This window comes from Triticum urartu, chromosome 6A (assembly GCF_056163025.1).
Source record: "Triticum urartu cultivar PI428250 chromosome 6A, HENAU_Tu73, whole genome shotgun sequence".
Lineage (NCBI taxonomy): Eukaryota > Viridiplantae > Streptophyta > Magnoliopsida > Poales > Poaceae > Triticum > Triticum urartu.
In genome coordinates, this window is record NC_141878.1 from 482,585,241 (window position 1) to 482,657,329 (window position 72,089).

The 72,089-nt window shown below is 45.4% G+C and overlaps 1 protein-coding gene and 2 non-coding genes across 3 annotated transcripts; all 3 read right to left on the reverse strand.

Annotated features, from left to right (window-relative positions):
* Window positions 1-5,246: 5,246 nt before the first annotated feature.
* On the reverse strand, window positions 5,247-5,407 carry LOC125517705 (U1 spliceosomal RNA). The gene has a single exon (XR_007287748.2). It is a non-coding gene; the product is annotated as a U1 spliceosomal RNA (small nuclear RNA).
* A 3,125-nt stretch (window positions 5,408-8,532) lies between these two features.
* On the reverse strand, window positions 8,533-8,693 carry LOC125517716 (U1 spliceosomal RNA). The gene has a single exon (XR_007287758.2). It is a non-coding gene; the product is annotated as a U1 spliceosomal RNA (small nuclear RNA).
* Window positions 8,694-11,326: 2,633 nt separating this feature from the next.
* On the reverse strand, window positions 11,327-18,479 carry LOC125514222 (DNA topoisomerase 2). Its single transcript, XM_048679512.2, has 21 exons — window positions 17,824-18,479; window positions 16,962-17,251; window positions 16,804-16,870; window positions 16,451-16,721; window positions 16,166-16,365; window positions 15,876-16,085; window positions 15,678-15,791; window positions 15,403-15,510; window positions 15,083-15,250; window positions 14,818-15,003; window positions 14,584-14,739; window positions 14,375-14,508; window positions 14,108-14,276; window positions 13,732-14,001; window positions 13,469-13,655; window positions 13,335-13,384; window positions 12,845-13,258; window positions 12,615-12,746; window positions 12,441-12,521; window positions 12,247-12,358; window positions 11,327-12,160 (listed from the first exon to the last, which is right to left on the reverse strand). Exons 1-21 carry the CDS (start codon window positions 18,388-18,390, stop codon window positions 11,583-11,585), a joined length of 4,464 nt encoding a protein of 1,487 aa, XP_048535469.1. The 5' UTR covers window positions 18,391-18,479; the 3' UTR covers window positions 11,327-11,582.
* Between the last annotated feature and the right edge of the window lie 53,610 nt (window positions 18,480-72,089).

The window sequence follows — 72,089 nt, forward strand, 5'->3', positions numbered from 1 at the left end:
TTTAACCCGAGTATTCTGCGTGTGCAAAACTGTCTTACACCCGTTGTAGATGAACGTTGAGCTTATCACACCCGATCATCACGTGGTGTCTCAGCACGGCGAACTTTGGCAACGGTGCATACTCAGGAAGAACACTTTTACCTTGAAATTTAGTGAGAGATCATCTTGTAATGCTACCGTCAAACAAAGCAAAATAAGATGCATAAAGGATAAACATCACATGCAATCAATATAAGTGATATGATATGGCCATCATTATCTTGTGCCTTTGATCTCCATCTCCAAAGCACCGTAGTGATCACCATTGTCACCGGCGCGACACCTTGATCTCCATCATAGCATCGTTGTCGTCTCGCCATCTATTGCTTCTATGACTATCGCTACCGCTTAGTGATAAAGTAATGCAATTATAGGGCGATTGCATTGCATACAATAAAGCGACAACCATATGGCTCCTGCCAGTTGCCGATAACTCCGTTACAAAACATGATCATCTCATACAATAAGTATAGCATCATGTCTTGACCATATCACATCACAACATGCCCTGCAACAAGTTAGACGTCCTCTACTTTGTTGTTGCAAGTTTTACGTGGCTGCTATGGGCTGAGCAAGAACCGTTCTTACCTACGCATCAAAATCACAACGATAGTTCGTCAAGTTAGTGTTGTTTTAACCTTCTCAAGGACCGGGCGTAGCCACACTCAGTTCAACTAAAGTTGGAGAAACTGAAACCCGCCAGCCACCTGTGTGCAAAGCACGTCGGTAGAACCAGTCTCGCGTAAGCGTACGCGTAATGTCGGTCCGGGCCGCTTTATCCAACAATACCACCGAACCAAAGTATGACATGTTGGTAAGAAGTATGACTTGTATCACCCACAACTCACATGTGTTCTACTCGTGCATATAACATCTACGGATAAACCTGGCTCGGATGCCACTATTGGTAACGTAGTAATTTCAAAAAAATTCATACGCACACACAAGATCATGGTGATGCATAGCAACGAGAGGGGAGAGTGTCGTCCACGTACCCTCGTAGACCATTAAGCGGAAGCGTTATGACAACGCGGTTGATGTAGTCGTACGTCTTCACGATCAACCGATCCTCAGTACCGAACGTACGACACCTCCGCATTCAGCACACGTTCAGCTCGGTAACGTCCCGCGAACTCACGATCTAGTAGAGGTCGAGGGAGAGTTTCCTCAGCACGACGGCGTGGTGACGATGTTGATGAAGCTACCGTTGCAGGGCTTTGCCTAAGCACCGCTACAGTATGACCGAGGTGGATTATGGTGGAGGGGGGCACCGCACACGGCTGGGAGAGATCAATGATCAACTTGTGTGTCTTTGGGGTGCCTCGCTGCCCCCGTATATAAAGGAGCTAGTGGGGAGGCGGCCGGCCAGGAGGAGGGCGCGCCAAGGGGGGAGTCCTACTCTCACCGGGAGTAGGACTCCTCCTTTCCTAGTAGGAGTAGGAGAATGGGAAAGAGAAGGAGAGAGGAGGAAGGAAAGGGGGAAGTCGCCCCCCCTTCCTTGTCCAATTCGGACTAGAGGGGGAGGGGCGGGCGGCCTGCCCTGGCCGCCCCTCCTCTTCTCCACTAAGGCCCAATAGGCCCAGTACATTCCCCGGGGGGTTCCGGTAATCCCCTGGTACTCCGGTATATGTCTGAAACCTCCAGAAACACTTCCGGTGTCCGAACATAGTCATCCAATATATCGATCTTTACATCTCGACCATTTCGAGACTCCTCGTCATGTCCGTGATCATATCCGGGACTCCGAACTACCTTCGGTACATCAAAACTATAATACCGATCGTCACAGAACTTTAAGCGTGCGGACCCTATGGGTTCGAGAACTATGTAGACATGACCGAGGCACGTCTCCGGTCAATAACCAATAGCGAAACCTGGATGCTCATATTGGTTCCTACATATTCTACGAAGATTTTTATCGGTCAAACCGCATAACAACATACGTTGTTTCCTTTGTCATCGGTGTGTTACTTGCCCGAGATTCGATCGTCGGTATCTCAATACCTAGCTCAATCTCGTTAACGGAAGTCTCTTTACTCATTATGTAATGCATCATCCCGTAACTAACTCATTAGTCACATTTCTTGCAAGGCTTATAGTGATGTGCATTACCGAGAGGGCCCAGAGATACCTCCCCGACAATCGGAGTGACAAATCCTAATCTTGATCTATGCCAACTCAACAAGTACCATCGGAGACACCTGTAGAGCACCTTTATAATCACCGAGTTATGTTGTGACGTTTGGTAGCACACAAAGTGTTCCTCCGGTATTCGGGAGTTGCATAATCTCATAGTCATAGGAACATGTATAAGTCATGAAGAAAGCAATAGCAACAAACTAAACGATCATCGTGCTAAGCTAACGGATGGGTCAAGTCAATCACACCATTCTACTAATGATGTGATCTCGTTAATCAAATGATAACTCATGTCTATGGCTAGGAAAGTCAACCATCTTTGATCAATGAGCTAGTCAAGTAGAGGCATACTGGTGACACTATGTTTGTCTATGTATTCACACATGTATTATGTTTCCGGTTAATACAATTCTAGCATGAATAATAAACATTTATCATGATATGAGGAAATAAATAATAAATTTATTATTGCTTCTAGGGCATATTTCCTTCAATCCTCGCCTGGGCTCCTTCAGCAGCTCACGGCTCGTCTTCGTGATGAGTTTGCCCTCAAGGATCTGGGAGCGCTGCACTACTTCCTTGGCATTGAGGTCGTTCGCCGTGCCGACGGGTTCTTTCTGCATCAGCAGAAGTACGCTCATGAGCTTCTCGAGCGCGCGGGTATACTTAATTGCAAGACCGCCCCCACACCTGTTGACACCAAGGCGAAGGTCTCTGCTTTGGAGGGTTCTCCTGCGCCGGATGTCGCGTTCTACCGCTCCATCATCGGCGCCCTGCAGTATCTCACCCTCACTCGGCCTGACTTGCAGTATGCAGTCCAGCAGGTGTGCCTCCACATGCACTCTCCGTGTGATTCCCACTGGACTCTGGTGAAGCTTATTCTTCGGTACATACGCGGCACTATGGACCTGGGACTCACCCTGACGGCATCCTCCTCCATCGACATGGTCGCCTACTCCGATGCTGACTGGGCTGGCTGCCCGGACATGCGTCGCTCTACGTCAGGCTATTGTGTCTACCTCGGGCCCTCGCTGATTTCGTGGTCGTCCAAGCGGCAGCCCACGGTCTCTCGCTCGAGTGCTAAGGCGGAGTATCGGGCAGTGGCTAACGCCGTTGCTGAGTGCTCTTGGCTCCGTCAGCTTCTCCAGGAGTTGTTTTGTGTGGTCCCTAAGGCCATGATCGTCTACTGCGACAACGTCTCCGTCGTCTATCTCTCCGCCAACCCCGTCCACCATCGCCGTATGAAGCATATTGAGCTCGACATTCACTTCGTTCGCGAGCAGGTGGCTCTCGGGAAGGTTCGTGTTTTGCACGTTCCTACCACTTAGCAGTTTGCCTATGTCATGACTAAGGGACTACCGACCCCAGTCTTTGAGGAGTTTCGGTCCAGTCTATGTGTCTCCGGCGACGCTTCGACTGCGGCGGGGGGGGGGGGGGTGTTGAGTGTACGTTGTCCACTGTATATGTATAGGACTTGGGTTTGTATTTATACCGCTGTATCTCTCTCTCCCCCTCATATATTTGTACATCTTGAGAGACAAGTAGAAGCCGGTCCACCCTGTACCTATATATGTGCACCATGCACATGATCAATGATTATTGATTCATGCAATCTCATTCTTCCTAACTAACAGAGAGATCCCAAAGCTCGGCTATATTAAATTTCTAAGAGGAATAGAGTGACCCAATCAGATGTGAACTTAAAAACCAGGTTTGTTGACTGTTTCTTGTCCCTCCCTTCCCTCACAATCCAGCTTCTGTTCTGCGCAGTCATCAGTAACATCTTAGTTGTAAGTAAATTTTCTTTTGAGTTTGTAGACTGCTTGAAGCAATCAGAGCCAATCATAAAATCAATTTGCAGACAGATGTGAATTTTACCTAGTCCTATTTGGTATACTGGTCGTGTTTCCGCGAACGGGTTGGTACAACTAATTCCTGTACGTTTATCTTACCAAAATCCAACCACACCCATATTATCTGACCTGTGATTGATTTTGACCCAACATTTGAAAAATTTGCTGGACAAGTTGGTGAACAGGAGTGCTAGCCATAAATATGCATGGAAGAATATCAGGGACCATTAAAAAAAATGGGTGCGTCTCATATCGTTGTCGATTTATTTTGGATAAATTGACCTTGTCCTGGTATGTAGATTCAAAGGAGGATAATTAACCTTATCTTGGTATTGATGAGTATGACATAGTGTTCACCAATAACTTGAGCCGACAGAAACCATGGACGACACGCGTTCAATCAGCCACCTACTTATGCTTGAATTTCTTTCCCTGGAGTACTGCACATACATATTTGTCAGTTGAGTTTTGAAGGAAGAGATGGAACATGACACCTGGATATACATGCTCGTATCGCAACAGTGTAGAGGCATAAAAAATCAGTAAATAAACAATTTGGACATGGCTAGTTCCATGCATGGTTAAAGTACTAAACTTTGCTATTTCGTCAAAAAAAAAAAAAACTATTTCGTCAAGTACTAAACTGTGAAGAAGCTCTGCTCATCAGTGATCACCTGGATATATGGAATCCTTAATTTTCAGTCTATTGCAGCTTGCACAGCATAATCTTCTTCAGATAAGAAGCCAGGAAAAGCGCACAAAGCACATTTGCAGTCAAGCTAGTTCTAATTTTCTCCACATTGTTTGACGAATCGTCTCAATCTAAACCTGTCTCTTTCAGAAAGGGCAAAAAAAACGCATTCTGCATGAAAAGGAACACGTGCTACTAAAAGAAGCAGTATGTTGAACAGAAGAATTATTTGCTGTTAACATGCGGTGCCTGGTTTTTCTTTCTAGTAAGCGATGTGTTGTGAACTGTGGTTGCTTTCAGACTCCGGATATTGACGCCATGCAATCAAATTTGCTCTTAGTTTAGCAAGTTCAGACTTGGGTGAGAAATCAACAGAGCAACTACGGATCAAACTAGGTGCAAAACTACGAAAACAGACAGGACAGAAAAAGCACAATTTCAAAGACTTCAGAGTTTATAGAATAATAACAAGGAACATTTTCAAACAAAAAGGACCAAAAAATTTGAAATTGATACGTATTTGGTAGGGGCCGCGCGAACGCGTACCCCCTCTACCACAAATTATGACGTCCACTCTCCCTCAAAGGGGAGATGGTAAGCCAGCGCGCCCACAAAGTGCAATGTCGGCCACTAGCCTAGGCCATGACTCTTCTTGATCAGCCATAGACCCCGTCCAGGTAAGTGAGTTTAAAGGTAGCCCAATGCCCTGTTAATATGATGCGCTGCCTCTGCTACCTCCCTCGACAGGCGATGTGGTACTAAACGAAAAGAATGTATGCCTCGCCTGGTGCTCTCTGCGGCTTTCCAGGACGAGGAGTTCGAACGGGCCACTGTGTATGGGCCTATTGGCATCGGAAAAAGAAAAGAGTTAACCGGGTTGCCAAGTCCCAAGAGGAGCAGAGGCTGAGAACCGAGATGGGATAGGAGATGCGTAGATTCTGTCAAACTGTCAAACGGAGAACGATGACAGGTCAAACTTGTCGCCGAATACCGCCACGGCTGCGTGATCCTCTATCGTTTATTCCCCCTTTCCAGGTGAGCTTCAGAACTGTTCCTTCCTTGATTAGGAGGATGCAAATCGATAGGTTTTTCTGTGCTAACGACCAAATGAATGTCAGTCAATCAATGTGCTGAAGAAGACTGCGCCAGTGTATTTGAAAGGGCTGTCCGTGCACGGTCCTCTGCTCTGAAGTCATACGCACTTGCCGTCAGGCTCCGCACCTGCAGCAGCTCAACGAAGTGTGCAATTTGTAGGCAGGGAAGTTTCAGAAAAAGTGTGCAATTTACAGGCAGGGAGACGGAAGAAGTTAGCTCATGCATCTTCCTCCATCCAGACGCTCTCATTTCGCCTTTTTGCTTCCACTTTACCCAGAAGACTCTCTACCACATTCAAATCGACGACGACTTCCAGGCTGCAAAAACCTCTGAACTCTGAAGAACCTCAGTCTAGCGTCAGGACTCTGTGCCGCCACGCACTGAAGTCTTTATCCTCCTCTTTATTCGTTTCTTGCCAAGGGCAGTGCCTTTTCTCCAATGCAAAGAATGGCTCGCCGGAGTTCGAGACGCGTGGTAATCTGCCTGCACTTTCACGACACCGTACGGTTCTACAGTACTACACTGAAACTGTTTGTTCTTCTCACCTCTTCTTTGTGATATTGACCCCCTTATCTCCCACTCTTTTGAACTAAAGACGCACTGTCATTTCTTGTTAGCATGCGTGGCTAGGGTTACGTACTAAACATAGCGCGTTATTTCTGAAGATGTCCACGGAATATGTAATGCACCCAGCTGTTTCAACGCCCTTATAAAAGGCACATATATGTCCCCGTTCGCATCAAGTTAATTGTGACGACGATCACAAAAGTAGGTAAGAACAAGAAAGTCAATAGTTCATGTACCTAGGTATGTTCTACTGGTTGCAAAGTAACCGATCGACAAACTCGGACTTGAGATGGAAAAGTTGCAAAGCTTGGACACCTCATGTTTACCACTACAGTTCTTGTGTCCATACTTCACAATACTCTGTATGAAAACAAAGAACCCGTGCCACGAGACATGTAATGAATGAATGTGTTGAATGGTGAAAATTGCTTCCTGTCAACGCATGATTAATTCCTGGTCTCCTCTTCTAAATCTAATGAGTAGACTGAACGCTTGCATGTTTACGAGGAACTTGGAATTCTGATCACAGGATCGTTCCCCGTTTTGTGGTTGTTGAGAGATCCCAAAACTAAGCTATATTTAATCTACAAGAGGAATACAGCTACGCAGTTCTGATGTGAACTAAACCAGGCTTATTGACAGTTTCTTCTCTCTCCCTTCCCTCACAATTCTGATTCTGTTCTGCGCAGTCATCAGCATCTCAGTTGTAAGCAAATTTTTCTTTTGAGTTTGTAACTTGGTTGACGCAATCAGAGCCAATCATACAAACAGTTTGCAGACAGATGTAAATTTTACCGAGTCTTTTTTGGTATACTTTATGCAACTACTAAGTCTTGTTTCCGCAAACGGGTAGGTACAACTAATTCCTGTATGTTTATCTTACTAAAACCCAACCACAGCCATATTATCTGACCTGTGTTGATTTTGACCCAAGCTACCATCATTGGAAAAGTTGGTGGGTAAGTTGATAAAAGGGATTACTAGCCATAAACGTGCATGGAAGAATATCAGGACAATAAAAAAAGGGATCATCTCAGATTTGTTGTCTGATTTATTCTGGATAAATTGACCATATCCTGTTGTCTATATTCAAAGGAGGATGAATTGACATTATCCTGGATTCCTGGTATCCAGAAGTATGACAGTGTTCAACAATAACTTGAACGGACAGAAATCATGCACCATAAAAGTTCAACCAGTCACCTACTTATGCTTGGATATCTTTCGATACCCATACTTGCCTCAGACCATTGCACAAAGCCTAAAAAGTTCAGTAAATAAACAAATTTGCACATGGCTAATGCTACGGTTAAGTACTGGAAGAAGCTCCCTCTTTATGCTATCACCTTCCCAGATTGGAGGTGATTTCCTCGGTGTGGACGAGGACGAGGCCCGGATAAGAGGTGTCATTGCTGCCTCGCTCACTGCTACTGCACCGCGTTGGCGGATTTTGGTCTCGTCTATTTACAGAACTTCGTGAAATGCATGCTGTCGTTATTATTCAGATTTTGAGCTTGCACGGGATAACCAGGAAAAGTACAGAAAGCACATTTACAGTCAAACTAGTTCAATTTTTTCTCCTCGTAGTTTAAACCTGTCTCTTTCACAAAGGGAAAAACCGAATTCTGTATGAAAGGGAGCACGTGCTACTAAAAGAAGCAGTATGTTGAACAGAAGAAATCTTTGGTGTCAACTTTCGGTGCCAGGTTTTTCTTCTAGTAAGCCCGGGTTCTTTTTCTAGTATATATAAGCAATCTGATGTGAACTGTAGTTGTTCTTCAGACTTCAGAGATTGACGCCGTGCAGTCAAATTTTGGACAGTTGGACTGGCTATTTTAAGAAAAGAAAAAGGTTAGGCTATCAGCAATTTCACCTCTCGCATCTCATTACCAGTATGATCTTTCACCTCTACCATATCATTACCAGTATGCTCGCTCTTAGTGCAGTTCAGACTTCAGTGCGTACTGGTAATACATGGCAGACAATAGAAACAAGCCCAAGGTCACTGAAAACCTTTTTTAGAGGAAAAGGCCACTCTCCCACAGACCAAGGATCAAACTCCCAAACAGAATGTGCGAATATTAAACACATTTGGCCCAAGTACAACACTGTAAATCACAAAGACCAAAACTTAAAATTTATATTTTGCAGGGGCCGCGCGAACGCGTACCCCCTCTATCACAAATTACGACGTCCACTCTCCCTCAAAGGGGAGATGGTAAGCCAGCGCACCCACAAAGTGCAATGTGGGCCACTAGCCTAGGCCATGGCTCTTCTTGATCAGCCATAGACCCCGCCCAGGTAAGTATGTTTCAAAGTTGCCCTATGCCCTGCTTTTATAGGTTGCGCTGCCTACGCTGGCTGCTTGGACAAGCGATGTGGTACTAAACGAAAGAAAGCATGCCTCGCCTGGTGTTTGTTGCGGGTTTCCGGGAAGGACGGCGTGTATGGGCCTGTTGGTACCAACCGGGCTGTTTTTATGGGTTGGACTGGAAGCCCATGCACCATATGTATGAGTCTGACGCTGCTGGCCCGTCAGATCGACATCAACGGGGAAGAAACCGTATGAGTAATCACATGCTCAAATGCTAAAAAAGAAGAGTAATCACACGTTCAAAGGCATCCTTTCACAAAGATTTGACAAAAACCCTCAGAAGCTGAAGTTTGCACAAATTCTTTTACTGACCACACTTCTTTAGCCAAGGAGGAATTAACATAGTGCCCATTTTTTAACTCAAAAATAAACAGATGGATCTCTTCGATTCTTGGTGCTACTGTTGGTAGCAAAAGAACAATGCCGTTCAAATCAGGCAGCGATAATACTTGTTGGTCGGTACAAACACTGAAGGTGCTAGCATGATGTTTTTACATCTTACGTTTAAGGCCCTACAAATATATGCATGTAATCACCTTAGACGTAAAAAAAATAAGGCATAAAAATAGTATTGGTGACCTAGCAAATTGTTTTTTTTAGGGAAGACCTAGCAAATTGTTGTCAATAGTTGTTATAATCAGTGCCAAACAAGAATGCAGTTGGCTTCCAGCCCATAGTTGAATGCGGTATGGCTTCTCGAGTCCACAAGTTGGCTCGAAAATGATGTGACACGGATCCATCTCAGAAATTTCTGTTAGTATGATTCCTTCAGGTTCTGTAGTAGCTCTACACGTAAGCAGTCAAATTCAGTGTACCATCATATCTTATTGTAGTGCTACTATTAGATAGAGAAACCGTGTAAGCATGAATTTGAATAAGGAGGTCACTTAAAAAAACAGATTTGTGGCCAGATCACAGTATTCAGCATAAGAAAAATGCACGTTCCTGTTTGTGACCCGGTAGTTCTACTGACACGGCACATACTGAATTTTAGTTATTTGTAAATCAGATTCAAACAACTTGCATGAAGTTTTAAATTAGCACCTGATCAGTTAGATGAGCTAAAAGTTTTCAGGAGTAAGTCTGGTTTCTATAATTCAAAGAAACTTTGCTGGTGCTTGATCTAAAGAATTTAAAGAAATGGCCAGATGATGTAGGAGAACTGACCAGATCATGTTAATAAGAAAAGAAAAAGAAAATCTCAACTGGTACAAAGAATAGATTAAAAAAACACATCCTTGATATGATGAGTGGAAATTTTTGTTTAATAAAATGCTCAAATGGTAGCAGCTTCTATAAATAAGCTTGCCACAGCAAACATAGTTCTTTAGAAATGCAAAAGAACAATGAGCTGCGTATTACTGACATGGAAAGAAGCAGAAGTACATTCACAAAGGATGGTAGCTTTGGCACCGAGCAGAGTCATCTGATCATACAGTTAATTAGCGGTCTACTAACCTGTGCATTCGACACAGAATGTTAGTGCAACCACCAGAATGTGCCAGCAAAATGAGATCCAGAGAAATTGATGGCATCATATATCCACCACTTGTGTAGTGCCCGAGGAACATGCCACATAAAGTTCCTCTTTAATTCCAAGGTAATGAACCAATCCTACAGGTTGAGCAATGACATCCTGCAGGTGCAAAAAAACAATCATACCATAAGAACGGCTATCATACACATGTTTAACAGAGTGATCAATTTGATACTAACCATAGTAGCACCAGAATGGTGAAATTCATAGGTGTGAGGGGGCCAAAGGGGGAAAGAACAGCACCTCTTCCTGTTCAAGTATACCACTTACTAATGCCCGATAAAATAAAAATTTGCAGACAGATGAATTTTACCGAGCCCTTTTTTGGTAAACTTTATGCAACTAGTGATCTTGTCTCCGCGAGCGGGTTGGTACAACTAATCCCTGTAGGTTTATCTTACCAAAACCCAACAACACCCATATTATCTGACCTATGTTTGATATTGACCCTAGATGCCATCATTGGAAAATTTGGTGGACAAGTGAACGGGAGTACTAGCCCTTAACAGGCATGGAAGAATATCAGGGGCAATCCAAAAACGACTGCATCTCAGATTGTTGTCTGATTTGTTTTTGATAAACTGAGCTTATCCTTCTACTTAGTTTTGAAGGAGGATAAATTGACCTTAACTTGGTATCCAGGAGCGGGAGTATGACACCATTCACCAATAACTTCAGTTCACAGAAATTGTGCACATAGCTTGGTATGACACCTGAACATCCGATCTTGCAACCAAACACTCAACTAGAGTAAGAATTTGCTTGCATCAGCAACCTGGTTTAAATAGCTGAACTAAATAACAACCAAGATATAGCTGCTGTCAAAATCAAGACAGCAATAGCATGTAAATAAAATCCAATAGCTACACCTTCAAAGCATATGAACAGAATACAGAAATACTGAGCATAGAACCCAAATTACTGTATCATGTCACAGAGAAGCTGTATGAACAGAATACAGAAACTCTATGTAAACTGGATTCAACCTCAATGGATGCTGAGCATAGAACCCAATTTACTGACACAACACAAGCATAAAGCATCACTTCTGACATTAAAATCGAGGATGTCCACATTCACTTGTCTCAGCATATTAGAACTAGAAATGGTGATAGGCACAAGTCTCAAACGGATTAGCTCACAGAATGCCTCAGCAACCTAACATAACATTCGACGCACAAGAGATGCACCTGAGCAAAGCACCAATACATCAGATTAGCTAACCAAATGTCTCAAGACACTAGTCACTTTACTCCACGCAATGTTTGGGCGGTTGAGCCAAGGAGTCTAGTCATCTTCGGAGAAGTCATCATCGCTTGGTTCCGACACATCTTCATCCTCAGTCTCATCGTCTTCACTCTCGGAAGCGACGTAGACTACTGCCGCCTTCCTCTCCCTTGTTGTCCTTCTCGGTGCAACTGGCTCAGCAGAGCTGCCGGAGGGAGGAGCCTCACCATCTTCTGTCCCTGTTGAAGCGCTCGCCATTCTGTGCAGAACCGAGCCGCTCTTCTTGTTGAAGGGGGAGTCTCTGATCCTTCGCACCTTCTTCTCAGGAGAAGGAGCACTGAGGGTGCTGTCATCAGTAGGCTTGAATATTTCTTCCATCACTTTCTGCCTCATGCCTTTGGTCTGAGCTGGCGCCCTCTTCCTGATGGTAGTCTTCGGCTTCTCGGCAGCAGGTTTTCTTCCTTTAGTTTTCTTCTCAACTTCCATGGAAGACCCCCCATCGTCGCTCTCACGGTCGGGCTCAGCTATGTCTTCATCAGAAATTTCAGCTAAGGATGACATGGCCTTCTTTGCTGCGCCTCTTTTGCTTGGTCCATTCCTCCCTTTCTTTCCTTTCTGCTGTTCTTCTGTTTCCATGGCTGTACAAGTGGACACCATCAGCTTAAAACTGTAAGAGATGGATATTTTATGTTCACAAACACAACATTATACCAATGGCCATTACCACTGGGTTCTGGAGAGTTGTCACTGTCGATATTATAAGCAGCCAGGCGGTCTTTCAGTTCGGCCACTTCGTCCTCCTCATCTTTCACCTCATCTTTCACCGGTGCACTTGCCTATGAAATTGTTAAATTGACTTGTTAAGACAGCAAATAAACTATGACACACAATAAGAAAAGGCTTGATTGAGGACCCAACCTTCTTGGGTGGTGGTTTCTTCTTTTGTGCAGCAGGTTTCGGAATGTCTCCTTTATAATCAACATCATCATCACTCCCAGCCTAGAAAAGTTTGATTGTTTTATCAGTAAAGAGCAACAAGTACTACCTAGTCCTCTGCAACTGAAGAAACGCATCACTTGTGTTAGTCTGTACCTTCTGGGATTTGGCTGTAGCCTTCTTAGGCTGTTTCTTGGGTGCTGGCCTAGAGTCCTTCGCCTTTTCAGAATTTTTGGCGCGCTTGCGTGATCTGTCGTTCTGTTCAGCTTCAAGTTTTGCATCAAGCACCTGTATCAAAATCAATGTGAGAAGAGCAGTGAAACACGTAACATCAAGCAAAACCTGCTCAAGAGAAAAAATACATAACAGAGAGAAACACTGCTTACATCCAGTTCCTTCTCAAGAGCGTCAAGGTCTCTCAGCCAAAGAGTGTTTGGCTCTGTGTTACGCAGGATTTCAAGATCAGCCTTCACCTTATCCTGCTGCGCAATGAGCTCCTTCACCTTCTCCATAGTCAAGGTACCAATCGACATTGCAAGAAGATACTCATAATCACTTGCTGCAGCTTCAGCAGGACTCTCATCATTATCTTCATCTGCTTCTGTAGATCCTACAGCAACTGGCCCAGACATGGGTTTTTTCTTTGGGAAAGCTTTATAGCCCTTCTGCTTCAGCTCATCGAATAGGTCTGCTCTCTTCCTGTTATTGACTATGATTTCCACAGAAATAACAGCAAGAATAAACCTAACTTTGTTCTGATACTTGAGCAACTCATTCCCCATGTTTTCCAACATTACTTTCTGCGCAGCATACATTTGTTAGATAATAATTTAGTAGTTTGCAGAGGAACAACTAAAGGAAAAGGTCAACACGTACCTTCCGTTTGACATAGAATTCGAACCTCAAATCGAAGAACTCTTTTAGTACTGAAAAGTTGACATAATGTCAGTGCCAAAACCACAAGTAAAAGGATTTGTTGCTATAATAAGGTCCATGTTAGAGGTACTCACCATCCTCTGGGGTGTCATATTTTTTGATTTTACCATGTGAGTCAAACAAGTGCATGTTTGTTGTTCCTATTGTGGTAGTCAGCTTGAATTTCTTCTCAAGGCCTTCTTGCTTGGCTATATTCATGTTTTGCTCAGTCAGTATAAGCTCAAATTCCACATCCGCGTGATCACACTGCGACCTTATTTCCTGTAAATTGGTTGAAGTGCAAGAAAGTCAAAACATCTGAAACCCAAGAGAATGAACTATTTGCACTATTAAGTACCTCTAACAACGGTGGTTCCTTGCTCTTTTCCTTTTCCTTGTCCTTGTCCTTGTCCTTGTCCTTCTTCTTTTCCTTGTTCTTGTCCTTGCTCTTTTCCTTTTCCTTTATAGGAATAGGACACATGGATTCAAGAAACTCTTTATAATCTGTAGTCCAGCGGCGGACGGGAAGCTCAGTAATTTTAAGCTTGGTGTCAGCAACTTCCTCTATAACACCAGTGATGGTATATGTCACACCGGTTGCCTTTGAACTTGTCTCTATCAAAGAGCCCTGTAAGGCGATGAACAAAAAATTTGCATCAAAATCAATTGCTGAATTAAGCAGCCAAACTTTCAGTCTAACAGAAATATTATGCTAGTAAAAGCATCGCACCGACCTTGAACCCCCTGTACCAAGGAATCATTGGTACAATAGTCTCCCCATTTAGCAACCTTTTCAGATTAGCAATAATGTCTCTTGGATTGTAGTTTGGGACATAGGTGCTCCATCCAGTGCCAATGCCTTCACTTCCATTGACCAAAACCATGGGAATGATTGGCATATACCTGAGAACATAACATGGCATATTTTAGGTACACAAAAAAAAAATCCAATTGCAATCATAGTTGGCAGGATGAATGTTCAAAGAGATAATATATGTTACCAGCTGGGTTCAATTGACTGCCCATCTTCATTCAAATAGTTCAGAAGAACATCATCATCCTTCGGAAAAATTAAACGGGTGATAGGATGTAATTTGGTGAAGATATACCTAGCACTAGCAGCATCTTTGCCCCCCTGAAATGAATGTAAACAAGCATGAGAACCTACTACAGAGTCATATGGTACTTGGCTTTAACAAAGCTAACCCACCGAATTTCTGGTACCAAATTGGCCACGGGGCTCCAAAAGATTAATATTATTGCTGCCAACAAAATCCTGAGCCATTCCTATGATTGTGCTTGCTAGACTCTGCTCACCATGGTGGTATGCGGAGTGTTCTGACACATAACCAATAAACTGTGCCACCTGTAGCAAATAAAGGTAGCAAATTTAGGAATATGCATGATGATTTCAATACAAAAATTCAAAAGCTCTTTGGTGAACCTTAGATTCTTTAGTCAAATTCTTCTTGAACGAGCAAAACAAAATCTTCCTCTGTCCTGGTTTAAAGCCATCGACCATTGAAGGTATTGACCGTTCAAGGTCTGCCATCGAGAAGAGTATCAGCTCTTTGTTGATAAAATCACTGTACTTGATGCGTTTCTCACGTTGGTCAAGGCAAGTACCAGGCTGCAATAAGGTTTGTGTGTTACTATTGATACAGAATAAGGAACTTCTATCAAACTGGGAAAGGATCCAAATATTTAACCTGATAATTGGTCAGCCATTCCTTCCTCTCAGCAATCTTTTTCTTGCTGAATGCTAACTCAATAGCCTCATTATCTTTTTCGTCATTTGCCCAGACAAAATCCTTCTTGTGAAGGTCAATATGGTCAAAGTAATCCCGGCCTTCTTCAGCTGTGCTGGTTCCCAGCCCCTGTACCAGTCAGAACTCTTTTAAGAACAAATATAACTACAGACATCTTCCTTATACTGCCGTCCAGTGAAAAATCATGTGTGTGTGTAGTGGGGGCAGTATCATTTGGCAAAACTATAATGCAAAAACGAAATAAGGGGCAAAAGGCACACCTTGTAGTACTTTATAGTCCACGAACTTGCACTTGCTCCTAAGTCCTCTTTCCATGCTTCATAGTCTGGCATTGAGTAAAATGGCTTGACAGCCTTGCCCTTGGTTGCCTGGACAAATAAGCAAAAGCATTATTTTTAACTGGAGTTATAATACCAATTTGATTTCACGTAGAGAAATAGAAAAACTGAATGATAAATATTAGGATTAAATATGTATTAATGTGCATCTTAACACACAAAAGAGCATTTGTCAAATGACCCAAAGAATTGCCTACCTTGATAATTGGAGTGATGAACTCAACCAAGAAAGAAGGAACTTTGAGGAGAGATGGCCACTCTTTGTGAATGAAATTGATCAGCAACCCTTTGATGTGGGAACCATCATGGTCCTGAAATGTCACCAGTTTAATCAAAGCCAAGAAACAGCTTCAATTCGACTAGTTGGGATAAATTGGAGATATTGTCAGCCAAACCTGATCTGTCATGATCATGAGGTGGCCATATCTCAAGCCTTTCGTGCTATCATACTTTTTTTCATGCTGCAGACCTAATATTTTCTTTATATTTTGGATCTCTGCATTCTCCATTAATTGCTTATGGCTCGCTTCCCTCACATTTAATAATTTACCCCTGAGAGGAAACACGCCATAGTGGTCCCTTCCTACTACACCTATGCCAGCCATCTGCGAAGAAAACAGACTGAACTCTTCAGTATGACTGCAAAATAGCATACTATGGCACTTAATAGCTTCTTGTTACTCACAGCTAGAGCCTTTGCTGAATCTCCTTCAGTAAGGATCAAGGTGCACTTGTCAGAGTTCTTCCCACCAGCGTCATTTGCATCCTCCAGCTTAGGGATGCCAACAATACTTGTCTTCTTGGTTCCATCAGTCTTTTTAAGTTCCTTGTTTAGTTTGAACTCGGCCCAAGAAAGAAGATTGGTAACAACACCCGAACTAGAGACTGCAATTGTAAGAAGTGAACATTAGCATTAGTGGTGCAGCCACAATAGACAAATCAAGGATAGCAAAGTTAACTCATCACATACCCTTCTTAAGGAATTCATCAGAGAGCTCACAAGTGGACCCAAAGCTTCCTTGACGAGTCGTCAAGGTCTCTTTGGTCTGTGAGTCAAACGCAGGGTTGTCAATGAGCGCATTAACAAATACCCATAGGTAGCCCTTCACTGTATGCAACTTCATGTTAGCCTGCTTGTTCTTCTTGTTCACAACCCCCATCACATGGCTAGCAACTTGGTTTGCAACATAGTCAACATGAGTTCCACCTCTTATGGTGGCAATTCCATTTACAAAACTGACCTGCAATCCAAGCAAAATGTCTGAGGTATAAGTATAACAACACACTACAGGGGAGCTTCACAGGAAACTACGCAACACTTACCTGCTGGAACTGGCCTTCACTTAGACTCACACACACCTCCCAACGATCATTTATTTTTTGGTAAATTCTGAAAAGGAAGGCAAATTTGAATATCAGAAATAGTGCTTCAGAGCTTTTCCTGGAGACGATCAAACTGGTAAGAAAAAACAATGTCAAACCTTGGTAGATCGATTCCTTCTTTGGAAGCAGAGTTAATATACAGTTGCACGTAATCAGAGAAGCTTTTTACTGCCACCTTCTCGCCATTCAACTCAACCTTCACTGTTTTGCCAAGGGTGCCTGCCATATCAACTACTCGCTTCCTCATGAGCGCCACAACATCAGCTTCAAGCTCGGTCATGTTGAACTTTGCAAGGTCAGGCTTGAAGGTAACCCTGGTCCAGTTCTCTGACTGCTTGCACTTTTTAATCTCAGGCTCCGACTTCTTCCCCATGTTCTCGGAGAAAACCTGCACAGGCATTCAAGGAGGGATGTCACAATGTACCATGTGCTTGGTGATCTGGGTAGCTGTGCCTAAATAACGTACAGGAGATATTAGTTAATATACTCCTACTGCAACCCTGGTGTGAGTTTAAATTAGCTATGTGTCTTTGTGTTAGTTTTAAACTAGATGTGCATATTCATGGTAAACCACACTGAGTAATAATGCTAAAAAGTACCAAAGGAAACAAGATTCGGACAAGTGTATAATAATTAAGAAACCCTTATGTAGCCAGGTTCTACAGACGATAAATTTTGAACTGACCCTGCAAAATTTTCATCAGAAACCACAATTAAACAACACACATGCTCCAATCTACTACCAAAATCTCATTCATGGTAAAAAAAACTACGGTCTCGCACTCCAATATAACCAGATTCCCAACTCTAATGTGGTCACAACCAACCGTGCCTCATTACAGCCACATGGCACATCGATTCACCAGAATGTCTGCAGTTCTAACTAACCCGGTCCCAAACACCGACCCAAAAACCAGAATAGCAACCGTAAAACGCTCGTGAGATCCGTGATTGTCTTACCTGCCTGTACCGCTTCAGCCGATGCCCATCAGCGGTCTCGATGACGAACTCCGTGGAGAAGATGTTGGCGAGCTTGGCACCGTAGCCGTTCCTCCCGCCAGTGGTCTTCCGCTCGTTGTCGTCGTAGTTGCTGCTTGTGAGGAGATGGCCGAAGATGAGCTCCGGCACGTACACGCCCTCCTCCTGGTGGATCTCGACGGGCACGCCGTCTCCGTTGTTGTAGATGGAGATGCAGCACCCCTCGACGTCGATGTCGACCTTGAGGGAGTCCATGGAGGAGTCGCGCTGTTTGTTGTCAGCGGCGTTGACGAGGATCTCGTCGAAGATCTTGTAGAGGCCGGGGACGTAGGAGACGGGCCGGTTCACCATGGCGCCGTCCTCGTAGACCCAGAGCGTCTGCGTGTGGTTCTGGACGGAGCCGACGTAGGTGTCCGGGCGCAGCAGGATGTGCTCCAGCTGGGTCTTCTTCTGGTACATCTCCTCGATGGTCTTCCCGGCGGCGTCCCCCGCGGCGGAGTTGTGCGAGGAGCTGGACTTCAGCGGCGGCTTCTTCGCGGCGGGCGCCATGGCGGCACACAGAGGTTGTGTGCGCGCTAGGGTTTTGGTGGTGGGGCGGAATGCGGGGCGGGGGTTGGGATTGGGGATCTGGGGGACGGGGAGGGGAATGGGGTGGGGTTTAAAGTGGACTGGGAGGGGGCTGCGGGGCGATTCGAAATTTGAATTTGGGGAGCGGGCGACGCTGGCTGCGCGTGTGCGTCCGGTCGGATGGGCCATTCTGGAGACGGCGACGGGAGTGGAACGCGCGGGCCAGCGCGTCAAGGGAAACAGACTCGAGCCGTTCCCTTCCCTTTTGACGGTTTCACACGCGAGAAGAGGGCTGTCTCAAAGAAAAAAGTGAGAAGAGGGTGCGTCCAATCCCACCGTCGGCCGCCGGCAAGGCCACGGACTCCTTCATCCTCCGTCCGCCGCTTCAGCGACGTGAGGCTGAAGGAGTCCCAAATTTTCATATCAGGCGCTTAGATAGGTCTAGAATAATTTGGCATGTCGGCATCCATTACGGCGGTGCTAAGACGCTCGCGGATTGGTGAGTCTACTATGTTGGGCGGTGTTTGTTTTTGGCGGTGACATTAGCAGCGCATCCAAAAAAATGGTCGGGTTTTCATCCTGTCTAGATAACATCCATGGTGGCGTCCCCTGGGGTGACGGTTTGGGTTCACTCCGACGTTTCAGGAGCGACCAGGGTTTCTCGGTCTACCAGCGATCCCGCCGATGAACCAAATCAATCTTCGTGACCGGATCGGTGTGCGATCTGTTCCGGTCCTGATCCCGGCCACCGTCGCAGTCTTCGGCGTGCTCCCTAGGGCGCGCCGCCGGAGTACACATAAAACCCTAGGAGGTGGAGGGGCACGTGAGGTTGAGGAGGTCCATGGAAGGAGTTGCAGGGATGATGAAGGGACTCAAGCTCTCGGAGGAGGAGAGGAAGGGGTGAAGATCTGGATCCCGGAGCGGGAGAAGGGTAAGAGGATGGAGGTGCACGCGGTGGGCAAGGTCCTGTCGGACAAACTGGTGCATCAGGATGCGATCTCACTTTCGTTGGGGCGGGTGTGGTGCCCGATCAAGGGGGTGGACTGTAAGGAGGTGGGCAAAAATCTGTTCTTGAATCTGTTCTTGTTCACCTTCAATCAAGATTCAGGGAAGAGGAATGCACTTGAGGATGGGCAATGGATGTTTGATAGACCCGGTGGTGGTGGAGGATTATGTGCCAAGTAGGAGAATGTAGGACTATGCGTTCAACAACATCCCGGTCTGGGTGCGCGTATTCGGTCTCTCTCTAGGTATGATGAATGAGGACTCGGCGGAGGCGATCGGTAATACCATTGGGAGCTTTATGGAGGCAGACACGGGTAGAGATGGGAAGGCTGTGGGGAAGTTCATGAGGGTGAAGGTCAAGATGTGCATTGACAAACCTATCATGAGAGGATTCACTCTTGAAGATGATGTTGTGGAGGGAGAGGCTCGACAGAAGAAGAAGAAGAAGAAGAAGAAGAAGAAGAAGGGCAAGAATTCCACTAAAGTGATGGAGGGAGGCTCCCGCGACGCGCTGGGCGACTCGCCGCCCGTGGCCTCGCCGCAGCCCCCCATGTCGCCGGAGTCCTGCTTCCCCTCGCCCCCGCTCACGCCCACGCCGGCCGAGGCTCCCTTCTTCCCCGTCTCGCCTCCCGCCCCCTCCCCAGTGCCCCACTGGGCGGACTTAGCCGAGCTGGACAATGAGGTCGTCGGCCGCCCGATGGTCCGTCGCGCGCCCCCGACCCGACCTGCCTTGCCTCGTGGGGAGGGTGTGATGTCGGCCCAGCGCGGCAGCTGTGTGGACCTCCCGCGGTCGCGCCGGTCGGCTGGAATTGCCCCGCTGGCTCCGCTCCAGCAAAAGCCCTCCCGGGGATCCCGGACTGCTCGCCACCTCCGCGCTCCGGCGTGGGGCGTCGTTGGGCGTTTCGACCTGGGAGGCGCCCGCGTCTCATGGCGGTCCTCGCTGGCGTCTCCCTCTGCCCGTGCGGCCGGGCGTTCCCCCCATAGTTCGGGCGCTCCTTCGGAGGGATCCCAGCTGCTCCGCCGTGTCTCCCCCTTCCGTCCCTTTACTGCGGCTTTTGGGTCGTCTTCCCTCAGGCTCTCTCCCCGGCTCTCCCCGCGACGGCCCTGGTCCACCCTACCTTCGACGCCGGCACCGGGGGTGGCGGCGACGAGGGAAACCGCCGCGCCCAACCCCCTGCCTCGCTGGCTGGGCCGCGCACAGGTGGGCCGACCTCGGCCTGGGCCAGGCCCTTCGCCACGGCTCGCGGCCCTCCCCACGCTGGGCCTTTTTCCTGGGCCCCCCCTTCCTGGGGACGGCCCGCTCGGGTGATTCGGCCATTTGGCTCCCGGCCGGCCTTCCCCGACCCCTAACCCCGTTTGCTTCCTCCCCAGAAACCCTACCCTCCGTCGCCCGCCCCCCTAGTGTCGCCGACGTCCCTCCCCCCTACCCGCCCGCTCGTGGCTCTGCCCATGACGCGTGCATGGGACGATTGGGGCGCGCGCCCCAAGCGGCGGGCGGATGACTCCCGCGACCCTGGCCGCCCCTCACCCGACGCCATTCGTCGTGAAGCCGACCTCCGTCGCTAGCTGTCTTCGCGCGACAGTCGCCGGTCTCCGCCTCGCTCTGATCGTCGCTCCCTCCTGCAGACCGTCGACCCTCCCCTCGTCGCTCTTCGGCCCGGGCTGACCGCCGGGACCGCCCATGGTCCCGCTCGCCCCTGCCGGCCTCCGAGTGGAGGAGCCAGCGTCGCCACTCCCCCTCGCCCTCCCGCCGTCGCGACGGCGACCGCTCTCCGGCTCGCGGTGGCCGCTCCCGCTCTCCAGCTCGTCCCCACCCCGCTCATCCCAGCATCGTCGCGCGCCGCTACCAACTGCCCTGAGGCGAGCCGAGCTTCCCGCCAGGCGCGGCCGGTGCGGGCCGGGGCAAGCAGGGCCCCAAACGCAAGAAGAAGCGGGGGTTAGGCCATGGCAACGGCCCGGCCATGACCGCTGCTCATCCTCGCGACCCGGCGGCTCCCGCCTCGACTGCCTTGCTTCCTAATGACCAAGCCGCCGACCTCGTCAAGTGCTTCAACTGTGGCACCGTGGGACACTCTCAGGTGACTTGCACACGGCCGCAGTGCTGCTTCGTGTGTTCCGACCCCGATCACCCGGCTGCACTTTACCCTGACCGCCCGGCGTCGGAGGAGCTGATGATGTACGGGCATGGGATCGAGGGCCTCGGCTTCTTCCACATCGAGGTCCCATACATCCTCCCGCCCTCGCCCTCGCTCCTTGCGATCGTCTCCGTGAAGGATGGGGTGGCATCTCCCGAGATGATTGAGGAAGAGCTTAATCACCTCTACCACTACACCTGGGACTGGCAGGTCACCTTGCTGACGGGCAACCAGTTCTCGGTGGTGTTCCCCGACGCCGTGAGCCACAGCTACGGCACCCGCAACGGCGACATCACCCTTGCACTCAATAAGCTCGTGGTTGACATCTCGATGCCTGTCCGGGACCCCCTTGAGGTGGTCGTCCTGGACACGGTATGGATCCTCATAGGTGGCCTCCCCGACATTGCGCGCTCGGAGCGGGTCATCCGCAACATGTCCCGCATCCTCGGCAAGGTGGTGGTGGTGGTGGACGAGCTTTCCCTCCGTAAGGAGGAGGAGGTGCGAGTCAAGGTTAAGTCCCTTGACTCATCCAAGCTCCCTGCCACTGTCCGGTTCTTCTTCAATGACCAGGGCTTCGACCTCCGGATCTCCCCCGAACCTCCCAACCACATCGGTCGCCCCCGCATCCCCGACGACAGCATCCTGGGGGCGGCCTTGGCGGTGGGGAGGTGATAACCCACAAGTATAGGGGATCGCAACAGCTTTCGAGGATAGAGTATTCAACCCAAATTTATTGATTCGACACAACGGGAGCCAAAGAATATTCTCAAGTATTAGCAGCTGAGTTGTCAATTCAACCGCACCTGTAAACTTAGTATCTGCAGCACAGTGTTTAGTAGCAAAGTAATATGATAGTGGTGGTAGCAGCAACAAAAGTAAAGACAGCAAAAGTAATGATTTTGGTATTTTGTAGTGATTGTAACAGTAGCAGCGGGAAAGTAAATAAGCGAGAACCAGTATATGGAAAACTCGTAGGCACCGGATCAGTGATGGATAATTATGCCGGATGCGGTTCATCATGTAACAGTCATAACATAGGGTGACATAGAACTAGCTCCAATTCATCAATGTAATGTAGGCATGTATTCCATATATAGTCATACATGCTTATGGAAAAGAACTTGTGTTACGGCATATCTCTCTCAAGGTAGTTTTGGTGATTGATGACAACATGTTTGCGGACTAATCATGTGCTTTGAATAGTTCACAGATTCACCCCTGGCATGAGACGTTTTCTTCCCTTCGGAGTGTCTTTCAAGACGGTGTAGCTCTTTCGTTTCTCTCTCGGTGGACTAGTTGCGTAGAGGGCACCGTACTATCAAGAGGGGTTCGCTGGGGTATTGCATGGGTGGAATCAACACGTACACATCAGCTTCTCACCCTCCAAGCTTTTCCATTCCATTGAAGAGATCTCTCCGCTTTTCTTTGTCCTGTCTGGGTCCCAGCGGTAGTACCGCGCAACCCAGCCGTAGTACCGCTGAGGAGCCACAAGCGGCAGTACCGCTCCACAACGGTAGTACCGCTCGTGACTCCACAGCAGTAGTACCGCTGGGGTGCCTGGCACCACCGCCTCGTCCTCAGCCTCTTTGGAGAGATTCTCTCTCTCTCTTCAGTGTCCCAGCGGTAGTACCACACTACCAGCGGTAGTACGGCCGAAGGGTCACAAGCGGCAGTTCCGCTCCACAGCGGTAGTACCGCCCGTGACCCCGCTGCCGTAGTACCGCTGGGCTGTCTGGCTCCTACCGCCTCGACTCGAGGGGTCTTTTTCTCGTGTCGGGTTTTGCGGCACTAGTTGCGGTTGTAGAGGCGGTAGTACCGTTTCAGGAGTGGTAGTACCGCCCCTACCACCGCGGTAGTACCGCGTTGGGTCCTATTCCCTACTAGTCTCCTCTGCGCGGCAGTGTCGCTGGCTGGTGCGGCAGTACCGCTGACCTAGCGGTAGTACCACCCCCTCTTAGCGGTAGTACCGCCCTGTGCGGGGCTGGTTGGTGAGGGGCAATGGTTGGATTGTTGCCCCCACTATAAAAAGGGGTCCCCTTCTTCCCTTTGACCTACCTCTTCCCCCTCAAGCTCCATTATTGCTCAAGCTCCATTAAATGCTCCAAGCTCCATTTTCGCCCGATCCATCTCTCTAGCCAATCAAACTTGTTGATTTGCTCGGGAGTGGTTGAGAAGGCCCCGATCTACACTTCCACCAAGGGATTTTCGATTCCCCCACTCATCCCTAGCGGATCTTATTACTCTTGGGTGTTTGAGCACCCTAGACGGTTGAGGTCAGCACGGAGCCATAGTCCATTGTGGTGAAGCTTCGTGGTTTTGTTGGGAGCCTCCGATTAAGTTGTGGAGATTGCCCCAACCTTGTTTGTAAAGGTTCGGTTGCCGCCTTCAAGGGCACCAATAGTGGAATCACGGCATCTCGCATTGTGTGAGGGCGTGAGGAGAATACGGTGGCCCTATTGGCTTCTTGGGGAGCATTGTGCCTCCACACCGCTCTAACGGAGACGTACTTCCCCTCAAAAGGAAGGAACTTCGGTAACACATCCTCGTCTTCACCGGATCCACTCTTGGTTATCTCTTACCTTTACTTGTGCAAGCTCTTTAGTGTTACTTCTCTTGCTTGCTTGTATGCTTGTTGTTATTGCATCATATAGGTTGCTCACCTAGTTGCACATCTAGACAACCTACTTTGATGCAAAGTTTAATTTGGTAAAGAAAATTAAAAATTGGTAGCTGCCTATTCACCCCCCCTCTAGTCAACCATATCGATCCTTTCAATTGGTATCAGAGCCTCATCTCTTTATTAAGGACTTTACCATCCAAAGAGTATGGTTGATACCATAGACGGTGTGGAGGAACACTCTGGTGTGAATCCGATCTCGTCTACGGGCGATGGGGGAACCTCGGTCTCTCGTGAGGAGTTCAATGTGGCCTTGGAGACATTGAAAACCTCCATGACGACCAAAGTTGAAAGCATGTTTACTAAATTTCTTGAGGGGCTTAAACTATCCACCGCACCGTTGAAAGTGGGTGACCCCGCCAACAAGGTGACGGATGCTATCCCCGACAAGGGGGAAGCTAGTAGTGAAAAGGCTCCTTTTCTAGTGGTAAGAATGGCGCTGGCATCTTTGCCCATGTGGAACCACCACTTGTTTATGGTGGACTGGTTCCTTCCACTCATTTGAATCATGCCGGTCCTCCCCCTAAGATTGTGAAAAATGAGGACTTTGATTCTTGGGTTTACCGCTTTAAACGTCATTTAAATCATGTGAACACTAACCTTTGGAGAATCATTGAAGAAGGTTTCTATCCACATGATCCAAGCAACTTCACTCCTCGAGAAGCCGCAGACAATCAATTCAATGAGAATGCTCTCTTCATCATTCAAGATGCAATTCCACCCGAAGACCTAACTCATCTTCGTCCCTTCGCCTTGGCCAAAGATGCATGGCATTGTGTTGTCTCTCTCTACCGGGGAAGCGCAAGCATTCAACGCTCCAACTATGAAGTGGTACAAGATGAGGCCGATGAGTTTGCAATGAAAGAAGATGAAGAACCTCGTGAGCTTTATCGGAGAGTAACCAAACTCGCGGTCTCACTACGAGATCACGGGAGCAAGGACACATATGACAATTGGATCAAGCAAAAATTCCTCAAGGCAATGATGCCCTATCACAAGGCCATGTCCTCTGTCATTCGTTAAAGACCAGACTTCCACACTTTGACCTCAAGTGAAGTGTTGGATGAGTTTGTGGCCATGAACATTTTGGACAAGACCGCCGACAATGCGGTGCTTCGTTATCAAAGGGCAAAGAGGCCTAACCTTGCATTGAAGGCCAAGCTCACCATTGAATAAGAAGAAGAGGAAGAAGAGGAGAGCAACCCCGAAGATACGAAGTATGCATATCATGAACACATGGCACTTGCTTCAAGGCAATTTTGGAGCAAGAAAAACTCGAGGCCAAACTTTAGCAAAAACAACTCAAGTGGCACGAAGAGCAAGCAACGTGTAAGGACTTGCTACAATTGCGGCAACGTGAGTCATTTTGTTGCGGAATGCCCATATGAGAAGAGGGAAGACAATGGTGGCAAGCTCATCCGAAAGGACAAGGCCAAGTCGTTCCCCAACAAGAGCAACTTCACCAAGAAGACTCCTCCCAAGGCATTGGTGGTACAAGAAGAGTACAATGAGGATGATGGTGATGATGAAAGTGATGAGTCGGTTGCCATGGCCTCCGTTGCCATTGCGAAGACTCCACGGGTATCTCTCTTCGACTCACCCAATGAGAGCATCACCGCCAAGTGCCTCATGGCTAAAGCCACCAACAAGGTAACCTCCAACATCAAAACTACCATCATTAATCATCCTTCTCCGGCGGATAGCATTAATGAACTTGATGAAGATAATGTGGAGGCTAATGAGTTTGAGGCCTTTATGGGAAAACTCAAGGGAAAATCCAAGGAGCACTTTGTTGCTCTCTTGGAACAACTTGGTGAAGCCAATGACATGATCGAGGCTCACGAAAACACCATCACTAAGATGGAAGGGCATAGTCGTGACTATGCCGATGAGATTTCGGATCTTTTCAATGCTCTTGAGGAAGAGTGTGGTCTTCGTTTGGCTCTTGAGGAGTCACACAATGTTGATCATGCTAAGTTAAAGAAAGATTATGATCATGTCCTCATTGTTTCTCGTGTGCTAAATTTCGAGAAGGCCAGACTTGGGGTTGATCTTGCTAGACTCAAAGAGGAGTTTGATATACTTGACAAGGCCCACAAGGCCTTGATGGGTATTCACACTAGTCTCAAGGAGTCTCATGATCAACTCCAAGTGAAGCTAACTAAGGAGAAAGCGACTTTTCCTCATATGGTTTTAATTGACAATGCAAATGCTACTAACCCGTGTTGTGAGCATATACATCTTGTTGAGGAAAATGCTAAGTTGAAGGAGCAACTTGAGAGAGGTCTTGCGACTTGCATACAAGGCAGGAAGAACCTCAATGATCTCTTGATCAACCAAAGGGGAGTTGTGGCCAAGGAAGGGGTTGGGTACGTGCCCGACTCCAAGAACAAGAAGAAGAATGACAAGACCAAAAGACCTCCTCCTCTCATGCAAACCTTTGTGAAGGAGGGAGAGAGTGCCTCCGAGGAGAAGAAAAAGAACACTGCAAAGGGCGGCAATGTCAAGAAGGGCAATGCCACCCCTCCCAACAAAGCCGGCGATTTTAACCCTTCTTATGTGTTATGCCGTGCTAGTGATGGGATGTTTATGCCAAATTTGTTGGTTCTCTTCATGAGTACATTGAATGGTCTATTTGGGTTCCAAAGACCCTTGTTACTAACATCAAAGGAGCCATTACAAAATGGGTACCTAAAACCAAGCATTGATCTCTTGTAGGTGTTTGCTTCCGGTGGTGGATCATGGTTGCTCGATAGCGGAGCTACAAATCATATGACCGGAAGTAAGGACTTGGTGGTGGATGTGCACAAGGTTCCATCTATGCCCACCAATGTCGAGTGGGGTGACGCCTCATCTTCTAAGGTATTGGGACTTGGCAAGGTGGTCATCTCTCATGATCTCACAATCGAGAAGGCCATGCTTGTTGAGTCCCTTGCATACAATTTACTTTCGGTTCGTCAACTTGCAATCATGGGCTTTGCCACTTTCTTTGATATCGATACCGTGGCCCTCTTGTGGAGCAAGACTCTTAAAGTAGCTTTTGTTGGGCATGTCGAGAACGGTCTATACGTGATTAACTTTTCGGAGCGATCCACTAAGACCGCGACGTGCCTAATGGCTAAAGTTGATGTGGGATGGCTTTGGCATCGCCGTTTAGCCCATGTCAATATGAGATCTTTGCAAAGTCTCCTCAAGGGGGACCATGTCCGTGTACTAACGAATGTTAGTTTTGCTAAAGATCGTGCTTGCAGTGCCTGTATCGAAGGAAAGCTACATGAGAAGGCTCACCCTCCCACGACTATCATTTATTCGAAGAGGCCTTTGGAGCTCCTTCACATGGATCTCTTTGGGCCTCCATCCTTCGATAGTCTTGGAGGTAGGAAGTATTGCTTGGTGATTGTGGATGACTACTCAAGGTACACGTGGGTGTATTTCTTCAAGAGGAAGAGCGAGACCCAACAAACCATCATTGACTCTGCAAATTAAGCACAACGTCAACACAATGCAAAGATCTTGACAATAAGAAGTGACAATGGCACAGAGTTCAAGAACTACACCTTGGATGAATTTCTTAGTGATGAGGGAATCAAGCATCAATATTCCGCACCCTACACCCCTCAACAAAACGGTGTTGTGGAGAGGAAGAACCGGACGTTGATGGATGCGGCAAGGACCATGATGGCGGAGTTCAAGTCTCCATACAACTTTTGGGCCGAAGCCATCAACACCACGTGTCATGCATCCAATCGGCTCTACCTCCACAAGGGCTTGAACAGGACTCCATATGAGATACTCACCGGTAACAAACCCAATCTCAAGTACTTCCGGGTATTCGGGTGTAAGTGTTTCATTCTCAAGAAAGGTGTTCAGTTGTCTAAATTTGAGGCTAGAGCTTATGAGGGCATATTTGTTGGTTATGCTACGAACTCTCATGCTTACCATGTCCTCAATAAATCCACGGGACTTATTGAGGAGACGTGTAATGTGGAGTTTGATGAGAATAACGGCTCCCAAGTGGAGCAAAGTGGACTTGTGATGTAGGTGATGAAATTCCTCCCCAAGACATAAGAAGAATGGGTGTTGGCTTTATCCTACCCATTGAGGAACCCCTTGTGGCCGAAGGAGAAGGACAAAGCTCCACTCAAGTGGAGCCATCACCAACCCAAGGCCCACACGCTTCTGAAGAACAACATGAAGGTCCTCATCCTCAAGAACATGACCAAGGGCAAGATCACGCTCAAGACGGTGTTGATGTTGGAAATATACCCTAGAGGCAATAATAAATTGATTATTATTATATTTCCTTGTTCATGATAATCATTTATTATCCATGCTAGAATTGTATTTATAGGAAACTCAGATACATGTGTGGATACATAGACAACACCATGTCCCTAGTAAGCCTCTAGTTGACTAGCTCGTTGATCAATAGATGGTTACGGTTTCCTGACCATGGACATTGGATGTCGTTGATAACGGGATCACATCATTAGGAGAATGATGTGATGGACAAGACCCAATCCTAAGCCTAGCACAAAGATCGTGTAGTTCGTATGCTAAAGCTTTTCTAATGTCAAGTATCATTTCCTTAGACCATGAGATTGTGCAATTCCCGGATACCGTAGGAATACTTTGGGTGTGCCAAACGTCACAACGTAACTGGGTGGCTATAAAGGTACACTACAGGTATCTCCGAAAGTGTCTGTTGGGTTGGCACGAATCGAGACTGGGATTTGTCACTCCGTGTAAACGGAGAGGTATCTCTGGGCCCACTCGGTAGGACATCATCATAATGTGCACAATGTGACCAAGGAGTTGATCACGGGATTATGTGTTACGGAACGAGTAAAGAGACTTGCCGGTAACGAGATTGAACAAGGTATCGGGATACCGACGATCGAATCTCGGGCAAGTATCGTACCACTAGACAAAGGGAATTGTATACGGGATTGATTGAATCCTCAACATCGTGGTTCATCCGATGAGATCATCGTGGAACATGTGGGAGCCAACATGGGTATCCAGATCCCGCTGTTGGTTATTGGCCGGAGAGTTATCTCGGCCATGTCCGCATGACTCCCGAACCCGTAGGGTCTACACACTTAAGGTTCGATGATGCTAGGGTTATAGGGAATAGATATACGTGGTTACCGAATGTTGTTCGGAGTCCCGGATGAGATCCCGGATGTCATGAGGAGTTCCGGAATGGTTTGGAGGTAAAGATTAATATATAGGAAGTATGGTTTTGGCCACCGGAAGTGTTTCGGGCATCACCGGTAGTGTACCAGGACCACCGGAGGGGTCCGGGGGTCCACCAGGTGGGGCCACCAGCCCCGGAGGCCTACATGGGCCAATAGTGGGAAGGGACCAGCCCCTAAGTGGGCTGGGGCGCCTCCCCACCAAGGCCCATGCGCCTAAGGGGAAGAGGGGGCAAACCCTAAGGGCAGATGGGCCTTAAGGCCCATGCCTGGTGCGCCTCCCTGTCCCCCTCCACTTGGCCGCCACCCTAGATGGGATTGGGGCTGGCCGCCGCCCCTAGGGTGGAACCCTAGGTGGGGTGCACCCCTCCCTCTCCCCTATATATACTTGAGGACTTGGGGCTGCCAAATGATGAGTTCCTCTCCTTCTTGGCGCAACCCTACCCCTCTCCCTCCTCGTCTCTTGCGGTGCTTGGCGAAGCCCTGCTGGATTACCACGCTCCTCCACCACCACCACGCCGTCGTGCTGCTGCTGGATGGAGTCTTACCCAACCTCTCCTTCTCCCCTTGCTGGATCAAGGCGTAGGAGACGTCACCGGGTTGTACGTGTGTTGAACACGGAGGTGCCGTCCGTTCGGCACTAGGATCATCGGTGATTTGGATCACGACGAGTACGACTCCATCAACCCTGTTCACTTGAACGCTTCCGCGTAGCGATCTACAAGGGTATGTAGATGCACTCTCCTTCCCTCGTTGGTAGACTTCTCCATAGATTGATCTTGGTGATGCGTAGAAAATTTTGAATTTCCGCTACGTTCCCCAACAGTGGCATCATGAGCTAGGTCTATGCGTAGTTTCTATGCACGAGTAGAACACAAAGTAGTTGTGGGCGTTGATTTTGTTCAATATGCTTACCGTTACTAGTCCAATCTTGATTCGGCGGCATTGTGGGATGAAGCGGCCCGGACCGACCTTACACGTACTCTTACGTGAGACTGGTTCCACCGACTGACATGCACTAGTTGCATAAGGTGGCTAGCGGGTGTCTGTCTCTCCCACTTTAGTCGGATCGGATTCGATGAAAAGGGTCCTTATGAAGGGTAAATAGCAATTGGCATATCACGTTGTGGTTTTTGCGTAGGTAAGAAACGTTCTTGCTAGAAACCCATAGCAGCCACGTAAAACATGCAAACAACAATTAGAGGACGTCTAACTTGTTTTTGCAGGGTATGCTATGTGATGTGATATGGCCAAGAAGAATGTGATGAATGATATGTGATGTATGAGATTGATCATGTTCTTGTAATAGGAATCACGACTTGCATGTCGATGAGTATGACAACCGGCAGGAGCCATAGGAGTTGTCTTTATTTATTGTATGACCTGCGTGTCATTGAACAACGCCATGTAATTACTTTACTTTATTGCTAACCGGTAGCCATAGTAGTAGAAGTAATAAGTTGGCGAGACAACTTCATGGAGACACAATGATGGAGATCATGATGATGGAGATCATGGTGTCATGCCGGTGACGATGATGATCATGGAGCCCCGAAGATGGAGATCAAAAGGAGCAATATGATATTGGCCATATCATGTCACTATTTGATTGCATGTGATGTTTATCATGTTTATACATCTTATTTGCTTAGAACGATGGTAGCTTAAATAAGATGATCCCTCACTAAAATTTCAAGAGAAGTGTTCTCCCTAACTGTGCACCGTTGCGAAAGTTTGTCGTTTGGAAGCACCACGTGATGATCGGGTGTGATAGATTCTTACGTTCGAATACAACGGGTGTTGACGAGCCTAGCATGTACATACATGGCCTCGGAACACATGCGAAACACTTAGGTTAACTTGACGAGCCTAGCATGTACAGACATGGCCTCGGAACACGGAGGACCGAAAGGTCGAACATGAGTCGTATAGAAGATGCGATCAACATGAGATGTTCACCGATGATGACTAGTTCGTCTCACGTGATGATCGGACACGGCCTAGTTGATTCGGATCATGTATCACTTAGATGACTAGAGGGATGTCTATCTGAGTGGGAGTTCATAAGATGAACTTAATTATCCTGAACATAGTCAAAAGGTCTTCGCAAATTATGTCGTAGCTCGCGCTTCAGTTCTACTGTTTAGATATGTTCCTAGAGAAAAATTAGTTGAAAGTTGATAGTAGCAATTATGCAGACAGTAGAAGGCTTATGTCCTTAATGCACCGCTCAGTGTACTGAACCTCAAATGTCGTCTGTGGATGTTGCGAACATCTGACATACACGTTTTGATGACTACATGATAGTTCAGTGCGTAATGCTAAATGGTTTAGAATTGAGGCACCAAAGACGTTTTTGAAACATCGCAGAACATATGAGATGTTCCAAGGACTGAAATTGGGATTTCAGGCTCGTGCCCATGTCAAGAGGTATAAGACCTCCGACGATTTTCTTAGCCTGCATAATAAGGGAGAAAAGCTCAATCTTGAGCTTGTGCTCAGATTGTCTGAGTACAACAATCGCTTGAATCGAGTGGGAGTTGATCTTCCAGATGAAATAGTGATGGTTCTCCAAAGTCACTGCCACCAAGCTACTAGAGCTTCGTGATGAACTATAACATATCAGGGATAGATATGATCCTTGAGCTATTCGCGACACCACGAAAGTAGAAATCAAAAGGGAGCATCAATCGTTGATGGTTAGTAAAACCACTAGTTTCAAGAAGGGCAAGGGCAAGAAAGGGATACTTCATGGAACAACAAATCAGTTGTTGTTCTAGTGAAGAAACCCAGAGTTGAACCCAAGCCCGAGACTAAGTGCTTTTGTAATAAGGGGAACAGTCACTGAAGCAGAACCACCCTAGATACTTGGTAGATGAGAAGGCTGGCAAGGTCGACAGAAGTATATTGGATATGCATTATAATGTGTACTTTACTAGTACTCCTAGTAGCACTAGGGTATTAGATACCGGTTCGGTTGCTAAGTGTTAGTAACTCGAAACAAAAGGCTACGGAATAAACAGAGACTAGCTAAAAGGTGAGATGACGATATGTGTTGGAAGTATTTCCAAGGTTGATCAAATATCATACGCTCCCTCTACCATCGAGATTGGTATTAAAACCTAAATAATTGTTATTTGGTGTTTGCGTTGAGCATAGACATGATTGGATTATGTCTATCGCGATACGGTTATTCATTTAAGGAGAATAATGGTTACTCTGTTTATTTGAATAATACCATCCCGATCGTAGTGATACACATTTTCATGCCAAAGGTATAAGATAGTAATGATAGTACCACACAAATGTGGCACTGCAATTTGAGTCATATTGGTATAAAACGCATGAAGAAGCTCCATGTTGATGGATCTTTGGACTCACTCATTTTTGAAAGGATTGAGACATGCGAACCATGTTTGTTGGTAGATATGCATGAAGAAACTCTATACAGATGGATCGTTTGGACTCACTTGATTTTGAATCACTTGAGACATGCAAATCATACCACATGGGCTAGATGACTGAAAAGCCTCGTTTTCAGTAAGATGGAACAAGAAAGCAACTTGTTGGAAGTAATACATCTTGATGTGCGCAGTCCAATGAGTGCTGAGGCATGTAGTGGATATCGTTATGTTCTTACTTCACAGATGATTTGAGTAGATACTGAGTATATTTACTTGATGAAACATAAGTCTGAATTATTGAAAGGTTCAAGTAATTTCAGAGTGAAGTTGAACATCGTCGTGACAAGAGGATAAAATGTCCATGATATGATCGTAGAGATGAATATCTGAATTACGAGTTTGGCACAGAATTAAGACATTGTGGAAATTGTTTCACAACTAATACAGCCTGGAACACCATAGTGTGATGGTGTGTCCGAACATCATAAACTGCACCCTATTGGATATGATGCATACCATGATGTCTCTTATCGAATTACCACGATACTTTATGGGTTAGGCATTAGAGACAACCACATTCACTTTAAATAGGGCACCACGTAATTCAGATGAGATGACACCGTATGAACTATGGTTTAGAGAAACCTAAGCTGTCATTTCTTAAAAGTTTGGGGCTGCAACGCTTATGTGAAAAAGTTTCAGGCTGATAAGCTCGAACCCAAAGCGGATAAATGTATCTTCATAGGACACCCAAAACAGTTGGGCATACCTCCTGTCTCAGATCCGAAAGCAATAGGGATTGTTTCTGAAATCGGGTCCTTTCTCGAGAAAAAGGTTTCTCTCGAAAGAATTGAGTGGGAGGATGGTGGAGACTTGATGAGGTTATTGAACCGTCACTTCAACTAGTATGTAGCAGGGCACAGGGAGTTGTTCCCGTGGCACCTACACCAATTGAAGTGGAAGCTTATGATAGTGATCATGAAACTTCGGATCAAGTCACCAAACCTCGTAGGATGACAAGGATGCGTACTACTTCAGAGTGGTACGTAGTCCTGTCTTGGAAGTCATGTTACTAAACAACAATGAACCTATGAGCTATTGAGAAGCGATGGTGGGCCCGTATTCCAAAAAAAATGGCTCGAGGCCATAAAATCCAAGAGAGGATCCATGTATGAAAACAAAGTGTAGACTTTGGAAGAACTACTTGATAGTCGTAAGGCTATTGGGTGCAGATGGATTTTAAAAGGAAGACAGACAATGATGGTAAGTGTCACCATTGAGAAAGCTCGACTTGTCGTTAAGATGTTTCCCGACAAGTTCAAGGAGTTGACTACGATGAGACTTTCTCACACGTAGCGATGCTAAAAGTCTGTTGGAATTATGTTAGCAGTTACAGCATTATTTATGAAATCATGCAGATAGGATGTCAAAACATTGTTTCCTCGATGATTTTCTTGAGGAAAGGTTGTATGATATACAACCAGAAGGTTTTGTCAATCCTGGAAAAATGCTAACAAGTATGCAAAGCTCCAGCAATCCTTCTAAGGACTGGAGTAAGCATCTCGGAGTTAGAATGTATGCTTTGATGAGATGATCAAAGATTTTGGGTTTATACATAGTTTATGAGAAACTTGTATTTCCAAAGAAGTGAGTGGGAGCACTATAAAATTTCCGATGAGTATATGTTGTTGACATATTGTTGATCGGAAATGATGTAGAATTTCTGGAAAGCATATAGGGTTATTTGAAAAGTGTTTTTCAATGGAAAACCTGGATTAAGCCACTTGAACATTGAGCATCAAGATCTATAAGGATAGATCAAAACGCTTAATGGTACTTTCAAATGAGCACATACCTTGACATGATCTTGAAGGTGTTCAAGATGGATCAGTCAAAGAAGGAGTTCTTGCCTGAGTTGTAAGGTATGAAGTTAAGACTTAAAGCTTGACCATGCCAGAATAGAGAGAAAGGACGAAGGTCGTCCCCTATGCTTAGACATAGGCTCCATAGTATGCTATGCTGTGTACTGCACCTGATGTGTGCCTTGCCACATGTCTCGCAAGAGGGTACAAAGGTGATCAAGGAGTGGATCACCAAACAGCGGTCAAAATTGTCCTTGGAGAAAATAAGGACATGTTTCTCGATTATGGAGGTGATAAAGAGTTCGGCGTAAAGGGTTACGTCGATGCAAGCCTTAACACCTGTCCGAATGACTCTGAATAGCAAACCGGATACGTATAGTGGAGCAACCATTTGGAATAGCTCCAAGTGGAATGTGGTAGCAGCATCTATAATATGACATAAAGTTTTGCGAAATACATAGGGATCTGAATGTTGCAGACCCGTTGACTACAACAACCTCTCTCACAAGCATAACATGATCAAACCCAGAACTCATTGAGTGTTAATCACATAGTGATGTGAACTAGATTATTGACTCTAGTAAACTCTTTGGATGTTAGTCACATGGCGATGTGACCTGTGATCACATAGCAATGTGAACTAGATTATTGGCTCTAGTGCAAGTGGGAGACTGTTGGAAATATGCCCTAGAGGCAATAATAAATTGATTATTATTATATTTCCTTGTTCATGATAATCGTTTATTATCCATGCTAGAATTGTATTGATAGGAAACTCGGATACATGTGTGGATACATAGACAACACCATGTCCCTAGTAAGCCTCTAGTTGACTAGCTCGTTGATCAATAGATGGTTACGGTTTCCTGACCATGGACATTGGATGTCGTTGATAACGGGATCACATCATTAGGAGAATGATGTGATGGACAAGACCCAATCCTAAGCCTAGCACAAAGATCGTGTAGTTCGTATGCTAAAGATTTTCTAATGTCAAGTATCATTTCCTTAGACCATGAGATTGTGCAACTCCCGGATACCGTAGGAATACTTTGGGTGTGCTAAACGTCACAACGTAACTGGGTGGCTATAAAGGTACACTACAGGTATCTTCGAAAGTGTCTGTTGGGTTGGCACGAATCGAGACTGGGATTTGTCACTCTGTGTAAACGGAGAGGTATCTCTGGGCCCACTCGGTAGGACATCATCATAATGTGCACAATGTGACCAAGGAGTTGATCACGGGATGATATGTTACGGAACGAGTAAAGAGACTTGCCGGTAACGAGATTGAACAAGGTATCGGGATACCGACGATCGAATCTCAGGCAATTATCATACCACTAGACAAAGGGAATTGTATACGGGATTGATTATATCCTCGACATCGTGGTTCATCCGATGAGATCATCGTGGAACATGTGGGAGCTGTTGGGTAACGTAGTAATTTCAAAAAATTTCCTACGCACACGCAAGATCATGGTGATGCATAGCAACGAGAGGGGAGAGTATGATCTATGTACCTTGTAGATCAACAACGGAAGCGTTTGGTTGATGTAGTCGTACGTCTCCACGGTCCGACCGATCAAGCACCGAAACTACAGCACCTCCGAGTTCTAGCACACGTTCGGCTCGATGATGATCCCCGGACTCCGATCCAGCAAAGTGTCGGGGAAGAGTTCCGTCAGCACGACGGTGTGGTGACGATCTTGATGTACTACTGCAGCAGGGCTTCGCCTAAACTCCGCTACAATATTATCGAGGACTATGGTGGAAGGGGGCACCACACACGGCTAAGAATATGATCACGTGGATCAACTTGTGTGTTTCTGGGGTGCCCCTTGCCTCAGTATATAAAGGATGGAGGAGGAGGAGGCCGGCCAAGGCAATTGGTGCGGCCAGGATGTGGAGTCCTACTAGGACTCCAAGTCCTAGTAGGAGTCCACCAAGAGGGGAGGAAGGGAGAAGGAAGTAGAGGAGAAGGAAAGGTGGCCGGCCCCCTTTTCCCTAGTCTAATTCGGACTAGAGGGGAGGGGGGCGCAGCAGCCCCTTGGCCCTTTTTCCTCTTCTCACTAAAGCCCATCAAGGCCCATTGCTTCTCCTGTAACTACCCGGTACTCCGAAAAATACCCGAATCACTCGGAACCTTTCCGATGTCCGAATATAGTCGTCCAATATATCGATCTTTACATCTCGAACATTTCGAGACTCCTCGTCATGTCCCCGATCTCATCCGGGACTCCGAACTCCTTCGGTACATCAAAACTCATAAACTCATAATATAACTGTCATCGAAACCTTAAGCGTGCGGACCCTACGGGTTCGAGAACAATGTAGACATGAGCGAGACACGTCTCCGGTTAATAACCAATAGCGGGACCTGGATGCCCATATTGGCTCCTACATATTCTACGAAGATCTTTATCGGTCAGACCGCATAACAACATACGTTGTTCCCTTTGTCATCGGTATGTTACTTGCCTGAGATTCGATCGTCGGTATCCAATACCTAGTTCAATCTCGTTACTGGCAAGTCTCTTTACTCGTTCCGTAATGCATCATCCCGCAACTAACTCATTAGTTGCAATGCTTGCAAGGCTTAAGTGATGTGCATTACCGGGAGGGCCCAGAGATACCTCTCCGACATTCGGAGTGACAAATCCTAATCTCGAAATACGCCAACCCAACATGTACCTTTGGAGACACCTGTAGAGATCCTTTATAATCACCCAGTTACGTTGTGACGTTTGGTAGCACACAAAGTGTTCCTCCGGCAAACGGGAGTTGCATAATCTCATAGTCATAGGAACATGTATAAGTCATGAAGAAAGCAATAGCAACATACTAAACGATCGGGTGCTAAGCTAATGGAATGGGTCATGTCAATCACATCATTCTCCTAATGATGTGATCCCGTTAATCAAATAACAACTCTTTTGTTTATGGTTAGGAAACATAACCATCATTGATTAACGAGCTAGTCAAGTAGAGGCATACTAGTGACACTTTGTTTGTCTATGTATTCACACAAGTATTATGTTTCCGGTTAATACAATTATAGCATGAATAATAAACATTTATCATGATATAAGGAAATAAAAAATAACTTTATTATTGCCTCTAGGGCATATTTCCTTCAGTCTCCCACTTGCACTAGAGTCAATAATCTAGTTCACATCGCCATGTGATTTAACAGCAATAGTTCTCATCACCATGTGATTAACACCCATAGTCCACATCGATATGTGACCAACACCCAAAGGGTTTACTAGAGTCAGTAATCTAGTTCACATCGCTGTGTGATTAACACCCAAAGAGTACTAAGGTGTGATCATGTTTTGCTCATGAGAGAAGTTTAGTCAACGGGTCTGCCACATTCAGATCCGCATGTATTTTGCAAATTTCTATGTCAATAATGCTCTGCATGGAGCTACTTCTAGCTAATTGCTCCCACTTTCAATATGTATCCAGATTGAGACTTAGAGTCATCTGGATCAGTGTCAAAACTTGCATCGACGTAACCCTTTATGACGAACCTTTTGTCACCTCCGTAATCGAGAAACATATCCTTATTCCAGTAAGGATAATTTTGACCGCTGTCCATTGATCTATTCCTAGATCACTATTGTACTCCCTTTCTTAACTCAGTGTATGGTATACAATAGATCTGGTACACAACATGGCATACTTTATAGAACCTATGACTGAGGCATAGGGAATGACTTTCATTCTCTTTCTATCTTCTGCCGTGGTCGGGCTTTGAGTCTTACTCAACTTCACACCTTGTAACACAGGCAAGAACTCTTTCTTTGACTGCTCCATTTTGAACTACTTCAAAATCTTGTCAAGGTTTGTACTTATTGAAAAAAACTTATCAAGCGTCTTGATCTATCTCTATAGATCTTGATGCTCAATATGTAAGCAGCTTCACCAAGGTCTTTCTTTGAAAAACTCCTTTCAAACACTCCTTTATGCTTTGCAGAATAATTCTACATTGTCTTTGATCAACAATATGTCATTCACATATACTTATCAGAAATGCTGTAGTGCTCCCACTCACTTTCTAGTAAATACAGGCTTCACCGCAAGTCTGTATAAAACTATATGCTTTGATCAACTTTTCAAAGCGTATATTCCAACTCCGAGATGCTTACACCAGTCCATAGATGGATCGCTGGAGTTTGCATATTTTGTTAACATCTTTAGGATTGACAAAAACTTCTGGTTGCATCATATACAACTCTTCTTTAAGAAATCTATTAAGGAATGCAGTTTTGTTTATCCATTTGCCAGATTTCATAAAATGCGGCAATTGCTAACATGATTCGGACAGACTTAAGCATAGATACGAGTGAGAAACTCTCATCGTAGTCAACACCTTGAACTTGTCGAAAACCTTTTGAGACAATTCTAGCTTTGTAGATAGTAACACTACTATCAGCGTCCGTCTTCCTCTTGAAGATCCATTTATTCTCAATTGCTTGCCGATCATCGGGCAAGTCAACCAAAGTCCATACTTTGTTCTCATACATGGATCCCACCTCAGATTTCATGGCCTCAAGCCATTTTGCGGAATCTGGGCTCACCATCGCTTCTTCATAGTTCGTAGGTTCTTCATGGTCAAGTAGCATGACCTCCAGAACAGGATTACCGTACCACTCTGGTGCGGATCTCACTCTGGTTTACCTACGAGATTCGGTAGTAACTTGATCTGAAGTTACATGATCATCATCATTAGCTTCCTCACTAATTGGTGTAGTAGTCACAGGAACAGATTTCTGTGATGAACTACTTTCCAATAAGGGAGAAGGTACAATTACCTTATCAAGTTCTACTTTCCTCCCACTCACTTCTTTCGAGAGAACCTCCTTCTCTAGAAAGGATCCATTCTTAGCAACGAATGTCTTGCCTTTGGATCTATGATAGAAGGTGTACCCAACAGTAACTTTTTGGGTATCCTATGAAGACACACCTTTCCGATTTGGGTTTGAGCTTATCAGGATGAAACTTTTTCACATAAGCATTGCAACCCCAAACTTTAAGAAACGACAACTTTGGTTTCTTGCCAAACCACAGTTCATACGGTGTCGTCTCAACAGATTTAGATGGTGCCCTTTTAACGTGAATGCAACTGTCTCTAATGCATAACCCCGAAACGATAGTGGTAGATCGGTAAGAGACATCATAGATTGCACTATATCCAATAAAGTACGGTTATGACGTTCGGACACACCATTACGCTGTGGTGTTCCGGGTGGCGTGAGTTGCGAAACTATTCCACAATTTTTCAAATGTACACCAAACTCGTAACTCAAATATTCTCCTCCACGATCAGATCGTAGGAATTTTATTTTCTTGTTACGATGATTTTTTACCTCACTCTGAAATTCTTTGAACTTTTCAAATGTTTCAGACTTGTGTTTCATCAAGTAGATATACCCATATCTGCTCAAATCATCTGTGAAGATCAGAAAATAATGATACCTATCGCGAGCCTCAATATTCATCGGACCACATACATCAGTATGTATGATTTCCAACAAATCTGTTGCTCGCTCCATTGTTCCGAAGAACAGAGTCTTAGTCATCTTGCCCATGAGGCATGGTTCGCAAGCATCAACTGATTCATAATCAACTGATTCCAAAAGCCCATCAGCATGGAGTTTCTTCATGCGCTTTACACCAATATGACCTAAACGGCAGTGCTACAAATAAGTTGCACTATCATTATTAACTTTGCATCTTTTGGTTTCAATATTATGATTATGTGTATCACTACGATCAAGATCCAACGAACTATTTTCATTGGGTGTGTAACCATATAAGGTTTTATTCATGTAAATAGAACAACAATTTATTCTCTTACTTAAATGAATAACCGTATTACAATAAACATGATCAAATCATATTCATGCTCAACGTAAACACCAAATAACACTTATTTAGGTTCAACACTAATCCTGAATTTATAGGGAGTGTGCGATGATGATCATATCAATCTTGGAACCACTTCCAACACACATCGTCACTTCACCCTTAACTAGTCTCTGTTTATTCTGCAACTCCCGTTTCGAGTTACTAATCTTAGCAACTGAACTAGTATCAAATACTGAGGGGTTGCTATAAACACTAGTAAAGTACACATCAATAACATGTATATCAAATATACTTATGTTCACTTTGCCATCCTTCTTATCTGCCAATCACTTGGGGTAGTTCCGCTTCCAGTGACCAGTCCCTTTGCAGTAGAAGCACTTAGTCTCAGGCTTAGGATCAGACTTGGGCTTCTTCACTTGAGCAGCAACTTGCTTGCTGTTCTTTTTGAAGTTCCCCTTCTTCCCTCTGCCCTTTTCTTGAAACTAGTGGTCTTGTCTACCATCAACACTTGATGTTTTTCTCGATTTCTACCTTCATCAATTTCCGCATTACGAAGAGCTTGGGAATCGTTTCCGTTATCCCTTGCATATCATAGTTCATCATGAAGTTCTACTAACTTGGTGATGGTGACTAGAGAATTCTGTCAATCACTATCTTATCTGGAAGATTAACTCCCACTTGATTCAAGCGATTGTAGTACTCAGACAATCTGGGCACATGCTCACTAGTTGAGCGATTCTCCTCCATCTTTTAGCTATAGAACTTGTTGGAGACTACATATCTCTCAACTCGGGTATTTGCTTGAAATATTAACTTCAACTCCTGGAACATCTCATATGCTCCATGACGTTCAAAACGTCTTTGAAGTCCCGATTCTAAGCCATTAAGCATGGTGCACTAAACTATCAACTAGTCATCATATTGAGCTAGCCAAACGTTCATAACGTCTGCATCTGCTCCTGCAATAGGTCCGTCACCTAGCGGTGCATCAAGAACATAATTCTTCTGTGCAGCAATGAGGATAAACCTCAGATCACGGATCCAATCCGCATCATTGCTACCAACATCTTTCAACACAATTTTCTCTAGGAACATATCAAAATAAACACAGGGAAGCAACAACGCGAGCTATTGATCTACAACATAATTTGCAAAATACTACCAGGACTAAGTTCATGATAAATTTAAGTTCATTTAATCATATTACTTAAGAACTCCCACTTAGATAGACATCCCTCTAATCCTCTAAGTGATTAGGTGATCCAAATCAACTAAACCATGTCCGATCATCACGTGAGATGGAGTAGTTTCATTGGTGAACATCACTATGTTGATCATATCTACTATATGATTCACGCTCGACCTTTAGGTCTCCGTGTTCCGAGGCCATATCTGTATATGCTTGGCTCGTCAAGTATAACCTGAGTATTCCGCGTGTGCAACTGTTTTGCACCCGTTGTATTTGAACATAGAGCCTATCACACCCGATCATCACGTGGTGTCTCAGCATGAAGAACTTTCGCAATGGTGCATACTCAGGGAGAACAATTCTTGATAATTCGTGAGAGATCATCTTATAATGCTACCGTCAATCAAAGCAAGATAAGATGCATAAAAGATAAACATCACATGCAATCAAAATATGTGACATGATATGGCCATCATCTTGTGCCTTCGATCTCCATCTCCAAAGCATCGTCATGATTTCCATCGTCACCGGCATGACACCATGATCTCCATCATCTTGATCTATATCAATGTGTCATCACATAGTCGTCTCGCCAATTATTGCTCTTGCAACTATTGCTATCGCATAGCGATAAAGTCAAGCAATTATTGGACGCTTGCATCTTATGCAATAGAGAGACAACCATAAGGATTTTGCCAGTTGCCGATAACTTCAACAAAACATGATCATCTCATACAACAACTTATATCTCATCACGTCTTGACCATATCACATCACAACATGCCCTACAAAAACAAGTTAGACGTCCTCTACTTTGTTGTTGCAAGTTTTACGTGGCTGCTACGGGCTTAAGCAAGAACCAATCTTACCTACGCATCAAAACCACAATGATAGTTTGTCAAGTTGGTGCTGTTTTAACCTTCGCAAGGACCGGGCGTTGCCACACTCGGTTCAACTAAAGTTGGAGAAACTGTCACCCGCAAGCCACCTATGTGCAAAGCACGTCGGGAGAACCGGTCTCGCGTAAGCGTACGCGTAATGTCGGTCCGGGCCGCTTCGTCCAACAATACCGCCGAACCAAAGTATGACATGCTGGTAAGCAGTATGACTTATATCGCCCACAACTCACTTGTGTTCTACTCGTGCATATAACATCAACATATAAAACCTAGGCTCTGATACCACTGTTGGGTAACGTAGTAATTTCAAAAAAATTCCTACGCACACGCAAGATCATGGTGATGCATAGCAACGAGAGGGGAGAGTATGATCTACGTACCTTGTAGATCAACAATGGAAGTGTTTGGTTGATGTAGTCGTACGTCTCCACGGTCCGACCGATCAAGCACCGAAACTACGACACCTCCGAGTTCTAGCACACGTTCGGCTCGATGACGATCCCCGGACTCCGATCCAGCAAAGTGTCGGGGAAGAGTTCCGTCAGCACGACGGCGTGGTGACGATCTTGATGTACTACTGCAGCAGGGCTTCGCCTAAACTCCGCTACAATATTATCGAGGACTATGGTGGAAGGGGGCACCACACACGGCTAAGAATATGATCACGTGGATCAACTTGTGTGTTTCTGGGGTGCCCCTTGCCTTAGTATATAAAGGATGGAGGAGGAGGAGGAGGCCGGCCAAGGCAATTGGTGCGGCCAGGATGTGGAGTCCTACTAGGACTCCAAGTCCTAGTAGGAGTCCACCAAGAGGGGAGGAAGGGAGAAGGAAGTAGAGGAGAAGGAAAGGTGGCCGGCCCCCTTTTCCCTAGTCCAATTCGGACTAGAGGGGAGGGGGGCGCAGCAGCCCCTTGGCCCTTTTTCCTCTTCCCACTAAAGCCCATCAAGGCCCATTGCTTCTCCCGTAACTACCCGATACTCCAAAAAATACCCGAATCACTCGGAACCTTTCCGATGTCCGAATATAGTCGTCCAATATATCGATCTTTACGTCTCGACCATTTTGAGACTCCTCGTCATGTCCCCGATCTCATCCGGGACTCCGAACTCCTTCAGTACATCAAAACTCATAAACTCATAATATAACTGTCATCGAAACCTTAAGCGTGCGGACCCTACGGGTTCGAGAACAATGTAGACATGACCGAGACACGTCTCCGGTCAATAACCAATAGCGGGACCTGGATGCCCATATTGGCTCCTACATATTCTACGAAGATCTTTATCGGTCAGACCGCATAACAACATATGTTGTTCCCTTTGTCATCGGTATGTTACTTGCCTGAGATTCGATCGTCGGTATCCAATACCTAGTTCAATCTCGTTACCGGCAAGTCTCTTTACTCGTTCCGTAATACATCATCCCGCAACTAACTCATTAGTTGCAATGCTTGCAAGGCTTAAGTGACGTGCATTACCGAGAGGGCCCAGAGATACCTCTCCGACATCCGGAGTGACAAATCCTAATCTCGAAATACGCCAACCCAACATGTACCTTTGGAGACACCTGTAAAGCTCCTTTATAATCACCCAGTTACGTTGTGAGGTTTGGTAGCACACAAAGTGTTCCTCCGGCAAACGGGAGTTGCATAATCTCATAGTCATAGGAACATGTATAAGTCATGAAGAAAGCAATAGCAACATAGTAAACGATCGGGTGCTAAGCTAATGGAATGGGTCATGTCAATCACATCATTCTCCTAATGATGTGATCCCATTAATCAAATAACAACTCTTTTGTTTATGGTTAGGAAACATAACCATCATTGATTAACGAGCTAGTCAAGTAGAGGCATACTAGAGACACTTTGTTTGTCTATGTATTCACACAAGTATTATGTTTCCGGTTAATACAATTCTAGCATGAATAATAAACATTTATCATGATATAAGGAAATAAATAATAACTTTATTATTGCCTCTAGGGCATATTTCCTTCAGGAGCCAACATGGGTATCCAGATCCCGCTGTTGGTTATTGGCCGGAGAGTTATCTCGGCCATGTCTGCATGACTCCCGGACCCGTAGGGTCTACACACTTAAGGTTCGATGACGCTAGGGTTATAGGGAATAGATATACATGGTTACCGAATGTTGTTCGGAGTCCCGGATGAGATCCCGGACGTCACGAGGAGTTCCGGAATGGTCCGAAGGTAAATATTAATATATAGGAAGTATGGTTTTGGCCACCGGAAGTGTTCCGGGCATCACCGGTAGTGTACCGGGACCACCGGAGGGGTCCGGGGGTCCACCAGGTGGGGCCACCAGCCCCGGAGGCCTACATAGGCCAATAGTGTGAAGGGACCAGCCCCTAAGTGGGCTGGGGCGCCTCCCGACCAAGGCCCATGCGCCTAAGGGGAAGAGGGGGCAAACCCTAAGGGCAGATGGGCCTTAAGGCCCATGCCTGGTGCGCCTCCCTCTCCCCCTCCACTTGGCCGCCACCCTAGATGGGATTGGGGCTGGCCGCCGCCCCTAGGGTGGAACCCTAGGTGGGGCGCACCCCTCCCTCTCCCCTATATATACTTGAGGACTTGGGGCTGCCAAATGATGAGTTCCTCTCCTTCTTGGCGCAGCCCTACCCCTCTCCCTCCTCGTCTCTTGCGGTGCTTGGCGAAGCCCTACTGGAGTACCACGCTCCTCCACCACCACCACGCTGTCGTGCTGCTGCTGGATGGAGTCTTCCCCAACCTCTCCTTCTCCCCTTGCTGGATCAAGGCATAGGAGACGTCACCGGGCTGTACGTGTGTTGAACACGGAGGTGTCGTCCGTTCGGCACTAGGATCATCGGTGATTTGGATCACGACGAGTACGACTCCATCAACCCCGTTCACTTGAACGCTTCCGCGTAGCGATCTACAAGGGTATGTAGATGCACTCTCCTTCCCTCGTTGGTAGACTTCTCCATAGATTGATCTTGGTGATGCGTAGAAAATTTTGAATTTCCGCTACATTCCCCAACAGTTGCCACATCAAGTGATGCCCAAGGTCAAGTTCTCTCCTCCGAGCAAGTTCGAGAACAAGAACAAGCCCAAGACGACGCCCAAGATGATCAAGTGACCACTCCTCGTCTCATCCCCGTGGAGGAATTAGAGCGCCGTGCCGCCAAGGTTGCTTCCAAGCTCTCCACCAAGGATCATCTCATGACGAATGTGCTTGGAAGCTTAAGAAAGGGGGTAAGCACTTGTAGACAATTAGAAAATTATTGTGAGCATCACGCGTTTGTCTCTTGTGTGGAACCCCACAAGGTCTATGAAGCGCTAGAAGATCCGGATTGGCTCAATGCCATGCATGAAGAACTCAACAACTTCGAGCGCAACAAAGTGTGGAGATTGGCGCCAAGACCGACCGGGAATCACAATGTCATAGGAACCAAGTGGATATTTAAGAACAAGCAAGATGCCCATGGGATTATCATTCGCAACAAGGCTCGTTTGGTAGCACAAGGCTACTCCCAAGTCGAGGGTATCGACTACGGTGAAACCTTTGCTCCCGTTGCTCGTCTTGAATCCATTCGCATGTTGATTGCATATGCTTCTCATCATAACTTTAAGTTACAACAAATGGTTGTGAAGAGTGCTTTTCTTAATGGTCCTATTAATGAGTTGGTTTACGTCAAGCAACCCCCCGGGTTCGAGGATCCCTACTTTCCCGATCATGTGTATCAACTCGATAAGGCACTCTATGGCCTTAAACAAGCCCCACGTGCGTGGTATGACCACCTTACCGAGTTGTTACAAGACCGTGGTTTTGAAGTTGGGCTAATCGACCACACTCTTTTTACTAAGAAGGTCAAAGGGGAGTTGTTTGTGTGCCTATTATACGTTGATGATATTATCTTTGGGTCTCCTAACAAAGCTTTCAATGAGGAATTTGCCGCTCTCATGACCTCAAAGTTTGAGATGTCCTCCATGGGAGAGTTGAAGTTCTTTCTAGGGTTTGAAGTGAAGCAAAGAAGAGAAGGAACCTTCATCAATCAATCCGAATACACTCAAGACATGCTCAAGAGATTCAAGCTAAGTGACGTCAAGCCGGCTTCCACTCCAATGCCCACCAAGTGCCAACTTGACTTAGATCCCAATGGTAAAGTGGTGGATCAAAAGGTATATCGTTCCATGATTGGATCCTTGCTTTACCTTTGTGCATCTAGACCGGACATCATGTTGAGTGTGGGAATTTGTGCATGGTTTCAAGCCGCACCTAAGGAAAGTCACTATGCGGCGGTCAAACAAATCTTTCGATATTTGGCTCATACCCCAAACTTTGGCTTATGGTACCCAAGAGGATCAAACTTCAAGCTTGTAGGGTACTCAGATACCGATTGGGCGGGAGACAAAGTGGATAGGAAGTCCACTTCCGGAGGGTGCCAATTCCTTGGTTGCTCTTTGGTAAGTTGGTCTTCCAAAAAGCAAAGTTGTGTGTCTCTCTCGTCCACTGAGGAGGAGTATGTTGCCGCCGGTAGTTGTTGTGCACAACTCCTATGGATGAGGCAAACTTTAAAGGATTATGGTGTCACTTGTGACAAAGTGCCTCTTTGGTGTGACAATGAAAGTGCCATCAAGATTTCTCTCAACCCGGTGCAACACTTCAAGACGAAGCATATTGAGATTCGGTATCACTTCATCCGGGATCACATTAGGCGAGGAGAGATCGAGCTCAACTATGTCAACACTCATGACAACCTTGCAGATATTTTCACGAAGCCCTTGGATGAAGCAAGATTTCGCGAGTTAAGGCATGAGCTAAATATCATTAATTCGAGCAATGTGGCTTGAACCCTTGCACACCCCACCATGCTTAATTTGCTGTCTAGTTTAGGTGTAGGCATGGACATAGGGGGAGTGTTGTTCTCTCAATGAGCTCTCCCTCCCCCCATTATGCATAAATTGACCAAGTCTTTCACTTTAGCCATTATTGATGGTACTTGTGTTTCAAAGATGAGTTTTGGTCATGGGCCCAAGGTTAAAATCTTCGCGGCGCCATACCTCTTGACTCAAACATAGGTGGCCTCGGCCACCGCCCTCTTTTGAAGAGGTGTGTCTTGGTCGTTTCCTGGTGTGCTCTCTTTTCTTGCCGTTCTTGTCTTTCCTTCGAGCAAAAGCCATGTTGTTTGGTTGCCGTAGCGTGCTGGGCGGTACTACCGCTGGTGGTGCGCGGTACTACCGCTCATAAGTGGTACTACCGCCCCCCAGCACGGTACTACCGCTGAGGGATGGGACCAGGGAGTTATATCAGGGCAGGGGGAGGTTTCTTCTCCCCCATACCCATTCACTTCGCCCCCTCTTTCCTCTTCCTCTCTCCAGCCTCAACTCGCCGCGGGAGGGCTCCGGCGGATCTCCATCTCCAGGGCGTCCCTCTTCATTTCCTTTGGTGGAGTCGATCCCCACCCCGTTCTCTTGCCATGGATGCCGATATTGCTCCCGTTCCTTGTCTCCTTTTGTCTCGTTTTCAGATCTTGTTTCTTAGGGGCAATGGTGGTAGCATCTCTAGATTTTTGGCTAAATCTAGGCTTGAGTTGGTTGGAGAAGGCAACTAGACTATCTCGATTAGAGTTTGGTAGGAATATTTTTGAATTTGGCAGGCCGGTAGTGCCGGATCTGACCACGGTAGTAGGAAACCGCTGTTTCTCCGCCTCGTGCTGTAGGAAACTGTTGTTGCTCCGCCTCGAGCAGTACTACCGCTCTCGTTGGAGCGGTACTACCGCTTGACCTCGAGCGGTACTACTGCTCTCTTTGGGGCGGTACTACCGCTTGGGCGGTACTACCGCGGGCATGTCACAGTACTACCACTGCATGCCAAATTCCATCATATTCCTGCCTTACCTTGATCCTTTTTTTGTGTTTGTTGGCTTATGCTCGCTCTTTCTGGTTGTTTTGCGTGTTCTTGTGTTTGGCTCCAGGTGATGACCATTCTGAGCATCAAGCTCACCGTATCAACCCCGGGCGTGCAACATCAAAACGCTACCGCACCTCTGAGCCAGCCGGTGGTTCCTCGAGCACCCAACCGCCTCCAGCAAGTGCATCCGCAAGTGTTCCTCCACCTCCTCAGCAATCGAAGAGATCCGCCAACAAGCCAAAGGGGAAGACTGTGACTGAGATGACCAACAAGGAGTTTTGGGAAAAGCGTCGCCGCAATCCCTATGAGGTGGACCAAGAACCCACTTTGGTCAACCGCCCGTTCTGGAACCGATTTCAGTTTGCCATCTATTTTGATGTGATCAAGGCCAAGAAGAATCTCTTTGTTGTTGTTCGCTCCATTGACACTGATGCTATGGAAAAGGACCCGAAGTACTTTGGCGAAGCCCTTCAGATGTGCACTCAGCTGAACATTCTCAGGATCATGCAATTCAACAAGGATTTCGATGCAGATTTGGTGGCTCAATTCTTTTGCCACCGTTCATCTTGGGACAGATGCCGACAGAACTCTGACATGGATGACCAATGGCAAGCTGCTTTTCGTCAAGTGGAAGGCTTTCATGGAGTTACTTGATGTGGTGGATCACGGGCTTGAGACTCCAGTCGGTTTCCGCCCTCACCACAATGATACGTCCACCCACAAGCAAGCCCTTTGGCCCTACTGCACTGTGAAAGTTCACCCAGTGACTAAGAAGAAAACCTATGTGCTGTCTCCGTATCTGGACATTCTTCATCGTATCTTCCGTGAGACTCTCTTTCCTCGCATCGGGAATCTGGATATGGTCCACTCTTATCTCGTGGACATGCTTCTGTTCTGTCAGCATGAGAAGGACGCAAACACTGGAGAGAGCCTGGATATTTCTCATGTCATGTGGTCTGAACTTCTCTCTGCCGTGTCTGAGCGCAAGTGCCCGATATATGGTCCATTCATCATGAGGCTCATTGAGAGGGCCTGGGCACAGATCTATCCCAGAGTGTTGCTAGAAACTGGAGACTTGGTTTCTCATGAGATCAAGCGTCTGAGGAAGAAGGACAATTGGGTCACCCCAGCGCCTCAAACAGGGGGTCCGTCTGCTGCTGCTGCTGCCATGGGGACCGAGGGTGGGGCTGCCACTGATGATCACGAGGAGGACTTTGGGCCCTCTAGTATAGAACCGTCATGGGCACAGAAGCTTAAACGCAAGATGAAGAAGCTTTTCCGCATGGAGTCTCATGGTTAGTACATGACTCATGTGGCGGAGAAGCATGCCAGGATACGCCACAAGGAGCTCATGCGTCAGATAGGAGCGACAGTTGCCAGTGGTTCTGAGGGTCAGATCACTGAAGAGGAGGAATGGATTCATCAGCATTGCCCTTGGACCGACTCCGATGCCAAGCAGTTTTCGACCCACGATGAAGATGCAGACGATCATGCTGAGATGTGATGTTCGAGCTCCTCATCTTCCCATCACCTGGAGTCGTAGTGTCACTCTTTGCCCTTTTTGGTGTCTCGCTGCCAAAGCGGGAGAGAGTGTAGGGATTTGTGTTGTTGCCGTGCTTTGAGTGTGTGTGTCGTCTTGTGTTTTCTTGTGTGTTCTCTCGGTGTCTTTGTTTGGTTTGGTTTGGTGCCTGTGAGAAGTTCTAGACATATGGTGTGAGACATATGCTCCCTATCGCTACCTTATTACTTATGTCTATTCAGTACTGTAGTTTATTATGAGTTGCATGCTTGTCCTGTTTTATACTCTTCTCTCATATATCTTGTGCTTAGAATTGTTGGACTATAAAATATAGGGGGAGTGTTGATCCGGATGTGTGTGTCTTGCTTTCCAAATGCTCCTCTAACTAGGTGCACACATTCTGGGGGAGCCCGTCTATATTTTGTAGTTCTTAGTTTTCTTACATTTATTTCTTTTCCTTGCGCAAGTCCCTAGTTGTCATCAATCCACCAAAAAGGGGGAGATTGTTACGACATATCTCTCTCAAGGTAGTTTTGGTGATTGATGACAACATGTTTGCGGACTAATCATGTGCTTTGAATAGTTCACAGATTCACCCCTGGCACGAGACATTTTCTTCCCTTTGGAGTGTCTTTCAAGACGGTGTAGCTCTTTCGTTTCTCTCTCGGTGGACTAGTTGCGTAGAGGGCACCGTACTATCAAGAGGGTGTCCGCTGGGGTATTGCATGGGTGGAATCAACATGTACAGATCAGCTTCTCACCCTCCGAGCTTTTGCATTCCATTGAAGAGATCTCTCCGCTTTTCTTTGTCCTGTCTGGGTCCCAGCGGTAGTACCGCGCAACCCAGCCGTAGTACCGCTGAGGAGCCACAAGCGGCAGTACCGCTCCACAGCGGTAGTACCGCCCGTGACTCCACAGCAGTAGTACCACTGGGGTGCCTGGCACCACCGCCTCGTCCTCAGCCTCTTTGGAGAGATTCTCTCTCTCTCTTCAGTGTCCCAGCGGTAGTACTGCACTACCAGCGGTAGTACGGCCGAAGGGTCACAAGCGGCAGTTCTGCTCCACAACGGTAGTACCGCCCGTGACCCTGCTGCCGTAGTACCGCTGGACTGTCTGGCTCCTACCGCCTCAACTCGAGGGGTCTTTTTCTCATGTCGGGTTTTGCGGCACTAGTTGCGGTTGTAGAGGCGGTAGTACCGCCCCTACCACCGCGGTAGTACCGCGTTGGGTCCTATTCCCTACTAGTCCCCTCTGCGCGGAAGTGCCGTTGGCTGGTGCGGCAGTACCGCTGACCTAGCGGTAGTACCGCCCCCTCTTAGCGGTAGTACCGCCCTGTGCAGGGCTGGTTGGTGAGGGGCAACGGTTGGATTGTTGCCCCCACTATAAAAAGGGGTCCCCTTCTTCCCTTTGACCTACCTCTTCCCCCTCAAGCTCCATTTATTGCTCAAGCTCCATTAAATGCTCCAAGCTCCATTTTCGCCTGATCTATCTCTCTAGCCAATCAAACTTGTTGATTTGCTCGGGAGTGGTTGAGAAGGCCCCGATCTACACTTCCACCAAGGGATTTTCGATTCCCCCACTCATCCCTAGCGGATCTTGTTACTCTTGGGTGTTTGAGCACCCTAGACGGTTGAGGTCACCACGGAGTCATAGTCCATTGTGGTAAAGCTTCATGGTTTTGTTGGGAGCCTCCGATTAAGTTGTGGAGATTGCCCCAACCTTGTTTGTAAAGGTTCGGTTGCCGCCTTCAAGGGCACCAATAGTGGAATCACGGCATCTCGCATTGTGCGAGGGCGTGAGGAGAATACGGTGGCCCTAGTGGCTTCTTGGGGAGCATTGTGCCTCCACACCGCTCTAACGGAGACGTACTTCCCTTCAAAAGGAAGGAACTTCAGCAACACATCCTCGTCTTCACCGGATCCACTCTTGGTTATCTCTTACCTTTACTTGTGCAAGCTCTTTAGTGTTACTTCTCTTGCTTGCTTGTATGCTTGTTGTTATTGCATCATATAGGTTGCTCACCTAGTTGCACATCTAGACAACCTACTTTGATGCAAAGTTTAATTTGGTAAAGAAAAGTAAAAATTGGTAGCTGCCTATTCACCCCCCCTCTAGTCAACCATATCGATCCTTTCAACTTGCATGACATCTTTTGTCCTACCCTCCCGTGGCAGCGGGGTCCTATTGGAAACTAAGGGATATTAAGGCCTCCTTTTAATAGAGAACCGGAACAAAGCATTAGCACATAGTGAATACATGAACTCCTCAAACTATGGTCATCACCGGGAGTGGTCCCGATTATTGTCACTTCGGGGTTGCCGGATCATAACACATAGTAGGTGACTATAGACTTGCAAGATAGGATCCAAAACTCACATATATTCATGAAAACATAATAGGTTCAGATCTGAAATCATGGCACTTGGGCCCTAGTGACAAGCATTAAGCATAGCAAAGTCATAGCAACATCAATCTCAGAACATAATGGATACTAGGGATCAAACCCTAACAAAACTAACTCGATTACATGATAAATCTCATCCAACCCATCACCGTCCTGCAAGCCTATGATGGAATTACTCACGCACGGTGGTGAGCATCAAAAAATTGGTGATGGAGGATGGTTGATGATGACGACGGCGACGAATCCCCCTCTCTGGAGCCCCGAACGGACTCCAGATCATCCCTCCCGAGAGGTTTTAGGGCTTGGCGCTGGCTCCGTATCGTAAAACGCGATGATTTCTTCTCTCTGATTTTTTTCTCATTGAAACTCAATATATGGAGGTGGAGTTGGAGTTGGAGTCGGAGACGCAACAGGGGGCCCACGAGGTAAGGGGCGCGCTCTAGGGGGGGCGCGCCCCCCACCCTCGTGAGAAGGGTGTGGGCCCCCTGGTCTTCATCTTTGGCGTGGATTTTTTATTGTTTTTTCTAAGATGTTCCGTGGAGTTTCAGGTCATTCCGAGAATATTTGTTTTCTGCACATAAAACAACACCATGGTAATTCTGCTGAAAACATCGTCAGTCCGGGTTAGTTCCATTCAAATCATACAAGTTAGAGTCCAAAATAAGGGCAAAAGTGTTTGGAAAAGTAGATACGATGGAGACGTATCAACTCCCCCAAGCTTAAACCCTTGCTTGTCCTCAAGCAATTCAGTTGACAAACTAAAAGAAAGAAAGAAAAACTTTTACAAACTCTGTTTGCTCTTGTTGTTGTAACTATGTCAAGCTAGCATTCAATTTTTCAACATAGATCATAACTAACCATATTTGCAATAATTCTCAGGTCTCACAACTACTCATATCAATAGCATAATCAACTAGCAAGTCATAATAATAAATCTCGGATGACAACACTTTCTCAAAACAATCATAATATGATATAACAAGATGGTATCTCGCTAGCCCTTTCTGAGACTGCAAAACATAAATGCAGAGCACCTTTAAAGATCAAGGACTGACTAGACATTGTAATTCATGGTAAAAGAGATCCAATCATAGTCATACCCAACATAAATTAACAGTGATGAATGCAAATGATGGCTGTGCTCTCCAGCTAGTGCTTTTTAATAAGAGGGTGATGACTCAACATAAAAGTAAATGGATAGGCCCTTCGCAGAGGGAAGCAGGGATTTGTAGAGGTGCCAGAGCTTAGTTTTGCAATAGAGATAAATTGTATTTTGAGCGGTATACTTTCATTGTCAACGTAACAACTAAGAGATGGCGATATCTTCCATGCTAAACACATTATAGGCGGTTCCCAAACAGAATGGTAAAGTTTATACTCCCCCTCCACCAACAAGCATCAATCCATGGCTTGCTCGAAACAACGAGTGCCTCCAACATACATCAGGTCCCAGGGGGAGTTTTGTTTGCAATTAATTTTGATTTAGTTTCCATAAAGCATGGGACTGGGCATCCTGGTGACCAGCCATTTTCTCGTGAGTGAGGAGTGGAGTCCACTACTCTTGAGAATAACCCGCCTAACACGGAAGATAAGGACAACCTTTGTTGATACATGAGCTATTCGAGCATACAAAACAGAATGTTTATTTGAAGGTTTAGAGTTTGGCACATACAAATTTACTTGGAACGGCAGGTAGATACCGCATATAGGAAGGTATAGTGGACTCATCTAGAATAACTTTGGGGTTTAAGGGATTGGATGCACAAGCAGTATTCCCGCTTAGTACAAGTGAAGGCTAGCAAAAGACTGGGAAGCGACCAACTAGAGAGCGACAACAGCCATGTACATGCATTAAAATTAATAAACATTGGATGCAAGCATGAGTAGGATATAATCCACCATGAACATAAATATCATGAAGGCTATGTTGATTTTGTTTCAACTACATGCGTGAACATGTGCCAAGTCAAGTCACTTACATCATTCAAAAGAGGATACCACCCCATCATACCACATCATAATCATCTCAATAGCATGTTGGCACACAAGGTAAACCATTATAACTCATAGCTAATCAAGCATGGCACAAGCAACTATGATCTCTAATTGTCATTGCAAACATGTTTATTCATAATAAGCTGAATCAAGAATGAGTGACTCATCATATTTACAAAAACAAAAGAGGTCGAGTTCATACCAGCTTTTCTCATCTCAGTCAGTCCATCATATATATCATAATTGCCTTTCACTTGCACGACCGAACGGTGTGAATAATAATAAGAGTGCACGTGCATTGGACTAAGCTGGAATCTGCGAGCATTCAATAAACAGGAGAATACAAGGCAATATGGGCTCTGGGTTAAATCAACAATAATGCATATAAGAGCCACTTCAACAATTTAATTATGGTCTTCTCCTACTGACCCACCAAAGAAAAGAAAAGAAATAAAACTATTTACACGGGAAAGCTCCCAACAAGCAAAAGAAGAACGGGAAATATTTTTTGGTTTTCTTTTTTAATTATTACTACTACAGTAGAAAAATAAACTACTACTATTTTTTTTGTTTTTCTTAAGGTTTAACAAACACACAAGAAGAAAGCAGGAAAAGGAAAATAAACTAGCATGGATATTATAGTGAAAAAGTATGAGCACCGACATCTAGCAATGAGTGTGTGTGAACATAAATGTAATGTCGGTGATAAATACGTACTCCCCCAAGCTTAGGCTTTTGGCCTAAGTTGGTCTGTGGCCACGGCTGGCCTGGCGGATATCCATAATAATAGTTGTTAGGGTCGTACTGTGATGAGGAAGAATAGTTGGGATCATACTGATGTGCAGCGGTTAACGCCTGCTGAGCTGCAGCGTGTAGTCGAGCTGCCTCCCCTCTCCTCTCGTACTCTTCTGCCTCCTCTCTAGTAATAACATATCTTCCTTTTGTCTGTGAATCAAAGAAGGCAGGAGCGGGGAGAGTAATACGGAAAACACGTCGTTTATCAAAGATTAACCGATATAAGAGAGGTGATTCAGGCCTCTCGACAAACTGGTGCGAAGCCATAGAGTTATAATCTAAATATGCAGGAGGCAACTCCATATCACCCTCATGAATGTCTATTTCAAGAAAATGAGCTAAGCGGGTTGCATAAATTCCTCCAAAGAAATCTCCATTATGTCTATTATGATGCAACCTACGAGCTACAATGGCTCCCATATGATAAGATTGGTCTCCTAGCACAGCACTCCTAAGAATGCTAAGATCAGGGACACACATGTGACATGCTTCATCCTTAGCATTTATGCATCTACCGATGAAGAGAGCAAAATAATGTATAGCAGGAAAGTGAATGCTCCCTATGGTAGCCTGCGTTATGTCTTTGGATTCCCCCACAGTTATACTAGCAAGAAAGTTTCTAAATTCAGATTTAGGGGGATCCCTAATACTGCCCCATGATGGAAGTTCGCAAGCAGAAGTTAAATCCTCTAGGTCCATGGTATAAGATTTGTCATAAAGATCAAACATGACTGAAGGAGAATTACGCAAAGATGAATACTCAAACCTCCTCACAAATGAACTTGTGAGATCATGATACTGGGGGCATTTGTTAGCCTCAAAATCCTCAAGACCGACATTGCACAAATATGTTTTGAATTCTTCTTTAATTCCCGCACGGTCCATAAATTTTTTCGACGGCCATTCGCAAGGCCGTACTGGAGCGTCTCTTGGTGGATCCTCGTCAGCATCACGCATAGCAATCCTGGGTCCTTGCTTCTTAGAGGAACCACCTTGGAACATCTTCCTAAACATATTGTTTTTCTCTGAAAAATTCTGAAATTTTTAGTAACTTCAAACAAAAATGAACCAACTTCAATAATATTGATATTAACTACTCCTACAAGTGCCTAGAGCCTATATCAAGCATTAGAACTACTTGGAACCATATAAATTTGACATGCAAGCTCAAGAACATGGTCACCTATGCAACACAAATTTGCAAAGAATAAAGCACTAGAACAAAAACTAATTAGACCAATGGAGGAGTCACATACCTAGGAACAATCTCCCCAAGCAGTTTTGCGAGAGGTGCTTTGAGCAAGGAGATCGAAAATCACAGCAAAAGTGGATGGAACTCGTGCTTGAGTTGGTTTTTCGGGTTTGTGTGAGATAGAGGAAGAAGATGGGTGCTGTGATAAGTGGAGGAGGGCCACCGTGGGCCCACAAGGCAGGGGGCGCGCCCTATAGGGGGGGCGCCCACCACCCTCGTGACCAGGTGGCAGCTCCTCCCGCAGTAATTTTTGCACAGTAAATCCTCAAATATTCCTGAAAAAATCATATTAAATTGGCATGTCATTCTGAGGACTTTTATTTTCGGGATATTTTTATATTGCACAGATAAGTCAGGAAACAGACAGAAAAATACTATTTTTACTTTATTTAATATAAATAACAGAAAGTATAGAGAGGGTACAGAAGTTTGTGCTTCTAGTTTCATCCATCTCATGCTCATCAAAAAGAATCCACTAACAGGGTTGATCAAGTCTTGTTAACAAACTCATTCCGATAATCATGAAACCGGAGAAATTTCGAATAACACTAAGTTACCTCAACGGGGATATGCACATCCCCAATAATAAGAATATCATATTTCTTCTTGACAGTAGGAAGAGGGAATTCAAAACCTCCAAATATAATCGATGGAATTTTTCCAATAGAGTTGATACTATGAACTTGAGGTTGTTTCCTCGGAAAGTGTACCGTATGCTCATTACCATTAACATGAAAAGTGACATTGCCTTTGTTGCAATCAATAACAGCCCCTGCAGTATTAAGAAAAGGTCTTCCAAGAATAATAGACATACTATCATCCTCGGGAATATCAAGTATAACAAAGTCCATTAAAATAGTAACGTTTGCAACCACAACGGTGATACGTCTCCAACGTATCTATAATTTTTGATTGCTCCATGCTATATTATCTACTGATTTGGGCAATATTGGGATTTGTTATCCACTTTTATATTATTTTTGGGACTAACCTATTAACCGGAGGCCCAGCTCAGATTTGCTGTTTTATGCCTATTTCAGTGTTTTGAAGAAAAGGAGTATCAGACGGAGTCGAAACGGAATGAAATCAACTTGAGAAGTTATTTTTGGAAGGAAACACACCTGATGGACTTGGACCCCACGTTAAGGAAGGAACGAGGTGCTCACGAGGGTGGGCCCCCCCCTAGAGCGCGCCCCCCTGTCTCATGGGACCCTCGTGGCTCCCCTGACGTACCTCCTGCACCCATATATACCTACGTAACCTAAAACTTCCAGAACGCAACATAGATCGGGAGTTCCGCCGCCAGAAGCCTCCGTAGCCACTAAAAACCAATCGGGACCCTGTTCCGGCACCCTGCCGGAGGGGGAACCCTCACCGGTGGCCATCTTCATCATCCCGGTGCTCTCCATGACGAGGAGGGAGTAGTTCTCCCTCGGGGCTGAGGGTATGTACCAGTAGCTATGTGTTTGATCTCTCTCTCTCTCTCGTGTTCTTGAGGTGATACGATCTTGATGTATCACGAGCTTTGCTATTATATTTGGATCCTATGATGTTTCTTCCCCCCTCTTCTCTCTTGTAATGAATCGAGTTTCCCCTTTTGAAGTAATCTTATCGGATTGAGTCTTTAAAGACTTCAGAAAACTTGATGTATGTCTTGCCGTGGATATCTGTGGTGACAATGGGATACCACGTGCCACTTGATGTACGTTTTGGTGACCAACTTGCAGGTTTCGTGACATTGGGAACCTATGCATAGGGGTTGGCACACGTTTTCGTCGTGATTCTCCGGTAGAACTTTGGGGCACTCTTTGAGGATCTATGTGTTGGTTGAATAGATGAATCTGACATTGTGTGATGCATATCGTATAATCATACCCACGGATACTTGAGGTGACATTGGAGTATCTAGGTGACATTATGGTTTTGGTTAATTTGTATATTAAGGTGTTATTCTAGTACGAACTCTAGGGCTGTTTGTGACACTTATAGGAATAGCCCAACGGATTGATCGGAAAGAATAACTTTGAGGTGGTTTCTTACCCTACCATAATCTCTTCGTTCGTTCTCCGCTATTAGTGACTTTGGAGTGACTCTTTGTTGCATGTTGAGGGATAGTTTTATGATCCAATTATGTTAGTATTGTTGAGGGAACTTACAATAGCGAAAGTATGAACCCTAGGCCTTATTTCCACACATTGCAATACCGTTTACGCTCACTTTTATCATTCGTTACCTTGCTGTTTTTATATTTTTAGATTACAAAAACTATTATCTACCATCCATATACCACTTGTATCACCATCTCTTCGCCGAACTAGTGCACCTATACAATTTACCATTGTATTGGGTGTGTTGGGGACACAAGAGACTCTTTGTTATTTGGTTGCAGGGTTGCTTGAGAGAGACCATCTTCATCCTACGCCTCCTACGGATTGATAAACCTTAGGTCATCCACTTGAGGGAAATTTGCTACTATCCTACAAACCTCTACACTTGGAGGCCCAACAACGTCTACAAGAAGAAGGTTGTGTAGTAGACATCAAGCTCTTTTCTGGCGCCGTTGCCGGGGAGGTTAGCGCTTGAAGGTATCTTTAGATCTTGCAATCGAGTCTTTTAGTTTCTTGTTTTATCACTAGTTTAGTTTATAAAAGAAAACTATAAAAAATGGAATTGAGTTTGTCTCATACGCTTCACCTTTTTAATATCTTTCGTGAGTATGATGGAAAGGATAATTGTGCTCAAGTGCTAGAAGAAGAAATCTATAAAATGTTTGGCACTAAATATTTGAATGATGAGCATGATTGCAATGTTGTTAGTATGAATTCCTTGAATATCCATGATGTTAATGATATGCAAAGCCACAAGCTTGGGGAAGCTATGTTTGATGAAGATGATATCTTTTGTCCCCCAAGTTTTGATGAGAAAATTTATTATGATGAAATCATGCCTCCTATTTATGATGATTATATTGATGAAAGTGGATTTGGAGAGGTCATGACTTTATTTAGTAATGATTCCACTATTTCGGAAGAGGTTCCAATTGATTATGAGAACAAAGTTGCTATCTATGATAATTATTGTTATGACTTGTATGCTATAAATAATAATGACATCCATGAAACTTGTCATCATGATTTTAGTTTTCAATTGGATTATGCTTCACATGATAATTATTTTGTTGAGTTTACTCCCACTATCCCGAATGAGAAGAATTTTGCTTATGTGGAGAGTAATAAAAATTCTATGCTTGTAGATCATGAAAACAATGCTTTAGGTGCTGGTTATATTGTTGAATTCATTCATGATGCTACTGAAAATTATTATGAGGGAGGAACATATGCTTGTAGGAATTGTAATAATATCAAGTTTCCTCTCTATGTGCTTAAAGTTTTGAAGTTATGCTTGTTTTACCTTCCTATGCAAGTTGGTTATTGTTCTCATAAGTTGTTTGATCATAAAATCCCTATGCATAGGAAGCATGTTAGACTTAAATGTGCTAGTAATATTCTTCATGATGCTCTCTTTATGTTACAATTCTTATCTTTTCTGTAAGCATCATTGAAATCATCATGCCTAGCTAGGGGTGTTAAATGATAGCGCTTGTTGGGAGGCAACCCAACTTTATTTTTATTACTTGCTTTTTGTTCCTGTTTAGTAATAAATAATTCATCTAGCCTCTTTTTAGATGTGGTTTTATGCTTTTAATTAGTGTTTGTGCCAAGTAGAACCTTTGGGAAGACTTGGGTGAAAGTCTTGTTGATCATGCTGTCAAAAACACAAACTTTAGCGCTCACGAGAATTGCTGCCATTTTTATTTGGAGAGTGCTATTTAGTTAATTCGTTTTCCATATGATTAATAGATAAATTCCTCAGGTTCAGCAATTTATTTGAAAATTTTATGAGTTTCAGAAGTATATGTTTGATCCAGATTATTACAGACTGTTCTGTTTTTGACAGATTCTGTTTTTCGTGTGTTGTTTGCTTATTTTGATGAATCTATGGCCAGTAAAATAGTTTGTAATCCATAGAGAAGTTGGAATACATTAGGTTTAACACCAATATAAATAATGAATGAGTTCATTACAGTACCTTGAAGTGGTCTTTTGTTTTCTTATACTAACAGAGCTTTCGAGTTTTCTGTTAAGTTTTGTGTTGTGAAGTTTTCAAGTTTTGGGTAAGGATTCAATGGACTATGGAATAAGGAGTGGCAAGATCCTAAGCTTGGGGATGCCCAAGGAACCCCAAGGTAATATTCAAGGACAACCAAGAGCCTAAGCTTGGGGATGCCCCGGAAGGCATCCCCTCTTTCGTCTTCGTTCATCGGTTTACTTGGAGCTATATTTTTATTCGACACATGATATGTGTTTTGCTTGGAGCGTCAATTTATTTTGTTAGTATTTGATTGCTGTTATTTATAAAATTTTTTTGCATCTTTTATTTCAATAAAAGTGGCATTAATAGTCTTTACTATGCCTATGTTACAAGTATACATGTTGCTGTTTGAAAACAGAAAGTTTACCGCTGTTGCAATAATTCCCTAGAAAAGTAAGAAAGTGATAAAATGTTGAAACCTTTTTCATATTAAGCTCTGATAAATTTACTACAGTGGGAATTTTCTTTCATAATTTTTGGAGTTAGGGAAGTATGGATGTTGCAGTTTTCTTTACAGACTATCCTGTTTAGGCAGATTGCTGTTATGTTTGCATTGTTTGCATATGTTTGCTTCTTTAATGATTCTATTTGAGGATAGGACTATTAAATATGCAGAGGCATTTAGTATGCAATGTTGAATAATAATTTTAGTGATTTGCTACAGTAAAGTATGATAAGGTTTTGGCAATGGTTTATACTAACTTATCTCACGAGTCCTTGTTGAGTTTTGTGTGGATGAAGCTTTTGAGATTTAGGGAGACCGTGATATGAGAGGAATTAAGGAGACACAAAAGCTCAAGCTTGGGGATGCCCAAGGCACCCAAAGATAATATTTCAAGAAGTCTCAAGCATCTAAGCTTGGTGATGCCCCGGTTGGCATCCCACCTTTCTTCTTCAACAACTATCGGTTAGTATGATTGATCCTAAGTTTTTGATTCTTCACATGATGTTTGCCATTCTTAGAATGTCATTTTATTTTGCTTTGCTTGCTGTTTGAATAGAATACCAAGATATGAAATTATTAAATGGGAGAGTCTACACATAGTTGCATAATTATTCGACCACTCATTGATCTTCACTTATATCTTTCGGAGTAGTTTGTCATTTGCTCTAGTGCTTCACTTATATCTTTTAGAGCATGGTGGTAGTTTTATTTTGAAGAAATAGATGAACTCTCGTGCTTCACTTATATTATTTTGAGAGTCTTAAATAGCATGGTAATTTGCTTAAAATCCTAATATGCTAGGTATTCAAGAATAATAAAATTCTCTTATGAGTGTGTTGAATACTAAGAGAAGTTTGATACTTGATAATTGTTTTGAGATATGGAGATGGTGATATTAGAGTCATGCTAGTTGAGTAGTTGTGAATTTGAGAGATACTTGTGTTGAAGTTTGTGATTCCCGTAGCATGCACGTATGGTGAACCGTTATGTAGCGAAGTCGGAGCATGAGGTGTTTATTGATTGTCTTCCTTATGAGTGGCAGTCGGGGACGAGCGATGGTCTTTTCCTACCAATCTATCCCCCTAGGAGCATGCGTGTAATACTTTGTTTCGATAACTAATAGATTTTTGCAATAAGTATGTGAGTTCTTTATGACTAATGTTGAGTCCATGGATTATACGCACTCTCACCCTTCCACCATTGCTAGCCTCTCTAGTACCGCGCAACTTTCGCCGGTACCATAAACCCACCATATACCTTCCTAAAAATAGCCACCATACCTACCTATTATGGCATTTCCATAGCCATTCCGAGATATATTGCCATGCAACTTTCCACCGTTCCATTATTATGACACACTTCATCATTGTCATCTTGCTAGCATGATCATGTAGTTGACATAGTATTTGTGGCAAAGCCACTGTTCATAATTCTTTCATACTTGTCACTCTTGATTCATTTCATATCCCGGTACACCGCTGAAGGCATTCATATAGAGTCACCTTTCTTCTAGTATCGAGTTGTATCATTGAGTTGTAAATAAATAGAAGTGTGATGATCATCATTCAATAGAGCATTGTCCCCAAAAAAAGGGGCCAAAAAAAAGAAAGGCCAAAAAAAGGGAAAGGCCAAAAAAAGAAAGGCCAAATAAAAAAAATAAAAAAATAAAAATAAAAGGTACAATGCTACTATCCTTTTACCACACTTGTGCTTCAAAGTAGCACCATGATATAGCGAGTCTCATATATTGTGCTTCAAAGTAGCACCATGTTCTTCATATAGAGAGTCTCATATGTTGTCACTTTCATATACTAGTGGGAATCTTTCATTATAGAACTTGGCTTGTATATTCCAATGATGGGCTTCCTCAAAATTCCCTAGGTCTTCGTGAGCAAGCGAGTTGGATGCACACCCACTGGTTTCTTTTGTTGAGCTTTCATACATTTATAGCTCTAGTGCATCCGTTGCATGGCAATCCCTACTCACTCACATTGATATCTATTGATGGGCATCTCCATAGCCCGTTGATACGCCTAGTTGATGTGAGACTATCTTCTCCCTTTTTGTCTTCTCCACAACCACCATTCTATTCCACCTATAGTGCTATGTCCATGGCTCACGCTCATGTATTGCGTGAAGATTGAAAAAGTTTGAGAATATCAAAAGTATGAAACAATTGCTTGGCTTGTCATCGGGGTTGTGCATGATTTAAATATTTTGTGTGGTGAAGATGGAGCATAGCCAGACTATATGATTTTGTAGGGATAACTTTCTTTGGCCATGTTATTTTGAGAAGACATAATTGCTTTGTTAGTATGCTTGAAGTATTATTATTTTTATGTCAATATGAACTTTTGTCTTGAATCTTTCAGATCTGAATATTCATACCACAATTAAGAAGAATTACATTGAAATTATGCCAAGTAGCACTCCGCATCAAAAATTCTGTTTTTATCATTTACCTACTCGAGGACGAGCAGGAATTAAGCTTGGGGATGCTTGATACGTCTCCAACGTATCTATAACTTTTGATTGCTCCATGCTATATTATCTACTGTCTTGGGCAATATTGGGCTTTAACCGGAGGCCCAGCCCAGATTTGATGTTTTATGCCTATTTCAGTGTTTTGAAGAAAAGGAATATCAGACGGAGTCGAAACGGAATGAAATCAACTGGAGAAGTTATTTTTGGAAGGAAACACACCTGATGGACTTGGACCCCACGTCAAGGAAGGAATGAGGTGCTCACGAGGGTGGGGGCGCGCCCCCTGTCTCGTGGGACCCTCGTGGCTCCCCTGACGTACCTCCTGCACCCATATATACCTACGTAACCTAAAACTTCCAGAATGCAACATAGATCGGGAGTTCCGCCGCCAGAAGCCTCCGTAGCCACTAAAAACCAATCGGGACCCTGTTCCGGCACCCTGCCGGAGGGGGGAACCCTCACCGGTGGCCATCTTCATCATCCCGGTGCTCTCCATGACGAGGAGGGAGTAGTTCTCCCTCGGGGCTGAGGGTATGTACCAGTAGCTATGTGTTTGATCTCTCTCTCTCTTGTGTTCTTGAGGTGATACAATCTTGATGTATCGCGAGCTTTGCTATTAAATTTGGATCCTATGATGTTTCTTCCCCCTCTTCTCTCTTGTAATGAATCGAGTTTCCCCTTTTGAAGTAAGCTTATCGGATTGAGTCTTTAAAGACTTGAGAACACTTGATGTATGTCTTGCCGTGGATATCTGTGGTGACAATGGGATACCACGTGCCACTTGATGTACGTTTTGGTGACCAACTTGCGGGTTTCGTGACATTGGGAACCTATGCATAGGGGTTGGCACACGTTTTCGTCGTGATTCTCCAGTAGAACTTTGGGGCACTCTTAATCTGACATTGTGTGATGCATATTGTATAATCATACCCACGGATACTTGAGGTGACATTGGAGTATCTAGGTGACATTAGGGTTTTGGTTGATTTGTATCTTAAGGTGTTATTCTAGTATGAACTCTAGGGCTGTTTGTGACACTTATAGGAATAGCCCAACGGATTGATTGGAAAGAATAACTTTGAGGTGGTTTCGTACCCTACCATAATCTCTTCGTTCGTTCTCCGCTATTAGTGACTTTGGAGTGACTCTTTGTTGCATGTTGAGGGATAGTTTTATGATCCAATTATGTTAGTATTGTTGAGGGAACTTACACTAGCGAAATATGAACCCTAGGCCTTATTTCCACACATTGCAATACTGTTTACGCTCACTTTTATCATTCGTTACCTTGCTGTTTTTATATTTTCAGATTACAAAAACTATTATCTACCATCCATATACCACTTGTATCACCATCTCTTCGCCGAACTAGTGCACCTATACAATTTACCATTGTATTGGGTGTGTTGGGGACACAAGAGACTCTTTGTTATTTGGTTGCAGGGTTGCTTGAGAGAGACCATCTTCATCCTATGCCTCCTATGGATTGATAAACCTTAGGTCATCCACTTGAGGGAAATTTGCTACTGTCCTACAAACCTCTGCACTTGGAGGCCTAACAACGTCTACAAGAAGAAGGTTGTGTAGTATACATCAAACGGGCACATCCTCACAAATACCGACAGGTATAGCAGTTGATTTATCAACCATTTGCAAAGATATTTCAGTAGGTGTCAGCTTATTCAAGTCAAGTCTACGATATAAAGAGAGAGGCATAACACTAACACCGGCTCCAAGATCACATAAAGCAGTTTTAATATAATTTCTTTTAATGGAGCAAGGTATAGTAGGTACTCCGGGGTCTCCGAGTTTCTTTGGTATTCCACCCTTAAAAGTATAATTAGCAAGCATGGTGGAAATTTCAGCTTCTGGTATCTTTGTTTTATTAGTAATGATATCCTTCATATATTTAGCATAGGGATTTGTTTTGAGCACATCAGTTAATCGCATACGAAAAAAGATAGGCCTAATCATTTCAGCAAAACACTCAAAATCCTCATCATCCTTTTTCTTGGATGGTTTCGGAGGAAAAGGCATGGGTTTCTGAACCCAAGGTTCCCTTTCTTTACCATGTTTTCTAGCAACAAAGTCTCTTTTATCACAACGTTGATTCTTTGATTGTGGGTTATCAAGATCAACAGCAGGTTCAATTTCTACATCATTATCGTTACTAGGTTGAGCATCATCATGAACATCATCATTAATATTTTTATTAGGTTCATGTTCATTACCAGATTGTGTTTGAGCATCAGACATAGAGATATCATTTGGATTATCAGGTGGTTCAGCAATAGGTTCACTAGAAGTTTGCATAGTTCTATCATTTTTCTTTTTCTTCTTTTTAGAAGAACTAGGAACATCAATATTATTTCTTTGAGAATCTTGCTCGATTCTCTTAGGGTGGCCTTCAGGATACAAAGGTTCCTGAGTCATTTTACCAGTTCTAGTAGCCACTCTAACAGCATAATCATTTTTCTTATTATTCATTTCATTAAGCACTTCTTTTTGAGCCTTAAGTACTTGTTCTACTTGAGTGGTAACCACAGAAGCATGTTTTCTAACAAGTTTAAGTTCACCTTTAATATTAGCCATATAATCACCCAAGCACCTAATCATATAAGCATTTTCTTTTAATTGTCTACCAAAATAAGCATTGAAGTCGTTTTGCTTATACATAAAGTTATCAAACTCATCCAAGCATTGACTAGCAATTTTAGTAGGAGGGACTTCAGCTTTATCATATCTATAGAGAGAATTTACCTTTACTACCTGTGTCGGGATATTGGGATCAGGAGGTTCTTCACTGAATAAATAATTGAGATCATATGTTTCTTCAACAGGCGGTATATTAAGACCATGTATTTCTTCAATAGGAGGTAAATTCTTAACGTCTTCAGATTTAATACCTTTTTCTTTCATAGATTTCTTTGCCTCTTGCATACCTTCGGGACTGAGAAATAAAACACCTCTCTTCTTCGGAGTTGGTTTAGGAATAGGCTCAGTAATTGGAGCAGGAGATGGCTTAGGAGCTGGCTCAGGAGGTGCCCAATTATTTTCATTTGTCAACATATTATTCAATAGAATTTCAGCTTCATCCGGTGTTCTTTCCCCGAAAAGAGAACCAGCACAACTATCCAGGTAATCTCTGGAAGCATCGGTTAGTCCATTATAAAAGATATCAAGTATTTCAGGTTTCTTAAGAGGATGATCAGGCAAAGCATTAAGTAACTTGAGAAGCCTCCCCCAAGCTTGTGGGAGACTCTCTTCTTTAATTTGCACGAAGTTGTATATTTCCCTCAAAGCAGCTTGTTTCTTATGAGCAGGGAAATATTTAGCAGAGAAGTAATAAATCATATCCTGGGGACTACGCACACAACCAGGATCAAGACAATTAAACCATATCTTAGCATCACCCTTTAATGAGAACAGAAATATTTTGAGTATATAAAAGTAACGCGATCTCTCATCATTAGTTAATAGGGTAGCTATATCATTTAACTTAGTAAGATGTGCCACAACAGTTTCAGATTCATAGCCATAAAACGGATCAGATTCAACTAAAGTAATTATATCAGGATCAATAGAGAATTCATAATCCTTATTAGGAACACATATAGGTGAAGTAGCAAAAGCAGGGTCAGGTCTCATTTTATCTCTAAGTGATTCTTTGTTCCATTTAATTAATAACCTCTTAAGCTCATATCTATCTTTGCAAGCAAAAATAGCGGCAGAAGATTCCATATCAAAAAGATAGCCCTCAGGAATAACAGGCATATTTTCATCATCACTATCATCATCGTATTCAGATTCAATATTTTCTTTTTCTCTAGCCCTAGCAATTTGTTCATCAAGAAATTCACTAAGGGGCATAGTAGTATCAGGCATAGAAGCAGTTTCATCATAAGTATCATGCATAGCAGAAGTGGCATCATCAATAACATGCGACATATCAGAACGAATAGCAGAAGCAGATGTAGGTGTAGGTGTCACAAACTTACTCATAATAGAAGGTGAATCAAGTGCAGAGCTAGATGGCAGTTCCTTACCTCCCCTCGTAGTTGAGGGATAGATCTTGGTTTTTGGATCTCTCAAGTTCTTCATAGTGTCCAGCAGATATAAATCCCAAGTGACTCAAAGAATAGAGCTATGCTCCCCGACAACTACGCCAGAAATTAGTCTTGATAACCCACAAGTATAGGGGATCGCAACAGCTTTCGAGGGTAGAGTCTTCAACCCAAATTTATTGATTCGACACAAGGGGAGCCAAAGAATATTCTCAAGTATTAGCAGCTGAGTTGTCAATTCAACCACACCTGGAAACTTAGTATCTGCAGCAAAGTGTTTAGTAGCAAAGTAATATGATAGTGGTGGTAGCGGCAACAAAAGTAAAGATAGCAAAAGTAATGTTTTTGGTATTTTGTAGTGATTGTAACAGTAGCAGTGGGAAAGTAAATAAGCGAGAACCAGTATATGGAAAACTCATAGGCACCGGATCAGTGATGGATAATTATGCCAGATGCGGTTCATCATGTAACAGTCATAACATAGGGTGACATAGAACTAGATCCAATTCATCAATGTAATGTAGGCATGTATTCCGTATATAGTCATATGTGCTTATGGAAAAGAACTTGCATGACATCTTTTGTCCTACCCTCCCGTGGCAGCGGAGTCCTATTGGAAACTAAGGGATATTAAGGCCTCCTTTTAATAGAGAACCGGAACAAAGCATTAGCACATAGTGAATACATGAACTCCTCAAACTATGGTCATCACCGGGAGTGGTCCCGATTATTGTCACTTCGGGGTTGCCGGATCATAAGACATAGTAGGTGACTATAGACTTGCAAGATAGGATCCAGAACTCACATATATTCATGAAAACATAATAGGTTCAGATCTGAAATCATGGCACTCGGACCCTAGTGACAAGCATTAAGCATAGCAAAGTCATAGCAACATCAATCTCAGAACATAATGGATACTAGGGATCAAACCCTAACAAAACTAACTCGATTACATGATAAATCTCATCCAACCCATCACCGTCCAGCAAGCCTACGATGGAATTACTCACGCACGGTGGTGAGCATCAACAAATTGGTGATGGAGGATGGTTGATGATGACGACGACGACGAATTCCCCTCTCCGGAGCCCCGAACGGACTCCAGATCAGCCCTCCCTAGAGGTTTTAGGGCTTGGCGGCGGCTCCGTATCGTAAAACACGATGATTTCTTCTCTCTGATTTTTTTCTCATCGAAACTCAATATATGGAGGTGGAGTTGGAGTCAGAGACGCAACAGGGGGGCCACGAGGTAGGGGGACGCGCCCTAGGGGGGGCGCGCCCCCACCCTCGTGAGAAGGGTGTGGGCCCCCTGGTCTTCATCTTTGGCGAGGATTTTTTATTGTTTTTTCTAAGATGTTCTGTGGAGTTTCAGGTCATTCCGAAAATATTTGTTTTCTGCACATAAAACAACACCATGGTAATTCTGCTGAAAACAGCGTCAATCCGGGTTAGTTCCATTCAAATCATACAAGTTAGAGTCCAAAACAAGGGCAAAAGTGTTTGGAAAAGTAGATACGACGGAGATGTATCAGGAGGGCCACCGCAGCGACCGTGGCCCTCGTCACTCCCACCACTCCGGATCTGAGGAGGATGACCAGGAGTATGAGGACAGTCCTTACCGTGGGCCTGTCAGGGGTGGCACTGGGGACGGACGTCAGCGCTGCTCGGACCCACCGCCTACCTCTTATGGCAGCGACGCTTCTGATACGAGCCTCCAGGTCTGCCCGGCCTTGTCCCCACGCTCCCTAGTCGGCGCCCCTCTTGACTTCTTCATCGGCCCCCCTGTGGGGGTGGCCTCGGAGCCGCCCGCCCTGGCCCCTCCGGTGGCTCCTGCACCGGCCACGGCGGAGGGGGTACCCTCCCTCCCCCCGCCCGCCTTGCTGGGCATGTCGGACCTGGTAACGCCCCCTGCTGAGGCTGATTCCCTTCCTCCTGCTCGGTCATCATCGACGGCCCTGGCTATGCTCGCAGCGGGAGGAGGCAACCTCAACCTGGACCCTCCCCACGCGATCCCCCGCTCCACGTCGGACCAGTTGGACCAGGCGGTGTCTAGGTTCGATGGGCCCTCGGCCCAGGCCTCGCAGGCGCTGATCTCCGCTCGGCCCGTCTCTTCGCCTGCCTCATCTCCATGCTCCCTGGGCCTCTCCCGTGGTGAGGAGTCGGCAGTGGTGACCACTCCGGTGGCCGCCCCCCCTCTCCCGCCCCGGACCGCGGCCTACTCCCGGCGGGGAAGATCGTCCTCGTCCCCGGTGACGTCCTCCCGTCGCAGTGCCCGGATCGAGGCATCCAGGCCGGTGGGTAGCCCAGCTCTGCCTATCCCCGAGCGGGCAGAGCTTCGGGCTGCTGCCCGAAACCTTGAGCCAGGTACTCCATCCATTCCTGCTACTCCTGCTACTTGTTCGTTCTCTGCTCTAGAGGCTGCCCCGCTGGGTCACCTTGCAAAGGTGGCTGCGGATTCGGCCGTTGTGTTCCGGGGAGAAGTCGCTCCCCCGTTAGTACAGATTGAGGCGATTCATGCGAGGGAGATCCTCGATGGACGTCTGGCGGAAGCCCGCGCGCGTATGCCGACCACCTTGGGTACGGCTTCCTGCGCTTCCACCCACATCCCGCCACCTTCTGTGGCCGATCCAGTGGAGATCCAAGGACGTACCCGGTCCCGCACTACAGCCCTCCGCGCTCAGCGCATCACGTGTCTTGGGGTCAAGCAGTCCCCCGATGGATTTGTGATGCAGACCCTCTTCTGGAACATCCGCGGTTTCGGCCAAGACAGCCGACGCCGCCAACTGGTCGAGTACATGCGAACCTAGCATATTGACATCGTAGCCATCCAAGAAACTATGTGTACGGAATTCTCCTTGTCGGAGCTCGAGCATCTGAGCTCCGACCTATTTGCTTGGCACTGGCTCCCTTCTAGTGGGAGTGCGGGCCACTCGGGGGGCATCCTCCTAGGGGTGAAGGATGCCACCTTTGAGATTGGTAGCATGGATAGGGGAGAGTTCTTTGTCAGTATGGAAGTATTTGAGCATGCCCTAAACTTAAAATGGAAAATTATAGCGGTATACGGCCCGGCTGACCATCGCCGGTCCGAGACCTTCCTTGCGGAGCTCTAGAGGAAGGTGGCGGCCGCCCAGCTACCGGTGATGGTGGGCGGCGACTTCAATCTCATCCGGTTGAAGGAAGAGAAGAGCAATAATTTGGTCAACTTCCCAGATGCAGATGTTTAATTACAGTATCGCGGACATGGGCCTTCATGAGCTCGAGAGGTTCGGTGCCAGGTTCACCTGGACCAACCGACAGGTGGAGCCGACCCGGTCGATCCTCGACAGGGTCTTTGCCTCCCCTGAGTGGGACATTAGATGCCCCTAGCTTCGCTCCGGGCGATCACGCGGATTGGATCCGACCACGTGCCCCTTCTCCTATCTTCGGAGAACGAACGACCACCTCTTCCACCCCGCTTTCAGTTTGAGACCTTCTGGCTGCGCCAACCCGTGTTTTCCAGGGCGGTGGCCGCCCGGTGGCGTGAAGCGCGTGAGGCTCCCCACTGCTCGCTATCGGCTATTGAATCCTGGCACTTCTGTGCTAAACGGTCACGACAATTCATGAAAGGATGGGGGGATAATGTGGGCCGAGACATCCGCGAGTGTAAGAAAGCACTCCTAGAGGCCATACAGGGCCTCGATATGCAGGCCGACTCCGCTGGTCTCACTTCGGAGGAGTGGATGCTTAGGTATGATTTAGAGGACCATCTCATGGTCATCTACACGGATGAGGAGGCCTACTGGCGCTTGCGAGGTACGCAGAATTGGGTCCTCAAGGGGGATGCCAATACCGCTTACTTCCAAGCCATTGCCAACGGACGCCGTTGCCGGAACTCCATTCTGCTTCTCTGGGACGGCGAGAACCTCCTGCAAAGACCGGAAGACATCCGGTCTCACATTGACGGCTTTTACAGAGACCTATTCTCTGCCTCCCCGCGGGGAGGTCTTGCCCTGGCGCAAGACATCTGGCCGACCCACTGTTGCGTCTCCCCTGCGGACAACATGGCCCTTACGGACCCGTTCTCCGAGGCAGAAGTGTGGGCGGCAATTAAGGGTATGAACTCTTCTTCGGCCCCCGGTCCGGATGGCCTCCCAGTAAAGTTCTTCCAGACTTTCTGGGACGTGGTCAAACCAGAGGTCATGGCCCTGTTTGAGGAGTTCTTCGTGGGTTCCATTGACCTCACCAAACTGAACTTCGGAATCATTACCCTCATCCCCAAAGTTACCGGGGCCTCGGATATCCGCCAGTTCCGGCCAATTACGGTGATTAACGTCATCTTCTGCATCCTTGCGAAGGGGTAGGCCATTAGGGTGGCCCCTATTGCCGACAGGATCACCCACCCCGACTAGTCGACATTCATTTAGGGCCGATACATCCTTGATGGAGTCCTGGT

Bases quoted from the DNA above. Each gene is read 5' to 3' on its own strand.
- LOC125514222 (XM_048679512.2), bottom strand. From the start codon at position 18,390: ATGGCGCCCGCCGCGAAGAAGCCGCCGCTGAAGTCCAGCTCCTCGCAC. The intron at 16,722-16,803 runs GTAAGTGTTGCG...CTTGGATTGCAG, and splicing joins GTGAAGGCCAGTTCCAGCAG to GTCAGTTTTGTAAATGGAAT. The intron at 14,740-14,817 runs GTTCACCAAAGA...TATTTGCTACAG, and splicing joins ATTTGACTAAAGAATCTAAG to GTGGCACAGTTTATTGGTTA.